The 72089-nt window shown below is 32.2% G+C and overlaps 1 protein-coding gene and 1 long non-coding RNA gene across 2 annotated transcripts; both read right to left on the bottom strand.

Annotated features, from left to right (window-relative positions):
• Nucleotides 1-39906: 39906 nt before the first annotated feature.
• LOC101256856 (abscisic acid receptor PYL4) lies at nucleotides 39907-40778 on the bottom strand. Its single transcript, XM_004235184.5, has one exon. It carries the CDS (start codon nucleotides 40694-40696, stop codon nucleotides 40091-40093), a length of 606 nt encoding a protein of 201 aa, XP_004235232.1. The 5' UTR covers nucleotides 40697-40778; the 3' UTR covers nucleotides 39907-40090.
• A 14569-nt stretch (nucleotides 40779-55347) lies between these two features.
• LOC109119788 (uncharacterized) lies at nucleotides 55348-57024 on the bottom strand. The gene is made up of 2 exons (XR_002027213.3): nucleotides 56804-57024; nucleotides 55348-55586 (listed from the first exon to the last, which is right to left on the bottom strand). It is a non-coding gene; the product is annotated as an uncharacterized lncRNA (long non-coding RNA).
• Nucleotides 57025-72089: the final 15065 nt, after the last annotated feature.

Genomic DNA, 72089 nt, shown 5'->3' with positions numbered 1-72089 from the left:
AATGAAGTACTATGAAAATAATAAAATAGCAGTGCAAGGTAATTCTTTTTATCTAGCACTGTTGTCCTCATTCAATGTATAACCCCAACATTTATAAGCAAGATAATAATTAGTGCCAACTCTAAGAAAAAACTGGTCATTTCTTTTTCCATCCTAAGTCAAAATAAAGGTGCATCTGTCTATAAGAATGTTAATGGTGTTAGTTATTTCTTACTCATAAAATTAGGTTTCAACTTTTACAGATAAATTTTATAGGAGTTTCTAGAGGTATTTTTCTTATTTTGTTAAAAATTTTGCAATGAGAATAACTAGATGCATGCAGGTTGATTTCATCTTATGCTAGATTATGTAGCAATTATGTTTATAACATACAATCTAATGCTTCAAACATGTCATGTTATTATATCAATCTATGATGAACCACTAAATCAAGCACTAATATGAGAATTCTATTAATTGATGTTATTGTGCATATCATCAAACCTACACAATAATTGACTACTTCAATCTTCAAATGTCATTCATGCAATATTCTTTTGCACCATATTAAGAATAATTTAGGCATTAAATCATTTGTGGTGTCACAAGCAAGAAATTATTTTTACCTAGTTTTCCAAGTGTCATTTGTAACCAAAAAAATTGTTCCTAAATATCTGTGAATGTCTCATATCAAGTAAATATCCCAATCAAACTACACAGTTGCTTCCATTTATGTTGATTGATGTGAGTATAAGTCATACCCGATTTTTGCAGCAGTGCACAAATTTTTTTAAAAGATTTATGCACTAATGCATCGTTTCAACCAACTATTGTGTTTTACTGTTTTCTTACAACATGTTGGATTAACGAAGAAGCTAGCAACAAATGGTAAAATAGAGCAATGGTAAACACAACAAGTGGTTGTAATGTTGCAGCAGTGCAGAAACTTTAAAAATAACAGTTGTGCTTAGCTGCAAAGATCATGTATGACTTATACTAACATCAATATCAACGAAAATGGAAGCAAATGTATCATTTTGTTGTTAGATTTAGTTTGATATAAGACATTCGTAGATGTCTGTGAACAACATTTTATACGTATGACACCTGAAAAACTAGGTAAATTGATTGATTGCTTGTGACACAACAATTAATTCAATGTCTAAATTATTTTCAATATGGTGCAACAATGTGTGCATGAATGAAATTTGAAGAGTGAAGTAATTAATTGTTGTGTTGGTTTTATTATTTGCATAGAAACATCAATAAATATAATTACCATATTAGTGCTTGATTAAGTGGTTCATCGGTAATTCATATCGAAATCTTAGATGGTTGAAGCAATAGACAAAAAGTTGTCACAAAATTGTTGCACAATCTAGGAGAAGATTAAACCAACATACATGTATCTAGTAATTCTCATTGAAAATTCTTTCACAGTATAAGCAATTACCTCTAGAAATTCCAATAAAGTTTATGTGTCAAAGTTGACGCCTAATTTTATGAGTAAGAAACAACTAACATTTTTAACTTTCTTATGGAGAGATGCACTTGTTTCTGACTGCATATTGAAGATCAATGAACAGTTTTGCTTATTTAATCTTGGTGATGGCATTACCTACTATCTTGTTTATAAATGTTGGGGTTTTATATCGATTGAGGAAAAAGAATCACATTGCGCTGCTAATTTATTATTTTAATTGTTCTTCATTAGATACTAAGCTACTTCTACAAGAGCACTATTATTTAGCAAACACATGACCTAAGTAAGATAGCTATCCTAATACTTATATTAAAAGTATAGGTTCACATTCATTATTTTGTTATTAATTTGATTGCTTGAAAGAATATCTTTATGTGAGTAGACGAACTATAGATCAATTAGCTGACAAATTCTCAAGGAGCTTTATTTCAGGTACTAATGTCATTGCATATGATTCATGTGATCTAGGTGCAGCCACTAACAATTTCCTGATGGCTAATAAGATGGGGCATGATTTCTTTGACAATGTTTATAAGGTTATTATTTCTTTTCAACAAGAATAAAAATGCATATTTATATTAACTAAGATGTCAATATAATGCCCAAATGATACAAAATGTATGTAAGATGTAGTAGAGAATAGAGTAGAAATAACAATGAAGATGTCACACCCTGAGGCTACCCCCTTGACGTAAATACGAGACCTGGTATCATGAGTGACCCCATGTAACACTAAGTTGGCATATCATAAGTGAAACTGAATATATCTGTGAAAGATAAACTAAGAAGCTAAATCATGAGAAAATTAATAATAAGGAATACCCAAAACTGGCCCGAATATATACATACATACATACATATATACATACATACATACACACACACACACACACACACACACACACACACACACACACACACACATATATATATAGTTTTTGGGACATGTCCCAGCTAACCCTAGCAAAACTGAAACTGAAATGAAATACTAAATCAGAAAACATGTTTATTATCCTCGAAGTATGAGGAATCACAACTAAAGATTTTGAATGTAGATTGTTAACTGATCTAGGCATGAGCTCAATTCTGATGTCTAAATATACATCATAGAAAGTTGTAGCTAAGAGTATGTGTCAATACCTTGAAGGTACTGAGCATGCACGATAGGACAAAATCTTAACAAAAATATAAGTTTAGCAAAGCATAACCGAGCATTGATATAATTTGAACATGATGGAAATACATAAATATACTAAAAAGATTTGAACTAAATGCAATGACTAAGTACATAACATCGAGAGACCGAATATTAAAGCATAATAAAACTTGGCGAATGCTCTAGAGTCGCATTGTGCGATGAATACACCCTATAAGAGGACCAAATATACCTTACCAGGGGTATAAAAGCATGACTGGTGTGATCACTAAATATTATGTCCACAGATTGGGCTTATAAATCTATGGGGCATATAGTTTTAGGACTATACGAGTACACCCTAGTCTAAATCGGTGTTAAGTATACTCAAACTGTATATGTATATGACACATTATGAATTAAATACTAAAATTTTGAATAGCTCAAAATATTGTCATGCTAAAATTAAGAATGTAACAGTTATTTACTAATTGACATTCGAAAAGTGAAGCATGTGTATATGTTTAACTGAACTAGTATGTGTAATTCATTAACTAAAAGAACTATAAGGTTGTAAGTTTCATACAAAGAAATAAGAAATGATTCCACGAAAACATGATACTATGATTAGGAATGTTTGAACGGCTAAATCACAATCAATATCTAAGGTTTTAGAAACCCTAGGTTTAACAAGGATATGAAAATCAAGATTTTGACGAATTCTAAGGACCTGGTGAATTAAAGAAATCCGCGAGTGAAATATAACATACCTGGTGACAAAATTTATGGAGAAATCCTTCAATTTCAAACTAAAACTTCAAGGAAAGATGTTGGTTGTTCTGGGGAAACTAGGGTTGCTTTCTTCTTATTTGCTCTAATGTTGAAAGAATTTTGTGAATAGAGAATTTGGTAATCTTCGAACTAAGTTACTAGGTTTAAACAAAGAAAAATGGTGTAGTTAAAGTGTTCAACGCATCAGGGGAAAGACCATAGTAACCCCACGTAAAAATATGAAAAGGTCTTCCACAAACCCAATGACCGACCGTTAAAGGGATAACGACCCGTCAAGTGGGTCTTGATTTGTTGTGCAGTGACTAGGGCTGGCAAGGGGACGGGGAAGGGGACTGGGGGACGGGACGAAGGGGGACGGGACGGGACGGGGTACGGGGAGGGGGGATTTCACCCGGGACCGGGATTGGGGAGACCAGGATTGGGGGGACGAAAATAGGTCTCATCCCGTCCCACTATATATATGGGATGGGATGGGATTTGGGGGGACGGGACGGGATGGCATGGGACGGGGGATTCTTATTTTTTTAAATATTTATATATTTTTATTGAAATGGTACGTCTTTAGCTAATAAATTTTAAATTTAATTTTCGATTTTCAAATATCAAAATAATTTTTCTAATTTAAAGTTTCAAATTTCAAATTTTAAGATTCATTTTTCAAATTTAAAGTTTCAAATTTAAAGTTTTAAATTTTAAATTTCAAATTTGAGAAGTTTAAATTTGTAATTTAAATATTTTAAAATAATGTAAATTGTAAACTTTAAATTAAGTATTTTAAATTAGTTTAGTACTTTAGTATATATATTTAATTGTATATATTAAAATTAAAATTCAAAACAATAATTGTATAAAAAAAATTATTCAATAGAACTTATAAGTTACAACTTACAATAAACAAATATTAGTGGAGTAACTAATCTACGCAGCCACCTTCTAGGAAGGATTCTGTTTCAATAAGTTCTTATACGTAAAACTAATATCTGTTACAGATATTAGATGAGTAACTAATTTTATGCAGCCACCTTCTAGGAAGGGTTCTGTTTCAATTAGTTCTCGAATGTAAACTAATAATATCTGTTTTCTCCTTTAAAATTTAATTCTAATTGTTGCATCATAATTTTATGCAGCCACCTTCTAGGAAGGGTTCTGTTTCAATTAGTTCTCGAATGTAAACTAATAATATCTGTTTTCTCCTTTAAAATTTAATTCTAATTGTTGCATTATATCGATGGTGATATCCTCCGGTGTTGGCAAACTTGTTAGAAATTCTTGTGCCTCTAATTCATCATCACTGCATTCAATACAAGTTTTGATCCAAGTTGCTTGTTTTTTACTTAACTTTGGCAAATTGTTACTCCTCCTTTCGGCATTTCACCAGTCTCTAAATAAAATTGTTGTATTCAAACTGTCTTCCGCCAATGAATGTCTATGATCACCGATTTGAAACCTTTCCGCACTGAAAGCAGCCTCCGATGCAACTGATGAAGCTTGAATAGCTAGAATATCACGAACCATTTTGCTCAAAGTTGGAAATGCATCGCTTCGTCTACTCCACGATCCTAATAAATCTTCATTGTCATCTTTGATTTCCAAGTTTATTAAAGATTGATTAAGATATTCTTCAAAATCATCACGGTTAGTACAATTAAGACCAAGAAAACCTCGCATATAACATGAAATTGGAACTGACAAATCAATCTCAACATTAGAAGTTTGACCAACTTCTCCTTCAAAATTTTCACTAGTTCTATATTTTTCATACAAAACTTTTGCTTCTATTTTTATGCTAGACTTACACGTTTCACAATCTGGAGTTTCTTCCGGTAAAATTTCTAAAGTTTCATAAAAAGTGTCGACAAGGCCTTTCACACCTTGTAATTTATAAGCATGATGAAGTAAAGTAGCCGTTAAAAAAACTTGAGGAATAGGAAAAAAATATTTTTTAAATTTTTAATCATACCTTCAATTGCAACTCTAAAGTGATCTATTTTTTTATATTTAGAAAATTAAATTGAAAGGGCACAAATATTTATTAATACGGATGAAATAGTAGGATAATAAATTCCCGAAAACATGGTAGTAGCATCATAAAAAAGTCTTAAAAATTGTAATAGTTCTTTAGTTTCTTCCCAATCTTCATCACAAATTCTATCTAATGGGTTAGCATTATGAGCATTAAAAACCATTTGTATAGGTCTTCTATATTTATAAGCTACCGAAAGCATTTCGTAAAGAGAATTCCACCTTGTTTTAATATGTTTTGGAATTTTTCTAGGTGACAATTCACATAGTGAACAACGCTCATTAAATTCCCTAATTCTAGCAACATTGTTTGTATGAAAAATCCAGGTAACAGCATATTCAACTTTTACGCTACCACAATCAAATAATGAAATACCATCTCGTATAACTAAATTTAATATATGTGCAACACATCTAACATGAAAAACTTTATTGTAAATTGGACATAATCTAACTTTTAACATGTTAGAAGCATTTGTAATATTTGATGCATTATCTAATGCGACAGACATTATTTTATCTATAATCATGTAATAATCTAAAACACTTAAAATATTTGTAGCTAAATATGCACCAATTTTTTTCTCTATACATAGTTTATAACATATAATTCTTTTTTGCAAATTCCAATTATGATCAATCCAATGTGCAGTTACAGTTAAATAATCATTTCCATTAACACTACGACCCATGTCCGAAGTAATAGACGCTCTACTATCTAATATGCTAAATAGACAATGAAGAAATTGACAATGTTTACCTTGATATTCAAAAACATCGTTTTGACAGTATTTCTTGAAAAGCCTCTATAATATGGATTATAAGTTTGTTGAATATATTCGACAAAACCGGGATTTGAAGGAAAACTATAAGGCAAACCACAAACAGAAACCATATTAGCTAAATTTTCCCGATCTAATTCCTTATTATATTTACGTTGTGTTATTGGACCAGCGGGGTTAAAAGGATCTAATGTTCCTTGAACCATGTTAGAAGCCCCTATCGATGCATTACCGGTAATATCTAATTCATTAATTGAAATTCCCTTTTTTCTATTGGCTAATGCTTTAGCTTCTTTATATTGAATCGGCACACAAGATAATAAATGTCTATTTAGTCCCCCCGTTCCACCTTGACCCCCACCTTTCTTATGTTTAAAAGCTTGCTTACACTTATTACAAATAGCAACACTATTTTCTTTATCAAAAGTCATAAATTGCCACACAATAGAAGTTTTAGGTCGTTGATACTTCACCTTCTCCCTTGTGGGAGCTATAAGGGGTGGATGTCCAAAATTTTGCTCCGGTAAATTGATAGTCTCATTTGGAACTTCTGTCACCGGACTAGTAGGTGTTTCATCTAACTCCTCTTCTCCAAAATTAGCTTCTACTTCTTCACCTGAATTTTCATCAACATTAGAATTAATACTACCATAACGTCGTTCTAAACTTTCGTGATCGAGTTGAACATTTGAATCAATATTATAAGGAGTATCATTAACATAAGTAGAATCATTTATGTTAAATCTAACTCTACTCGTTGATTTAGATGAAGTACCACCACTTTTACAACTCTTTTTTTATTACTATTTTTTTTACCAAAATTAAATAATTTAAAAAGTCTACTTTCTTCGTTATCTTGTGCTTTCTCTTTTCCTTTACCGCTATTTTTTTTGCTAGAACTCATACTTAATTTTATATATATATATATATATATATATATATATATATATATATATATATATATATATATATAGAAAGTGTAATATAAAAATAATAATAACACAAAAGTAAAGACGAATAATAAAATATAAATATTATGAAACGAAAGTACCAAACGTCTACATTAATAGCAGACATTAAACCGATTGTTGAAGCTTGTGATTTGTTGTAACTTGTGATTTGTAACTCCAAGCCAATACTTGATAACAAATATGAAATAATATAATTATATTTATTGATATAATATGAAAATTTTGAATTGAACATTGAAATATATGGATTCTAATAATATGAGAATTAAAATTGAATAGATAATAAGATTGACACTTGAGAGTTGAGAGTTGATAGAATATAGAAAATAGATGAGAGAAATGAGAATAGATGATTTTGTAAGAAATAGTAGAGGATAGGTGTATTTATAGTATTAAAAATGGGATAAAATGTAATTATAATAACTTGAGGCTTTAAAATAATTTTTTAAAAGTAGGGGGTGGTAGGGGGTGGTAGGGGATGTTTGGGAAGTCAAAAAGAGGCATAAATCCGTTGGGGGGCCCACTAGCCGTTTCCCCAACGGATAGTAACGGATACATTTTTAAATTTTAAAAAAAAAATATTGTGGGGGAGATCCCGCGAACCGGTCGGGATCGGGCCGGGTTGACCGGGACGCAAGGGTGAACCGGCCCCTGACCGTTCCCCTCATCCCCCATCCCGTAATCCCCTTAAACCCTGGGGGATGGGCCAGTTCCGGGGCGGGTCGGGACGGGAAGCGGGCCGGGGTGGGATGACCCGTTCCCCCTGCCAACCCTAGCAGTGACTAGTGGTCCTTGGCCCTTCCCTGTACGGTCCACTTCACGAACCATGTGAAATATGACACGCGTGTGGTCTTTCACTTGGGTAGTTGGGCTAGGAACCTAATGGTGTAGCTTCATGAGCCTCACCATGGCCCGTATCAAGACCACAACCCATAGAGGTCTCCTTGGTCTAATGGATGGGCCTGGTAGGTTCTGCCTGATTTACACGAGCCTTCCCAAGATTCATAGGGTGGTCCACGACTGTGAAGGATTTCTGGTCCACCACTGTTAGCTGCTCGCTCAATTGTTTTTTATGGTTGCTCTGTTTTAAAATTTCAGTATCATTGCAGTATTGCAGCCAACTACTCAATTTTTTATGCTCTTTGTTTATAAATTTCTGCATTGCTGAAAAATTCCAACCAGCTGCTCAGTTATACCATTTGTTTCCAACTACTATATGTATTGGCCATGTTACTATACCCCTTCTTGCAGGATCTAGACATGTATAGAAAATAGTTACTCAATTTCACTCGGATATTCCCAAATTTCAGTCTTTTGTGTCTTTTCAATTCCAAAACAATATATACAAAAATAGAAAAGAAGAATATTACTTAAAATGTCATACCAAATATGCCCTTGTTTAGGCTATTATTCGCCATGAACTCACATAGTAAGAATTTTTCTGGTCTATTAATTGACAAAAATATCTAACCACAAACGACGATGACCAGGACAGGTCGTAGGTCCATCCATGGTCCATTAATCATGGTCTCAATGATCATGATCGACAGTTATTTTTAGGGGATTAATGGTCTTTTCCATTTTAATTAAATTGAAGTGGTGTTGTTTTACTCTCATTTATAACATCTATATAAACCTTTTTAACTCCAAATTCATTCCATTTTAGTTCATTCTCCATAAATCCAAAAAGAAAATCAAAAGCTCCTCTCAAATATTCTCTCTCTAGAACTTGAAAAAGAAGAAGATTATACTAGGATTTGAAGTTAACGATACAAATTCTCCATTAAATATAGGCAATTGGACCAGAGGTATGATAGCTTTAATCCATTACCCATGGAGTCCCCAAATTCCTCTATTTCAAATGGTAGAATTTCTCAATTAGCTACGGTTTTATTCATTCACCATAGATTCTTTAGATTACTTATTTAAATGGTTTAATTATGTCTAAAAATGCATGATTTGATGATTCACAACGCTTTTAGGATATTATCCCTATTAACCCATGATAACCCCCATGTTTTTTATTTTGTGATCCGTAATAAGGTTTGTTGAGTAAGAAAGAGGAGTTTATGATCTAAAGCATGAAGTAATAAAATTACACGAAGTTGATGATGAGTTCCCTATCCAAAGCTTGAATTCTAGATTTGATGATTGAAAATGGCTTTGAAACTTGGAAGGCAAATCATGAGTTTATGCATGAGATTAAGAAACATATGTGAATGTTTTAAGGGTGCTTTGATAGTGAAGTGTCAATGTTGATTGTGTTGTTGTGTTATTGAAAGGTTATTCTCATGAAATACTTACAACCATGATGTGAAAGTTTTTCTCACATAGAAAGGATTCTTAATATGAAAAGTTATTCTAACCTAATTGAATCAACAAATAAGATTTATCCTAATGAACTAACTTGGAATGGTTGTTAAGGACATCCTTCAATGAGACATGAGTTAGGTAAGACTTAATAAGTATTTTGTGGGAATTATGCTTAACATTGAGTAGATATTGAAATAACATGGAAGTCTTTTACATTAGTTAAGTCTAGACTTTCCATATATGTCTCATGACATGGAAACCTTCTACATCGGTTGATTCCGAATTTCTAGTAGCAATCTTTGTATCCCTTAAACTAAGTATATCTATAGGTTATCCATCTTTTGGATTCATCTAAGCTAAGAGTTAATGGTTCTACCTAAGCAAGTAGAACAACCCTTTTCGGTATGGGAGACTCGGTGATCATAGTTTAGCTAACATGGTCTTTATGTTAACGCTATTCTTCCCACAATAAGAACATAATTAATGAACTATGGTTACTTAAGGAGCATTGTATATAAGTTCAAAGGTTTTAAATATGATATTGACTTATTTTATCCATGATATGACATTTGAACTTGGCAAATTGCATGATTTGAAATGAAATATCCTCTTTAGTCTTTTAGCATATTTTGAATGTTTTTATGTATAGTTATCATACTACTACATATTTTTATACTAACACATACTTTTGCCTACATTGTTTTCCAATGTAGGGTTCGACAGACAGAGTTTTCATTTTAGCGGCTAGAGCTTGGACTTTACATCTTCCCGAGCTTGGTGAGTCCTCATGGTTCAAAGACAAAGATGTTGGTTTAATTTGCCACTTATTGTACTTTCCTTTTTGGACATAATGTATGGTCTAGGCCCAATCTCATTCAAGTATTGTAATAGATGGCTATATTGAGACAAGTCTAGACTTCCACTTCTTTTATGAAAACCCTTTTTAAGATTTGTAAATGTGTTCTAGTCTTTATTATTCTACTCTTATGTTATGAAAGCTAAGTGTCTTGTGTGGAGTCCTTTGGGGTTCTATACATCATGTTACATCTAGGGGTACCCCTGGGTCATTATATATTCGCTCCATCGGGAGGACTCAATATACCATATCATAGGTATAAAGTCATGACTAACATAATCATTAAATATAATGCCCAAAACAGGACATATAAATCTACGTCACGTAGTTCTAGGAATATACAGGTACGCTAAAACCTAGATTAACTCAGCGTAAAGTCTACTCCCAACTAAATATGTGTATGATACATTATGACTGAAATTCTGAAATGCTCAATAGCTCATAATACTGACATGCAAAATTTTAGAATATAACAATTATGTACTTGAAAATTGAAGCATGTATGTCTGTTTAACTAACCTAGCATGAATAATTTATGAACTAAAAAAATCTACACAACTATGGTTTTGAGTTTCATGCAATTAACTAAGCAATGATTCCACGAAAACATACTAGTCAGTTTAAGAATATTCTAACAACTAAATCACAACCAATAACTAAGGTTTAAGAAACCCTAGGTCTGCAAGATATAGGAATCAAGATTTTGTCTGAATTCTAGGGACATAGTGAACAAATAGAATCCTGCAAGAAGGGGTTGAAACATGGAGAATACGTATATTAGCTTGAAACAAATGCTGAAACTAAGGAGTTGGCTGCAATTTTTCAGCAGTGCAGAAATTTTAAAACAGAGAGATAAAAAAGTTGAGCAATTGGTTGCAATATTGCAGTAACGCTAAAATTTAAAACAGAGCTAGCATAAACAAAATTGAGGAGTTGCTGCAATTTTAGCATTGCGGAATTATAAAACATAGCTAGCATAAAAAAATGAGCAGTTGGCTGCAATTTTTCAGCAGTGCAGAAATTTGAAAACAGAGCTAGCATTAAAAAATTTGAGCAATTGACTGCAATGTTGCAGTAATGCAGAAATTTCAAAAATAAAATTTAAGCAGCTTTGCAGAAAATAAAAAATAGAGCCAACATAAAAAAATAAAAAAAAAGTTGTACGGTTGCGAAAATGTTCTATAGTCACCTCACATTAGCTCGTCTCCTCGCCTTACCAACCTTGTTTAAACAAACTAAGAGTTCAAATTTAACTCCAATTATTCTTTGAACATTCACTAATTTTGCATACAACTATAGACAACATTGTTCAAACAACTCAAGTTCCTATATAAATATAAACGAATTATGCTTGTATTTTGGGAATACCACTTTAAACAAGAAAGTTGTAACATCTCGCTAAATTGAAAAAATTAGAAAGAGTTATGATTAGGAATAATCATTGTAGGGAAGAATGGAAAATCTGGAAATTTGTTAAGTTATACTATGTTAGGGTTTTTGGTCAAATTCAGGCAACCATAAATCCTAGAACAAGATGAGTTAGGTGTGCTTCCACATACCGTCAGAAAGATCTTGGAATATCTTTCCAAAGTCGCAAATTTTGCGCGATTCTGAGTTCATATGAGTAAGATATGCCCTTTGAAAGTTGGGTTGTTTGGATAAGGAAAGTCCATCCAGGTTTTAGAAGGACAGTTTCGTCTTTTTCATTATTTCCATTCTGCTGCGGTTTGAGAAGCAAACGATGTTCCTCTTCTCGTACATTTGAATCCAGAAGTACCAGTTGAGGACTCACTAGTGGAATAACAAGTACAAGTAATGGTACACGCGCCTTCAAAAGCTTCTTCTCGAGTTTGGAGCATGAAGCGGTCTTGTGGATAGTTCTCCGGTTCGGGTACCAAGGAAACGGAGCAAGAAAACATATGTGCATCCGAACTAAATTACAATATTCGTGGAGAAAGAATCGTAATAGCCAATACTTGTGTTTTTATTAACCTAGAACACATACACTTTGTTGGCACTCAAAAAAAAGGCTATTCAATCCACCCTTTAGCTATTGTTCTTGACAAATGACCCGGTCTGGACCATTCCTCGAAAGAAGTTTTTACGGAATCTAAGTCCCCAAAAGAAAATGCAAATCAAATAAAGAAAACAAAAAAATTAGAGGGGGGTCAAAATTCTTGAATAAAAAGAATATAATTAACAAAATTATTGGAATCGTTCCGAAGAGAATATGTGTCCGGGGACTGCACAAAGTTTTAGTAAGTTATGTGGGGTCTAAACAAAGTTAGTTCATTTTATGCAATTTTAAAGAAATATGTTAGGGCTTTGAGAGAAGAGAAAAGAGGAGAACAGAGAAGAGAAGCTCAAGATTCGTCAAGTTCTTGTGATTTTGTTGTGGAATTCGCCAAGGATTGAATTCTATGAGGTATGTGAGACTTTCATAGTGTTTGGTTCGTTCACACACGCACCAAACATGTTTGTTTCAATGGAATTCGTTTCTAGAAAGTTGAGAGTATGATGTTCTTGAATTATGTTCTTAAAGTTTGCTTTAGTTCCTGAGATTCAATGGGATTATGGAGTTCTTGATGAAATTGTATCGTTTTAAAGGTTGTTTTGGGTTAGATTTTTGTATATATATATTGGGTATCTAAATATTATAAGGGATTGAGAAAAAGATTTAGATTTAGGTGAATTAGGGTGAGAAAACGAAGAAGGAAAAAGTTGAGCAGGTTTTGGCACGCAAATCTTTGTCGTGGACTTGGTCTCCCAGTGTATAAAAATCATATCCGCATCATGGTTAGGACGCAAACTCCTATATTTCAAAATTAAATTTTGCAATCAAATATTTAAATACATCTCTGAGTCCCGGCCTTGTTTCCAAAGAGTTATTTCTTGATCTTTTCTCACATTTAACTATCTAAAAACAATCCTAAACATAAAGAGATCTTTCCTATCACAAATCACAATCCTTGAATCCATAATTCAATTTAAAAGTTAAGAGTAAAGTTTGAAGTTAAGAATCAATTCAATAGTAGTTAATAAAGTTTTCAAAAGTCTTTCAGAAACGATTTAACTTTGTTTTGAGACTTAAGTTTTAAGTTAAGCAAATAGTAAAGAGTTGACTTCATTTTATAAAAGTTATAAGGGAACTAAATGTTCCCAAATGTTTAAAATGTTTTTCATTTGAACAAGAAAGGGAAACTGATTTCCAAGAGAGTTTTTAAGCTAAGTTTCAAATAATTATCTCAAATCAAAGAACGAGTATTGTTTTAAAAACATATGAGCTAAGAATATTTTTGGGAGTAGTATTGAGCATCGATATGAGGATGTGAGTTCATATTAATTAAAGTCTCTATAAACCATGTAGTCATCACAGATAGTAAAGGATCATACTTTTTAGATGACTCCTTAAGTGCTTTTTAGCATAGACTAGTGGATTTACTTAGTCAAAGTGTCCTATATGACGGCAAAGTATAGGACAATTCTGGCAGCATGGGCAAGACAATGTATCATCACTTAGGCTCATAGTGGTGGTTGTCGGTTAGAGAATCTCTGGCATAAACTATATTACTTTATTATATGAGTAAAGTTAAGTTTGTTATTGCATTTCTTTAACTAACTAAGTTGTTTTCTATTGTTTTATAAGGTTTTCCATATATTGCATGTGTCTTATTGCTTATATTTGGTTAAGTTATTCATGAGTTGAGTAAAGTCAAGGTAAGTTTTTCTTTATGATTCCTTTCAAGCTTATGTTATGTTTAGTGTTCCCCTCGCATATTTGTACGTTCAATGTATTGATGACATTTGGCCTGTATCATTTTATGATGTAGACAATGTAATTGAGATCAGCATCCAGGGGCCCGTTGAACCAGTTGAGAACTGAGAGTCAGTTGGTGAGTCTCCTTACATTCTGGATGAATCCTTTTACTTTTCTTTTGAGTATTTTAGTTGTTAGGATGATCGCAGGTCTTGTCCCGACATCCTTCGTTGTTTTAGAGGCTTTGTAGACAGTCAGACAGTTAGTAACTTAATTGTATTTACCTTGTTGTTTCTTATGTTAAGACTTGAGTTATCATTTTGGCCAAGTTAATATATCTTTTAAGACATTTCATGGGCTATCCTTTTGAGAATATTTCTTGTGTTTAAGTCTTTCGCTGAGTAAGTAAGCCAAATCAAGGGTCCGCTTGGGACCAACAATGATTCGCGAGTGTCAATCTTGCCTAGGGTGTAGGCTCGGGACATGACAAACTTGGTATCAAAATCCAAAGTTTAAGAGTCCTAGGGTGTCTATGAAGAGTCCTAGTTATAGGTGTGAAGTGCACCACATCTATAATTAGAAGGCTGCAACACTCTTAGGAAATTATCTTACTTCTTTCATACTCATTCCTTGTGGCGGTTAAAATACCAAATATACAAGTAAAATGCTAATTGTAACGGTTAAAATAAATAAATTGAACACCCTAATCACATTGGTCTGAAGCTCCCGTACTTACTTTAAAGTCATGGGTTCAAATCCCCACAACTGCATTTTACAATACTTTTATTTCATTATTCGTTAACTTATTTCTTTAATTGTCAAAGCTAATTAAATTACATTCTTAATTAAAAATTTAGGTTTAGTAGCTAGTTGAATTTCAATGAATTTGACTTTTTATTTCCTCCCATTAAAATTTGAAATAAAACATAGTTTTAAATACAACACTTTCATTTTATTATTCATTAACTTATTTCTTTAATTGCTTAACCTAATTAAATTACGTTCTTAATTAAAAAATTAGGTTTAGTAGCTTATTCAATTTCAATGAATTTGACTTTTAATTCCTCCCATTAAAATTTGAAATAAAACTTAAATGTGATTTATTTAATTTAAACTTAATAAACAAACTCTAAACCATTTCTATAAAATCGTGAAAAGCAAACAAAAGAACACCTCATTTGATTTGCTTCCATTATTCATGTCACGTTATTTTTTTATCACCATAAATTAGTGAAAGCTTGAAACGTAAAAATGATTTCATCTTAAGCTTAATGCTCCCCTTTTTTCCTTTTTCTTTTTTTTTTCTTTTTTTGCTTTGTTCATTCACTTTGAATTAAATTAAACACAAATATTAAAACTAAATATTATGCAGTTTGATTTTTAAAATTTTGAAACATTTATTCGTAAAAAAAAAGGAATATTAATATTAAGTAGTTCAATTTTAATTTTTTCAATGCATCTATTCATCGAAAGAAAATACAATATATGGACACCCTTCGTAAAATTCCTAGTTTCGCCACTACTCATTCCGTGAGTTAGAGTTGATCTCTAAAAGATTTCTTTCAAATTTGTGCTTGCGCGTGTTTTTTATTTAAACATACCTCCATGAAGAGCTGTTAGAGATCGTCCGCTAAGAGTAATGTTGAGGAGCAACGGGTACCCAATGCAACTGAAGTGTAACTCCAAGGAGAATTTGTCATTTTCCGTGGAGTTATTCGGATGTTGAACCAAGTTGGGAAACAAAGAGGAGCTAGACATGAAGTGATTCATACTTCGAGGATCCGAAAGTTCTTGAGGATGAACCTTCCAAGTTTTACTAGTTCAAGCACTACCGAGGAGCGAGAGAATTTTATTGAGGAACTAGAAAAGGTGTTTGAGGTTATGCACGTTAACGATGTTGAGCGAGTTGAACTAGTTGCATATCAATTGAACAATATTTCTAGGACTTGCTTTGACTAGTCGAAGAAGGGTAGAGCTGAAAAGCACGACCTGCGAGTTGGGCTTGTCTCAAGGAAGCATTCTTGGGGCGTTTCTTTCCCAGAGAACTGAAAGAGGCCAAGGTACGAGAATTTTTCAATCTTAATCAAGATTCATTAAGTGTTCATGAATATGATTTGAAGTTCACCCACTATCCCGATATTGCTTCGGAGATGGTTGCGGATAACAGAAGCAGGATAAGTTTTTTTGTTGTTGGGTTGTCCCGTATGTCAAGCAAAAAGGGCAAGGCAGCTATGCTAATTGGGGACATTACTCCAACAATTCATACTTTTAATATGGAGCAATTTGATAAAAGAGGAAAGTTTTGAAGCTTTTGAATTTTGGCAACTCAAAATCCTTCAATAGGTTGTAAAAAACTTTTGCTTCAACATTTGGTTCCTCCTCAAGGAATTCATCACAATCAGTATGTGTAATTCCTCCGTTAACATTAGAGCATAAATCTCTCAACAATTCTTCTACTGCATCTTCACTCTCACATTCTTCTAGTGCCTCACCATCTTGTTCTTCATCTTCATATTCTGATTCTGATAATGGCTCACCCAAACGTTCTCCATGGTGCTACCAAAAAGTATAATTACGAATTATTCCATATACTAGTAAATGTGTCTCAACTATTTTACGAGTTCCTAAAGTTATATTGTAACATTTGACACATGAAAATCGTATTTTATATTCTTCTCCGGTTTTTTGAAAAGCATAATCCAAAAACTTTTGCACACTAGCTTAGTAGATTTCATCGAGATGATTATTAACAAGTTGCATCCATTACTCACTAGGTGTACGCAATAATTTTCGAGAGTACATAAAATAACAAAAATGCTATTATGCAAACAACTTGTTACGATCAAATACACACAATAAGGTTGAAATTTAAGGACAAATGGCACTAAGAATTATAATAAGATTATAATAACTTATAATTAACAGGCAGCACTTAAACCCCCACTATTCAGAAGAAATTTACAAGATTTGGATCCTTATAATAGACCGAAAAAGTTAGAAAATTACACAGCCAATGATGAGACTTCAAATAGATTAACATGGGGCAGAAAGATGATTGTTTGAACTATGTCAAAGCAGCCTACATAACCGTTTGTGCCCAGAACGATGGTGGAAAGTTAGCCGTGAAAACGATATGATTTGAATCTCAACTCCTACTGTATGAAAATTTACACAAAAAGTGATCAAAAAGGTCAATATTTTCATCTAAGGCAGCCATTGATTTCATATAAGATTAAATTCTAATAAGAATGGAGAAATCATCATGATCCTTCATCGTTAAATATGACGAAGCGACAACTATCACACACCCATATTTCTCTTGCTTAATCATCAGACTCATAATACACTTCACTAAATCGAGTAAACTCAACTCAATAATGTTTACTGATTGTACATAAGAAACAGAGCAGATTCTAAGTAAGAACAAACATAGCAGGATTTAAATTTTTTTTAAAACATATACAAAATCACATTGAATTTCATTCATAACTTAGAATTTAATTTGCTCACATAAAAATCATAATAAATTAGTAAGAAATATGTATGTAAATTTATAAAGTAAAATGAGGTTTTGTAAAACGTAATGCTTTGGAATATCACTCACGATTTTGAAACTAGCTTATGACTTTGAATCTGGCTCACGATTTCATGTATAATATCTAGGGATATGAGAAAATAACCCCTGAATTTTGTGATTTAAAGTGTATATATTCAAGTCAAAAATATTGAATATTTACCATTTAACTTAACAAACCTATATAAACTGAATTAAAAATAAATCCAAAAGCTTCTTTTTTAATTCAAAAATATCACATGGCTTTAAAAGGAATTATGTCACTCATTGGACATTGATTACCCCTCCAGACTGAATGAAGAAGGATTTGGAGTTTTTAGTTGAAGTCAGCGATATTTTTGGAATTAAATTTAAGATAATTGTATTTTTAATTCATGGACTTCTTAATGAAAAGCGTTAATATGTATCATTAGAAGAAGGTAAAAGGTATAGATACGATTTGTTATATGGTGAAAATATATATGTCCACTTTTAAACAAGAGATATAACTTCTTTAAATCACAAAATTAAGGAATACATTTTCCCTTATATTCTATATTGATAATGTATGATATATATATATATATATATATATATATATATATATATATATATATATATATATATATATATATATATATATATATATATATATATATATATATATATTTATATTATATATATGTATGTGCGCGCGCGCGATAATAATTGAATACATATAAATTGTATAAAATCAAATAAAGTAAGGAAAATTGTACTCCTATAATAGCAAACTATTAATTTAAATTAACTAATTGCTATAAACATAGTTAGATTTAATTATATCCCATAGTAAATTGTTGTTATATCGTCTCTCTCCTGGTGAATTTCGCTCGTCACTCTCGTTCTCGCTGGCTCTCTCCCTCGCCTCTCTCACTTTTATACAAACACAAATGTGTATAATGCATTCGTGTTTATATAAAGCGGGAGAAAATTGTATATACACATAATTTTTCATTCCCTCCTCCCAGATCTCGCCCATTGGTCTCTTCCTCACCTCTCTTGCTTATACAAACAAAAATGTATAAATTCTATTTCTGTTTGTATAAAGCGAGAGAAATTTGTATATACACAAACAAATACATATATCTTCATCTTATACACTTATAATTATACAATACAAATATTCCTTTGCGAGAAATCTTTTGTCTTTCTCTCTTTCTCGCTTTATACAAACACATATTATACAATTGATATTTTGTGTATATATATTGTAATAGAACAATTAATTATACAACTGTTTTTTTTATATGCATAACGAAATATAATTATGTTTGTTAGGGAGCATAATTATGCAAATTATAGTTATAACATACAAATATAATTTTTGTGTTTGATATATATAAAAGTTATGCTCCATAAAATATGTATACTAGTTATATTAAACTTGTATTCTTCAAGCATCCGATCAGTTTATAGTTTGTCGTCAATCATGTTACATCCCATATTTTACAACTTACATATTTTAAATTGCTTAAATTTGACAGAAGATTGAGTGAGATTGAAGTGAAATGTTGTTATGTTTTTTTTCAAACCTGCTACATAATGTAAAATTTTGTTATGTTTGTTAAATAAAGAAAGTACCTATATAATTTGTAATATATGGTCAAAGAAGTTTAAAGGTCTTTTAATATTTTAAACTTTAGATTATCAAATCTGTTGGAACCACCCCGCGTATTGAAAAATTACAAATTAACATAATTAGGTAAGCACATGGAATTTTTATTTTTATTTTTAAAAAAAAGTTTCTTTTCCCACTTGCAAACCAAGTTGCAAAGTTGCCATCTTTTTTTTGCTTGCGGAACATGCAACATAATTATGTACATAGAAAAGAAGAAGAAAAAACAACAAAAAGGGGGATTTTAAAGTAAATAAAGTCACAACTTGTCTTTTGTTTGAACGTCAAGTTGGTTCGAAAAAAGCAAATATTGTTGATTCTTCTCGTACGTACAACAACTAGCTTTTTCCAAAATTAAAAAAAAAATCATACTTATTCTATAATAATTTTCTTCAGTCAATCATGCAGGAGTTGTACATGTGCTTTATCCATATATTATTTGCTATCATAAAGTAGATTTAGATTACGTATAATCATGATAATAATTAAGGTCACAACTGATGAACTATATGTTAGGTTATTAATTAATTAGACCACATGGAAATCAAATAATGGATATTCATACACCGGGGTACGTATCTAACAAATTAATCCCGGGGACATTAATTTAGTTTCATGTTAGGGTTTTGGAGGAATATATAACAAGTACACTATATACATCATCTTATTTCAGACCGTCTAAAGGAAGCGAAGAGCATGATCTCTGTTTTCTCGAGTATATATTTAGATGAGTGACAATTGTTAAATATATCTTCTGTTTCAAAAAGAATTACCATTTTTCTTTTTAGTATGTTTCAAAAAAATGATCTTTTCTTTTTTGGTAATATTTCAACTTTAACTTTCCACGTGGCATATTTAAAACCACAAGATCAAATGGCTTTTTGATAAATTTGACATAACTTTAATTTAAAACCATAAGATTAAAAAGTTTCTTCCTTTTTATTTTAAATTTCGTTTCAAATCAAACTAGATCATTTTTTTTAAAAGGGAGGGAGTATAATTTGTAAAAGTCCAATTAGATGATCATTTTGCAAGCATCCTAACTATAATTAAGAACATACCATTTCGCAGAACAGACTCTAATTGCAATCAATATCCCCCCACAAAACCACAAGGGCGTTCATATATAATTATTATATATAATAAAAGGCATCAACCAATTTCTTTTTTTAAAAAAATATCATTATACTCAACACAATTTCGAACCTATTCATGTATAACTAAATTAAAGAGCATCAAATCAAAGTATTTAAGTGTTTCCTAAACCTTCAGGTGTAATCACTATAAATCCTTGAGTTAATACCTCAGATGATCACTCAACTATGCACTTTTCTCTCAGAAAGTCACTCAACTTTTAATTTTCACTCAAAAGTCACTCAACTATGCATTTCTTTCTCAGAAAGTCACTCAACTTTGAATTTTAACTCAAAAATCACTCAATTATCTACTCTTTTTTCAGAAAGTCACTCAATCTATGAAATTATTTTTTAATTAAAATTTGTTGATATTAATTATTTATAACAAACCAAAACTTTTTAAAAATAAATTAAACCATTTAATGATCCACCCAATTAACCCGACCAATTTAAAAAATATGATATGACCCATTTTATTTTCTCTTTAATCCTAAATTATTCCCTCTTTAAACCTTGAATTAGAATTAAAGACAAAATAAAATGGGTCATATCATATTTTTTAAATGGGTCGGGTTAGGTGGGTGGATCACTAAATGGTTTAATTTATTTTTTAAAATTTTTGGTTTGTTATATAAATAATTAATATCAACAAATTATAATTAAAAAATAATTTAATAGATTGAGTGACTTTCTGAGGAAAGAGTGGATAGTTGAGTGACTTTTGAGTTAAAATTCAAAGTTGAGTGACTTTCTGAGAAACAAGCGCATAGTTGAGTGACTTTTGAGTGAAAATTGAAAGTTGAGTGACTTTCTGAGAGAAGAGTGCATAGTTGAGTGACCATCTGAGGTATTAAATCATAAATCCTTTAAGTCTCTATTAATAATGTAACACAGAGACACACAAAAGGTTAGTCACAAACATGGCATTAAACATGAATATAATGGAGGAGGTTATACAGGTGAAAACTACGAGAATAATGATCATATAGGTGGAGATTATCTCCATAAATCATAATAGAGGAAAGTAATTTTGATAATTGGTGAGAGTAACTTCTGATGCAGTAGACATCCACACTATATTATTTTATAACAATATATAAGAAGGAGAAACATATATAGACAAGGTAATACGATGGTCTCCATTTATATTTATCTTTTTTTTCCTTTTTGAGGTTTTTTTAAATTTTTTTCATGAAATATTTTATTTATTAAATAAAAAATTTAATCACTTTTACTATTTTAATTATATCTACTAAGTTACAAAAAAAACCTCCATCTATTCATATTCTCTACTTAAATAACATGTTTCTTCAAGTCTTTTTTTATCTATTTTTATGGATTATCAAATTTATATATGTAACAATCATCGAAATGTTGAATGTTCATTTTTTGAGTTTTTAGCTAAAAGCATCCATCACAAATATAACTCAAAATCTAATGTATATCCTTATATTATCTAAGCGGGCGGAAATATCCTTATATTATCCAAATAATAACAAAAATCATCCTCCACTCTATTTTTTTTATTAATGTCACGACCCAAAACGAGCCGTGAGTGGCACCCACACTTATCCTACTATGTGAGCGAACCAACCCATCTAAACCCCAACATTTCAAACATAATAGACAGAGTATAATGCGGAAGACTTAAAACTCATTAACGAAATCAATAATTAACTTCTAAAACTCAAAACTTATCATTATCCCCAAAATCTGGAAGTCATCATCACAAGAACATCTATCCTCAAATTACTAAATCTAAGAGTATCTAAGAAGCTAAAATAACTGAACAGCTAGTCCATGCCAGAACTTCAAGGCATCAAGACGTGAAGAAGAAGATCCAGTCCAAGCTAGAAACAATAGCTCACCCTGAAATCTGACGTGATGAAGACTGGCTAGAGTTGCGGTTGAGTTGAAGACGACGATAAGTTTGCTGCACTCCACAAATAACAAAGAGAAAACATACAAGTAAGGGTTAGTACAAAACACGACTACTGAGTAGATATCATCGGCCAACTCAAAATAGAAAGCAATATATATCAGATAATATCATAAAATCAACTACAATACTCAACAGGTAGCAGCGACAAGTACAAGAATCATTGATAATAATGCCAAGTACACCCATACCATACTCATTTGGGGAAGTAGGTTCATTAATTTGAGTATATTAACATAATTCAAGATTCATTCTCTTTATTCCTCTTGTGTCAGAACGTGACACTCTGATCCCCTAATACTACGTGTCGGTTCGTGACACCCGATCCACTAATACTATGTGTTGATTCGTGACACCCGATCCCCTAATACTATGTGTCTATTCGTGACATCCGATCCCCTAATACTATTTATCGGTTCATGACACCCGATCCCCTAATACTATGTGTCTATTCGTGACATCCGATCCCCTAATACTATTTATCGGTTCATGACACCCGATCCCCTAATATTATGTGTCAGTTCGTGACACCCGATCCATTAACCTCATTCTTTTAGTTCATCAAGCCTTCTTTTATACCAAGGCATCATCATTAACAAAGAGGTTTTAAGGTTTAAGATTCAACAGCCTCATCATGCTTATTTTATCACAACTATACAATCAATCATGCAAGCACACAATTAAGCATATAGAAGGGTTTACAATACTACCCAATACATATCATTCGCTATTAAGAGTTTACTATGAAATAGCATAAAAACCATAACCTACCTCCACCGAAGATTTGCAGTCAAGAAATCTACTTTTCCAATGCTTTGCTTTCTTCTTCGTTTCACCCTCTCTCGTTCGTTCGTTCTCCCTCTTCTCTTTTTCTGATTATTCCTTATTCAAACTCTTTTTCTTTTACCCTAATTACCATATAATTAAGTATAAAAGATGACCAAAGTAACCCACTAATTAATTCAAGGTTATCTCCTTTAACCCCCAAGTAATTGAATTATTAACATTCACCCACTAACTTTATAATTATAAGCAGGAATAGTCCAAAACGCCCCTTAAAACTTTTAACAAAAATCCGACCCATTCAGGGTTACGCAGTCTGTGACGGGCCGTCGTGCCTGCGACGGTCCGTCCTACTAAGTCGTCACAGAGTTCAGAGACTTAATTTTACTAAAGGGCCTGTGACGGTCCGTCGTGCACACGACGGTCCGTCCTGCCATGTCGTCGCGAAGTTCAGAGAGTTGTTCTTAGTACCCAATTTTTCAGAATTATAAGTGTTTTGGAATGACACACCCTCGACGGTCCGTCGTGCCCATGACGGTCCATCGTGGGATCCGTCGATCCAGACAGTTTTTACTAGAAATAAACTCTAGTGCTCAAAACGACTAATAGGTCGTTACAATAGATACCAATTTACCCATCGTTCGTCCCCAAACGATCACAAGAAGAAAAACAAGGGCGAAAAGGAGTACCTGAATCTGTAAACAGGTGTGGGTATTTTTCTTGCATGTCAGCCTCCTTCTCCCAAGTGGACTCTTCAATTGGTCGATTCTTCCATTGAACCTTGATCGATGCAATCTCCCTTGACCTCAACTTGCGGACTTATCTAGCTAAAATGGCAACAGGCTCCTCCTCATAAGACAAATTCTCATCAAGAAGAACTGAATTCCAACGAATGATGTAGTTTCTATCCCCGTGGTATATTTTCAGCATAGACACATGAAATACTAGGTGCACTCTTGAGAGTCCTGGGGGCAAGTCTAGTTCATAAGCTACCTCCCCCACGCGCTTCAGCACTTCAAATGGACCAATATACCTCGGACTAAGCTTACCTCGCTTACCAAACCGCATCACCCCTTTCATGGGTGAAACCTTCAGTAAGACTTGTTCACCCTCCATAAACTCCAAGTCTCTAACCTTTCGATCGGCATATTCTTTCTTCCTACTTTGAGCCACTAAAAGCTTTTCTTGAATGAATTTCACTTTATCTAACGATTCCCTTAGAAGGTCAGTACCCCAAGGTCTAACCTCGAATGCATCAAACCACCCAATGGGAGACCTGCATCTTCTCTTATACAGTGCCTCAAATGGGGCCATATCAATACTTGATGTATAGCTATTGTTGTATGAGAACTCTGCTAAGGGTAAGAAGTTATCCCAACGACCACCAAATTCTATCATATATGCACGAAGCATATCCTCTAAGACCTGAATTGTTTGCTCAGACTGACCATCGGTCTGAGGGTGAAATGCAGTACTAAGATCCAACCTAGTACCTAACTTGGCATGCAATGTTTTCCAAAATTTAGAAGTAAACTGCGTACCTCTATCTGATATAATGGAAAGTGGAACTCCATGCAATCGAACAATTTCTGAGATGTAAAGTTTGGCTAACTTCTCTGCATTGTAAGTCACCTTAACCGAAATGAAGTGAGCAGACTTAGTTAATCTGTCAACAATTACCCAAATAGAGTCATACTTACCCATTGTCTTTGGAAGACCAACGACGAAGTCCATTGCAATTCTCTCCCACTTCCATTCAGGAATGGGCATTCTCTGAAGTGTCCCTCTAGGCCTCTAGTGTTCATATTTTACCTGCTGACAATTCGGGCATTGAGCAACAAAATCAACAATGTCACGCTTCATCCTACTCCACCAAAAATGTTTCTTTAGATCACGATACATCTTGGTTGCACCAGGATGTATAGAATACCTTGAACTATGAGCCTCTGTAAGAATAGTGTTAATCAAGTCATCGACGCGGGGTACACATACCCTTCCCTTAATTCTCAAGACACCTTCCTCATCGATTTTTGCTTCTTTAGCCTCTCCTCGCAATACCTTATCTTGAATACGGATCAGTTTCTCATCGGTAAACTGATTTCCTTTAATCTTATCAAGAAAGGAAGATCTTGCCTCCACACAGGCCAAAAATCCTCCCTTCTCATTTACTTCTAGCCTCATAAAGTCATTAGCCAGAGTCTGAACCTCTCTAGACAATGAGCGTCTAGAAACCTGCAAGTAGGCTAGACTTCCCATGCTCCCTGCCTTTCTACTTAAGGCATCTGCCATCACATTAGCCTTTCCCGGATGATACAAGATAGTGATATCATAGTCCTTCAGTAGTTCTATCCATCTCCTCTGTATCAAGTTCAAATCTTTCTGAGTAAAGACATACTGTAAACTACGATGATCCGTATAGACTTCACATTTAACCCCATATAGATAATGTCTCCATTGCTTTAATGCAAACACTACCGTAGCCAACTCCAAATCATGGGTAGGATAATTATGTTCATGCACCTTTAATTGCCTTGAGGCATAAGCAATTACATTTTTCCCTTGCATTAGCACTGCACCCAACCCAGAATAGGATGCATCACAGTAAACAATAAAATTCTTACTTTCCAGTGGCAGGGTAAGAATCGGTGCAGTAGTCAACAAAGTCTTGAGCTTCTGAAAGCTTTCTTCACACTCGTCCGACCATACAAATGGAATACTCTGCTTAGTCAAGTTTGTCAATTGGGAAGCAATGAAAGAAAATCCCTTGACAAATCGACGGTAGTAGCTAGCTAAACCAACGAAGCTCCTTACCTCTGTAACATTGATAGGTCATACCCAATTCTTCACTGCTTCAATCTTGGAAGGATCCACCATCACTCCGTCCTTAGAAACTACGTGCCCTAAGAAGGACACTGAATCTAGCCAAAACTCACACTTAGAGAATTTGGCATAAAGCTTTTTCTCCCTCAACATTTCCAATACCATTCTCAAGTGCTCCTCATGTTCTTTCTTGCTCTTTGAGTATACCAGTATAGTATCAATGAATACAATGACAAAGAGATCCAGGTATGGCTTAAAAATCTCATTCATCAAGCTCATGAAAGCAGCAGGGGCATTCGTAAGCCCAAAAGACATTACTAAGAACTCATAATGCCCATACCTGGTTTGAAAAGCAGTCTTGGGCACATCCGTTGCCCGTATTTTCAACTGATGATAACCAGATCTCAAATCGATTTTTGAGAAGGTACAAGCACCTTGTAACTGATCGAACAAATCATCGATGCGAGGAAGAGGATATTTGTTCTTAACTGTTACCTTATTCAGTTGTCTGTAGTCAATGCACATCCGAAAACTTTCATCCTTCTTCTTCACAAACAAAACGGGAGCACCCCAAGGGGATGCACTTGGTCTAATAAAGTCTTTGCTTAACAACTCTTGAAGTTGGGCCTTTAACTCTCTTAACTCAGCGGGAGCCATCCTATAAGGGGGTATGGAAATGGGGCGAGTACCCGGCTCCAGATCAATGCAAAAGTCAATATCCCTATCCGGTGGCATACCAGGAAGGTCTGCAGGAAACACATCCAGAAACTCACGGACTATCGAAACTGACTCAATTGAAGATACTTGGGTAGTATCATCCCTGAGGTGTGCCAACAAAGCTAAACAACCCTTACTAACCATTCTCTTAGCACGAAGAAAGGAGATAATACGAACTGGAGTGGAAGTGTAGTCACTCTCCCACACTAACGGATCTATCCCAGGCTTGGCCAACGTTACAGTTTTAGCATTACAATCTAAGATTGCGAAATTTGGAGAAATCCAAGTCATACCCAGAATTACATCGAAGTCAACCATTTCTAGGATAACCAAGTCTACATGAGTATTGCTCCCCATAAAAGTCACAAGACACGACCTATATACCTTTTCGACTATCACAGACTCACCCACCGGAGTAGAAACACGAATAGGCATGTCAAGTAATTCACAATGTAAATTAAGACCAGTAGCAAATGAGGAAGATACATATGACAATGTGGATCCAGGATCAAATAATACAAAAGTCATGCAATCACAAACCAAAATATTGCCTGTGATGACAGCATCAGATGTCTCCGCTTCAGATCTCCCAAGGAAAGCATAACAATGGGTCCTACCACCGGTCTGTCCGTTGCCCCTACCATGTTGCGCTGCAGTAGTTCCAGTTTGCCCGTCACCCCGGCCGTTTTGATGACCACCATTACCTCGGCCACCACGTCCTCCTGAATAACGGCCTCTTCTATGACCACCTCTACCTCTGATTATTGGGGGTCTGTAACTCTGTTTTGGACAATTTCTCCTAATATGTCCAGTCTCTCCACATACATAACAATCTCTGGATTCAAGCAGAGGTCTTTGTGAGAACGACGGAGTCTGGGGATAACCTCCAAACTCAGAGAAGTGTTGACCGGTCTGCGGTGGACCTCCAGCTACAGTCTGTAGTGAAGACTGAATAGGGCGGGCTGGATACCCTCCTGAACTCTGCCCTCTAGAGTAAGAACCATTAAACTCACCTCCTTTACGAAACCTCTTAGATGTCTATGCCATGGTGAAGTCGTCTGGCTTCACTCCCTCCACTTCTATCATGAAATCTACCACCTCCTTAAAGGATTTTGCTGCAGCAGCTACCTGTAAGGCTGAAATCCGCAAATCCGACCTCAACCCTTTCATGAAACGGCGAATCCGCTCTTGTAAAGACTGAAGCAAAGCTGGGTGGCATACCTAGGTAATGCACGAAACTTAGCCTCATACGCAATAACCGACATCCTGCCTTGCTCTAGGCTCAGGAACTCATCTCTCCTCCTATCTCTCAAAGTCCGGGGTATATACTTCTCCATAAACAAGCTAGAGAATGATGCCCAAGTCATAGGTGGTGCTTGTGCTGGTTGACACTCAACATACGATCGCCACCATATTTTGGCATTTTCCTGAAACTGATAGGTTACAAACTCAACACCAAATTGTTCTACTATGTGCATCTTGTGTAGTAGCTCATGACAAGCAACCAGAAAATCATAAGCATCCTCAGATTCAGCACCCTTAAAGACTGGAGGTTTCAATTTAAAGAACTTACTGAAAAGTTCATGCTGATCACTTGTCATTATAGGCCCTATAGTCAACCGAAGAAACGTGCCTATTTCCAATGAGGCATCCATGCGGGGAGCCACAGCAGCTGCATGTTGTACTCCCGGAACCTGAGGTGCTGGTGCAGAAAACACCGGAGGTGTCTGGCCCTAATCAGATAACCCGCTAAGATAAGCAAGAACCTGATTAATTATCTCTGGGGTAGGTTGGGATGGTAATTCCTCATTCTGCACTTGCTCATTCTCCCCTTCCTCTCCCTGTCTTACTACTTTCTCAGTCGGTGGAGGAGTCACCGCCCTAGTACTAGATGGGCCAGGTGTTTGTCCTCTTCCTCTAGAGGATGTCCTCCCGCGACCTCTACCACGGCCTCTTACCACTGTCTCTCTTCGAGCTACAGTCTCAGTGGCTGGTTCAGATGCCTCTTGTCTTGCCAGTGCTGGTGTTGGCGCGGTTGTTGCTCTAGTTCTAACCATCTGCGAAATAGAGTGAAGATGGTCAGATACCAATTTGTATCACCTATATACCAATTGGATCCAAGTAATAGCACGAAAGAAAGAAGGAACGGAATTTTCCTAAAGTCTTATAGCCTCTCAAAGAAAAGTAAAGACGTCCCCCTACCGTTCCTCAAGACTCTACTAGACTCGTTCTTGTGTGATGAGACCAACGAACCGAATGCTCTGATACCAAGTTTGTCACGACCCAAAATGAGCCGTGAGTGGCACCCACACTTATCCTACTATGTGAGCGAACCAACCCATCTAAACCCCAACATTTCAAACATAATAGACAGAATATAATGCGGAAGACTTAAAACTCATTAACGAAATCAATAATAAACTTCTAAAACTCAAAACTTATCATTATCCCCAAAATCTGGAAGTCATCATCACAAGAACATCTATCCTCAAATTACTAAATCTAAGAGTATCTAAGAAGCTAAAATAACTGAACAGCTAGTCCATGCCAGAACTTCAAGGCATCAAGACGTGAAGAAGAAGATCCAGTCCAAGCTAGAAACAATAGCTCACCCTGAAATCTAACGTGATGAAGACTGGCTAGAGTTGCGGTTGAGTTGAAGACGACGGTAAGTTTGTTGCACTCCACAAATAACAAAGAGAAAACATACAAGTAGGGGTCACTACAAAACACGAGTACTGAGTAGATATCATCGGCCAACTCAAAATAGAAAGCAATATATATCAGATAATATCATAAAATCAACTACAATACTCAACAGCTAGCAGCGACAAGTACAAGAATCATTGATAATAACGACAAGTACACCCATGAGGACTCAAGCCTCCATACCATACTCATTTAGGCAAGTAGGTTCATTAATTTGAGTATATTAACATAATTCAAGATTCATTCTCTTTATTCCTCTTGTGCCAGAACGTGACACTCCGATCCTCTAATACTACGTGTCGGTTCGTGACACCCGATCCACTAATATTATGTGTCGGTTCGTGACACCCGATCCCCTAATACTATGTGTCAGTTCGTGACACCCGATTTACTAATACTGTGTGTCGATTTGTGACACCCGATCCCCTAATACTATGTGTCAGTTCGTGACACCGATCCCCTAATACTATGTGTCGGTTCGTGACACCCGGTCCTCTAATACTATGTGTCGGTTCGTGACACCCGATCCCTTAATACTATGTGTCGGTTCGTGACACCTGATCCATTAACCTCATTCTTTTAGTTCATCAAGCCTTCTTTTATACTAAGGCATCATCATTAACAAAGAGGTTTTAAGGTTTAAGATTCAACAGCCTCATCATGCTTATTTTATCACAACTATACAATCAATCATGCAAGCACACAATTAAGCATATAGAAGGGTTTACAATACTACCTAATACATATCATTCGCTGTTAAGAGTGTACTATGAAATAGCACAAAAACCATAACCTACCTCCACCGAAGATTTGCAGTCAAGAAATCTACTTTTCCAATGCTTTGCTTTCTTCTTTGTTTCTCCCTCTCTCGTTCGTTTGTTCTCCCTCTTCTCTTTTTCTGATTTTTCCTTATTCAAACTCTTTTTCTTTTACCCTAATTACCATATAATTAAGTATAAAAGATGACCAAAGTAACCCACTAATTAATTCAAGGTTATCTCCTTTAACCCCCAAGTAATTGAATTATTAACATTCACCCACTAACTTTATAATTATAAGCAGGAATAGTCCAAAATGCCCATTAAAACTTTTAACAGAAATCCGACCCAGTCAGGGTTACGCAGTCTGTGACGGGCCGTCGTGCCTGCGACGGTCCGTCCTGTTGAGTCGTCACAAATTTCAGAGACTGAATTATACTAAAGGGCATATGACGGTCCGTCGTGCCCACGACGGTCCGTCCTGCCATGTCGTCGCGAAGTTCAGAGAGTTGTTCTTAGTACCCAATTTTTCAGAATTCTAAGTGTTTTGGAACGACACACCCTCGACGGTCCGTCGTGCCCATGACGGTCCGTCGTGGGATCCGTCGACCCAGACAGTTTTTACCAGAAATAAACTCTACTGCTCAAAACGACTAACAGGTCGTTACAATTAAGAAACTGATTGAACAAATAAAAAAAATTAAATTTGGTCATGTCTTAGCCACAACGAGAAAATCAAAGTTATCTAAAATGAATAAGGATATGGATAAGAAATGAATCTTTCATTGCAGAATTTAATTTTTGTGTGTTGTTAGCCTAAATGTTTATTGCATTATCAAGTAAATTGACTTGCAACAATACATAAGTCTTAAAATATTTATGCAATAGGTTCGATAGTTAAAAATATTATGTAAAAAAATTATTTTAAAAATATTACCCCCAATTAATTACAGAATTTTTTTGATTAAAATATTTTGTACATATGTACATAAATGCTGGAAATGTTTAGTGAAATTACGTAGCGTTTGTTATAAAAATAAAAAAATCACTACTTTATTTGGAATTTTTGAAGGTAGAGTCTGTATTTGGGTATACTTTTTACAAAGAATATTTAGAATTTGAATATATTTTGTCTGAATATGATTTAAGCCCTCAATTTTTAAAAAAAAAAACAAAAAAGAATCTAACTTGACTAGCTTAATCGTGCGTACAATTTTCTTTTAACTTGACACCTTTTTTTTTTGTTGGTGGTGTGAGTTTCTTAAAAAAAGTAGCCAAGAGGATGAATCTTGCAACTTTTTGGATAGTGTAAGGGTGTTTATTGTTTAATTGTATAATACAAGGATGTACTTTAGGTTTAAGTCATACTTCATGGTTTTAGCCAAAAAAAAAACCTTCATTTTTCATTTTCTCGTTCTTTTTTTCTATTAGAGAAGTTCTTTAAAATATATATATATATATATATTCTTCACCTTTTTCATATAACATGATATGTTCTTCATTTTGATGAACATAAAAGATATAGTCTTCAAAGATTTATTACAGAGAGACGTTCACATTAATTTAGTACAAGTTCATCAAAATAAAAAAGGGAACTTAATTATGTCGAAAGAAATATCAAGAGAGGTGATCATACTAGTATAAAGTTTGAAAGATTCCAATAATTAACATATTGTTTTGATTTAATACTCAAAAATTTTGTCATGCTTGAAAGGTATATCACTTATGGTACATTGTTCATAGCTATTAGATATTGTTGTGCTTAAAAATCTCTATATAATATAAGCTAGATGTTAAAAAAGTGAAGATGCACCTCTGTTTGGCCAATGATTCTATTCATCTTAATTTTCCTCAATCTTTTTTATTATTTTTCATATTATTCTACTTATTTATTACTCCCTCCGTTTTAAAAATAATGACTCTATTTCCTTTTTAGTCTGTTTCAAAAGAATGACCCCTTTCCTTTTTTAGCAACACTTTAACTTTAATTTTTCACGTGGCATGTTTAAGACCACAAGATTAAAGGGCATTTTGGTACATTTGACATAACTTTAATTTGAAACCATAAGATTAAAAAGTCTTCTTTATTTTCTTAAACTTCGTTCCAAGTCAAACTAGGTCATTCTTTTTTAAACGGAGAAAGTATTTTACATGAAATAAATATATCAATTACTACTCCTCTATTTTTTTAATATTTAAATGTCTCAAAAATTATTTACACTCATTATTATAAAAAGGGAAAAGGGTAAAAAATGCTTTTAAACTATGTCGAAGGAACAAAAATGTCATCCGTTCTTAATTTGACTTTAAAATGTCCTTACCATTAATACTTTAGTTAAAATATCTTTGCAGTAAATACTTTTCAAAAATGTCCTTTTTTCGAAGAAATATATTCTTTTTTCTTTTATATACATCTTCTTCCTAATTAAAAAATTATTAAAGAACACTATTCTTGTTTACTTTCTTCTAAAATCATATAACAAATAAAATTTAGAAAATATTATTTTTTCTTCTTAATGAATGTGTTGAAAATAATATTATATTTATTTGAAAAATGACCATTTTGACTCATTAAATAACAATAAGTGTATTTTTGGATCAAAGTATTGACAGTAACGCTATTTTTGAGTCAAACTACAAACAAAGGGCATTTTTGGATCAAAATATTGACTATAAGAGCATTTTTTTAACCAAAATATTAGCGGTAAGGACATTATTGAGTTAAATTAGAAACGAATGACATTTTTATTTTTTTCACATAATTTAAAAGCATTTTTAACCCTTTTCCAAAAAAATTAAAGTCTCAATATTTACTATTTCAAGATATTTGTCTCTTTTTTTTTTTCCTGTTTCAATTTTGCTAAACACAATGGAGTAGTACAAAAAAGAGAAGAAGTCGATTTGCTTGCTTCCCTAATAAAGTTTAAACACCCAATAAACGTTTAATAGCTCATGAGTTTTAAATTTGTCTTCATTTTCTATTTTTTATTTATTTAAAATAATTTACCTCCACAATTCATACCTATTGAACTTCTACTTTACTTAATATTATTAATCGTTTTTAAAAAAATTCATATGGATAACCTTCTTACAATTTAATTTAAAAATTTAAGATATCTTCTGATATCTTTCAAATTCAAATTTTTTGTTTCATAAAAAAACTACTTAAGATTATTATTTTTATTCCATATTAGAAATAGTGATATTCTATATTATTATTATAGTATCAAATTTATACTAATTTAGTTTGATTCCATGCACGACAAAAAAAAAACTCAACTTGCCAATAGATTTTACTAACAATTTAAGTTGGTTAGTATTCTACTAACAAATTACCAACATATTTCTAACTGAATTATATTTTAAAACTTAACAACGAAATTCTAACAGATTACCAACCAAAATCTTATTAGGTATTTTAGTTGGTAAATACGGCAGAAAAAAATGGCACTAAATTTAGCAACATTCGATCAATGTATTACCAACTGAAATATTACTAATGCACACGTTTTGTTAGTAATATTACCCACAAAGTATATATCGATTGGTAAATATGACCAAAAAAATTGTTTATATAGTTTATTAACATATTACCAATGAATTACTAACCAAACATTTACCAATGACAAGATTTTGTTGCTAAATTTATCAACCAAATAAGAATATGTTGGTAAATTGGTAGAGAAATGTAATTTATTTGTTGGTAAACTTGCCAACTAATATCCAATTAGTTGAAAATTTTACCAATGAATAAAAATTGTACTTAATAAGTTACTAACATCAGTAATATACCAACCGATTATTAATTCATTCATAAAATTTATCAAAATATTAATTATTAGTTGGTAATATTACAAATGAATGTTTAGTTGGACAGTAACTATTACCAACTCAGATAAAATTTCTTGGTAAATTATTAATTACTAACTTATATTTGAATATTTGGTAAATTCACCAATTGAAGTTAAATTATTTGGTAAACAGTGCTGGTGTTTGATGCTTTCATATTCAATTTATGTCATTAGGCGTTTTAATTTTAAATTTTAATCAAAACTTGACTTTGTTCAATATTTTTGATAAACATGCTCAGATTAGAACTCCATTAGTATCATTAGTTTCGAAAGGTCATTTTTTATGTAATAGGAAGGTTGGGTGTTTTAAATCTTACGTTTTGATCAAAATTTGACTTTGGTCAATATTTTATGAACGTGCTCAGGTGAGAATTATGTGAGCGTAAGTAACTCTAAAGATCATTTTTTATCTAGTAGGATGGTTGGTTCGGATTTTGAGGCTCTCATTTTTATGTGTGCCATTAGGTGTTTTAGCTTATAAAGTTTGGTCAAAATTTAACTTTGGTCAGTATGTTTGATAAACATGCTTAGATGAGAATTCGTCAGTGCAGTTATATGCGAAAGGGCATTTTTGATGTATTAAGATAGAGAGTTCGGGTTTTGACACTTCCCTTTTTAGTTTGTACCGTTAGGCGTTTTAACTTTTGGCCAAAATTTGACTTTGCTTAACATTTTTAATAAACATGCTTTGATGAGAATTTCGTCAGCGCGATTAGTTTTGAAAGGTCATTTTATATCTAATAGGATGGTTGGTTCAGATTTTGAGGCTTCCATTTTTAGTTTATGCTATTAGACGTTTAAGCTTTTACTTTTGGCCAAAATTTAGTTTTGGTCAATATTTTCACTAAACGTGCTCAAATTAATATTTTTGATATAATGATATGTGTCACGTTGAGATTAATTTAACTTGTTGTCATAAATTTTGCATGTTTCATTCAAATATGATTTATAAATTGATATTAATATTTTTGAATTTATATTCGTGCTCTTAGATTTTTAAATGCGATAAATTAATAAATATTTTACTATTGAATAATCATTCAGTCAATAATATTTTGAACATATTGTCAATCAATTACTAACCTAATATTGAACTTGAATGATATATTCCCCATCAAAATAACAATCAATTAGTAAATTTATTAAAAAATAAATAATCATACTAATGTATTTAAAAATTAATACCAACAAGGGTTGTGGTATAGTGGTAAGTATTCCTCCATACTTAACCAAGAGGTCTCGAGTTCAATGGTGTTTACCAACTAATTTGAGCAACCATTAATATAAGTTGGCATTTGGTTGATAATTTAATTTGATCAATGATTTATTTTTTTTTTTGATAATTGGAGTTTCTTTTGTAGTGATGAAAAGGCTCTTGAATGTGGATAGAAGGGTTGTCGGGTAAAATTGCTCAAAAATAATTGCTTTAACTATGTAAAAAATCATTTTTGCTTTTGCGATTAAGGACTTAACAAAATTGTGTTGTTATTTTTCTCTTTTTGCTTTAGTTTTTCATATGTTCTCTGTATATCTTTTTTAAAGGGATAATGCCCAAGTACCCCTCAATCTATGCCCGAAATCTGAGAGACACACTTATACTATACTAAGGTCCTATTACCCCCCAGAACTTATTTTATTATCAATTTTTTACCCCTTTTCGACCTACGTGGCACTATCTTGTGGGCCCAACGATTATTGACTTTTTTTTTCAAACTAGTGCCATGTATGCTAAAAATGGGTAGAAAATTACTTATAAAATAAGTTTAGGGGGGTAATAGGACCTTAGTATAGTATAAGTGTGTCTCTGAGATTTCGGGCATAGGCTGAGGGGGTACTTGTGCATTATCCTTTTTTTAAATTTAGGTTCTTATCAATTCATTTAGGCTCAAATTAATTATTTTTAAGTTTTAACCAGAGACGAATCCAAGGTATGAATTACCTGGGTGCCAAGTAGACATATTGCTTAGACCACTAAATCGACCTTAGATTTCGATTCCGTACAAAATCCATAAGGCATAACCTTTTTTAAAATAATTTTACTAATATTATAAATATATATTATTCATTTATAATAGTTCTCGACCAGTTTACAAATTTTCAAAACTGTCAATTAGAACAAAATTACTTATATTTGTAAACATACCACTTACTAAGAAACAAACTAAACAAATCATTCGAATATCAATCACCACTCTTATTTTATATTTCATTTTTTATCTACTTCACGAAAGAAAATATTTCACAATTGCGATAGCTATAAAAAAAATATTTACTTCATCAATTTTAAAAAGATTAAGTAATAGAAATATTTTTTATTTCATTAGGAAAAGAGGATTTTATCATATCTAAATAAAAATTAAAGATGAAGTTACTATAATATTATTTATGGAAAAAAGCATAAAATACCCTCAAAGTATTGGAAATGGTACAAAATTATCCTTCATCCACCTATTGGCTCCATAATACCCTTTCCACCCACCTATTGAGTCCAAAATATCCTTGTCATCCACCTTTTGGTTCAAAGTTGACCACTTATTTAACGGTTTTATATTTAAACTATTTAAATATATTTTTAAATACGTGGCGCTCAACTATTGTTTTAATTTAACTTATTAGTATAAATTATAAATCAATCCACTACCCACCCGTTACTAACTAAACCCACCAAATTAATAAACCCGTCATAATATTAATGCAACAACAAAAAAGCTACTGCCAATTGACTATTTTTAAAAATTTGAGACGAAAATATCTATAGAAGTAAATTATCATACATTCAAGTGTTTAAATAAAAATTATCGACAAATTTAAAAGTCTGACTATGTTCATCTCAATCATTCTTATGTCTCAATTATGTGATGTTACTTCATAGGTAACTTTTTTAAAAAAATAATATATCAAAGATTTTAAAACAAATGATAATTATTTATAAAAGTATATTTTAAAAAAGTGCATAAATTAATTCGGGATATATTAATTCTTTACATTTAATCGTAAATATCTAATTCAATCTTGAAAGACTATTGAAAGTGTCCTCCTAAATAAACGACTCAACATAAATTTAATTGGAGCTTTGATTCGGACTCGAATAATTTTTTATGTCATTTTCAGGAATCTACAATTTCATCGTGTTTTAGTAGTGTTTATTTCGATTTTGATATAGTAGTTGGATTATTAATTGGGTGGGGTTTAGTTAGTAATGAGTGGGTAATGAGTTGGTTTATAAATGATATAAATAAATTAAATTATAATCAATAGTTGAGCATCAAGTATTTTAAAAAATATTTAAATAGTTTAAATTTAAAATCATTAAATAAGTGGTCAATTTTGAACTCAAAGGATGACAAGGATATTTTGGAGTCAATAGGTGGATAAAAAAGGCATTTTGGAGCCAATAGGTGGATGAAGGGTAATTTTGTACCGTTTTTAATACTTTAAGGATATTTTAGATCCTTTTCCGTATTATTTATAAAGTACATAACATTACTCTGTTTAAATTAGAAAACAAGATTAAGAAAAGTATTACTATTTCCACTTTTTTTTTTAGCTAAAAAGATTTCAAAAGAAAAGAAACAAGAAAGGGATTCTTTAAAAATCATAATTTTATTTTAAAAATAATAATATTCATTAGAAAATTTAATTTTTGATACAATAAAGTACGTAGCAACAGGAATATTTTTAGGATCAAACTATTAATAGCGGAGAGTGAAGATATTTTTAGAACAAATTATTTATACAAAATATCTTTATTTAATGTATCATAATATTAAGCTATTTTTAACTCTTCTCTATTAAATAAATAACTAATAACACATTATGAAAAAATCAAATATTTATAAATTAAATTAGTGAACGATAATTACTAATTAAAACTAAGCCAACTAGAATTAAAGAGAAAAAAGGAAATATAATCTTCAAAATATGTTTTGTTGAAGCACAATTCCTCATCGAGGTTCTTTTTAATAAAAGTTGCTTCCGAGATTCAATTCCGGGTCTAGAAGGAGGAGAGTCTCGCTCTTTTACCAGTGGTACCACAACACCTTTTGGTTATGTGGATGCCATTTGCTTATTTATACACATTGTACATATATACACCTATATGTATGTCACATCTCGATCGAAACTCATGGGTGGCGTGACACCCTCACAAGTCTTAGTAGAGATTCGCCTCTGATTTTAACTTTATCATAATACAGTTGATTACGTTAATATACGTTCAAATTTTACTATTCATGGCTCAAAATAAAGAAATGCATATTAATATATTGAAATACACACATTTTAGATATTTCTTATATGAAGAATCATTTATATTTTCTTTAAATTTGTTCTTTCTTTTACTTTAAAAGAATTATCAGAATTATGTAAGATATATATAAAAAAAGAATAGAAAATTATTTAGGCAATGATGAAAACAAGAGAAATATATTTATTTAGACGATGATGAATAAGAGAAAAAACAAATATAATGAAAGGATCAAATACCCAAAAAATAATAATAGAAATACTTATCTTTTTCTCCTCCTATTTTTGTCACTTTTTTATTCTAATGAAAGGAAGATTCATCGTACAGTAAATTTATCATTTAACAAAAATAAGAAAAAAATCAAGTCCTTAAATATGTTTATTTAAATTATATGTATTATCATCATAATGTATGGATTTTTTTTCCCTTAATGAATTAGTCTTTTAATTTTGAAAATCTTTGATAATAAAATATAATTCACTTAAGCTCTAATTCTACAAAAATATTTTGTATCGTAATATCTATCATTTTCTTATTTCTACAGTTGGTTTTTTATTTAATTTCCTTGTATCATATTAATTTTAAAAATAAATTTACATGTATTTGCCATGGCTGCGTGAAGCGTTATCTAATTCCCCTAATATCTAATAATTTGTGGTTTGTCATTCAAGAAAGTTGTAAGTACGTCTGTATATATATATATATATATTTTCTTTGCGAACACAATATGAATGAATAATTGAATAGTTTTGAACAAAGTAAATTACAAATATGTTTTTCTTTCTTCGTAATTTTTATATTAAAGTAGGATAATTAAGTTATCAACTTTTTGAATCAGATTTTATAATTTTAACTCTTATTTTTATTTAAAAATTAACATTATTTATAGAATTATATTTTCAATTCATATAATAATTCTCAATAAAATGATGTCTTCAATGTTGAATTGATAAAATCTTGCTTAAAAATAATATTTAAAAAAGTATATGAAAAATCATTTATAAAAAAAGATACTAAATAAGAATATACATCTAAAAAATAAAAAATAAAAATAAATACAAATAATTTTTTAAAAAAATTTAAAAGTCTAATTAAAATTTCATTTTAGGCCTTGAAGTATATTAAATTGCCCCTCATGATTATAAATTTATACAAACAAAAATCTGAAAATCCGATAACGTTTTAATCAATTTAGAGCTTATTTGGATAAGCAAAAAAAAATAGTTTTTACGTTAAAAAATAAAAATGTAAAACTTTTAATGACTTTCAAAAAAAGAATCCCTTTTTAAATTTTTTTAAGTCATTTTAAATTTATTTTAAGTTATTTTTAACGTTATTAAACATTTAAAAAAAAATAAAAGTAACATAAAAAATAAATCTAACCAACTTTTATATAAATCTAAAATAGACATTCAAATATATATTTTAAAACCATTGACACCCCCGCCTACCCCCTTTTTTTCACTTTTTAAAATCCTAAAGGAAAATAAATCAAAAACAAAGAAAAATAAATAAAATAAGCAGCTTGAAAATTAGATTATCTCCGGGAACTACTCAACATGTTAACTAAATTATAGCAACACTGTACACATAATTTAATATTACAGTATATCATTGTGAAGGAAAAAATAAATTCGAACAGCAACATTCAACTGAAATTGGAGATTTTTTTCACTAATAAATGAAACTTAGGAGATAACCTAAGGTGATTACACCTAAGCAAAAAGTTCATCGATCTATCACTCCAGAAAAAAAAATCAATCAAAGGACTAAATGAAATATACAAAATTAAATAGTCACCATGATTACAAATTAGTTGTAGGGCGTGTTTTCAGCGATTTGCAGTTGCGATTTGCGCTAGCGATTGCAAATTGCAACGTACAATTGTATCAACGAATACACACGTTTCTTCCTTTGTATTCCCTGTTGGAATATCTACTACGTACGATTCCACCACCACTGTTCCGTTTTCATCATCCGCCGGATGCAGCGTCGTCACCGATCTGTAATTGTTCAGCCTGTGATCTCCGCCGACGACGCTGAAACTGATCACGTGTTCCTTATCGTCTAAGATTTCCAATCTCTCCGTGCTAGAGGCGGCTGGGAGGCCGGAAATTACCTGAACCTCCCTTAATGTGCCGACGTTCCCGTCTCCGACGATGACGTGGCAGCTTTTGAGAAAATGCTTATACGCTTGCGGGTTGTCGAATCGGCGGACTAGTGACCATACGGCGTGGATCGGGGCGGAGATCGTCTGCACCACGGCAGAGCAGCACTGGTTGGGGCTTACAGCGTGGGTGTGGTAATGTAAGTGATTATTAGGGACGGAGAACTGCACCGGGATAATACATGTCGGTTGAGGCGGTTTGTGGAAGTTTCCGGCGAGAGTGGTGGTGGTTGTGGGGTTGATTCTCTGCAGCTGAACTGAACAAGGCATTTTTATTACTCTCTTATTCTCCAAAGGAGAGAGGTGAGGATGTAGTCTTCTTTACAAATACAAATGGTGATAGATGCATATATATATATATATATATATAAAATGCATATAAAGAGAAAATTGATATGTTCTATTAAATATTAGTCGGTTACAATTTAAGGTGACATATATGATACAATAATAAGAACTATTTTATAATATTTTGAAACCTCTAATGTAATATAAAGTTTATTCTTTGTTTGTAGTTAATGTCTTAATTATTTTTAAGTTTCTTTAAAATATTATATATATTCAAATTCTAATAGATTTTTTTTGATAAAACGTGATTTTTAATTAATAATTTAGATATGTGAGTCATTTTTGTAACGATAGAGTTATATGTGAGTCATTTTAATAACAAATTTGAGATATATATTATGTCATTTTACATATTTGGTCTTGCAAATGAATCTTACTATCACTCATATTTTGGCCTATAAAAAAAAAAGCAAACATGCATATGAGGAGGCATGTTAAAAATATAATTACTTTTAATTTTTAGATGAAATAATAACAAACTTCAATAACTTAAATTAAAAGTAAGGTCTAACTAATATTGAAACAAGTGTTAAAGAAATTTTATTCTTTAAAAATGCTACTTTAATTTATTTTTTTAAATGTCACTTTTGTAAAAAAAGAAATAAGTAATTTATTTTTAAAAATATTTTCTTAAATATACTTTCCGTAATGATAAACTGTGGCCTAGTTGTGTTAGTTTAATCTTTCCTAGAAATAGAGAGATGTTTTTTCATGCAACTTGCATACAACTCATCTAAACAGAGTCTCTATAATTAAACTGCCCTCGTCTATTCCTATAATTACGTAATCTGCCTTCGTTAACGAAAATGACGTAATAGCCCTTGGATCTTGTTCTACAAAAGGCTACAAAGTAGCCACGTCACTCTTAAGCGGTTCCGCGTCCTAGCGGCCTGCGAAATATACGCAATTGTAACGAGGCCATCGTAAGATAAAATGTGTCAGTATTGTAATACTATAAAAAAATATTATGTATGTAGTTTTAAATTTATAAATTTTATTTTGAATTTATTATTAAAATTTAAAAATTGACGTTTTAAATTCAAACTATGTAATTAGGACGAGGGGAAAATATTCGTTGATAATAAGGTTTTTGAAATTTATGATACTAAATACTATTTATTAATGACAAGAGAACTAGTTGGTGATGTATTGGTATGTTCGATTTAATTTTGAATTTTATCAATTTGATTTATTGGCTATTAATTTCTAGTCATATTAAATTATTATAATGCTATTAAGATATTGATTTATTTGTTATTAGTTCAATTATTAAAAATTCATAAAAAAGAATGATTGAGAATCACTTGGAAATATAGTGACATTATAAAAATACTGTGAATTACATGAGGATTTTTCTGAGTATTAGTATGAAAATTCTCAGGAAACTTATTTTCCTGCAAATATTCGTACTAATTTCCAAATAAATCCCCATATAATTTACAGTTTTCTTGTAGTGTGATAAATCAAATAAACCTACATATACATGAATTGATAGATTACATCTTGTTCAAAAGCAACATTGACACATTGTTAAATAATCGAAACTATAAGACAATCAAAAATTAAAATATGAAACTAAACCCTAAGTCATGAATTTTGTATATTGAATAGTATAAACATAACATGTTACTTTACAATAAAGTTGTTGATTAATTAAAAAAACTCAAATCATTAAAAATAAATAACTCGATTATAAAAAAAATTAAAATCACTTATCGAAATCATTAAACTAATTATTCATCACCGATAAATCAATAACATTTTTTGAAATTATTATTTTTGATTCAATTTTAAACAACTTTAATCATAAATTAAAATGTCTTGACTAGTTTAAAAGATCATTTAATGTAGTTGAAATAACTCAATTTAATTATAAAATTTGTATAGTTCATTCTTTAACCGAATAATGAAAACATTCTTGTAAAGAGATTAGAGATTACAGAAAACTTGTATTATGAACTTGAACTAGAAGCACTTATGCTGCAACAAGTTTTAATTTAATTCAAACTGAAAAGAATATGAACAAGTGGTGCAAAACTATTATGTAGGATGAGGCTCATTACTCAAATTGTTATATAATACAATAAAATGGCTCATTTTCTTACTTGAGCTATCAATTATAAATTCTTAGAATATGAAATTGATACTACTTGCAATTTAATTTTCTCTCATAAGTACAACTTTAACTTGGTTCCAATTTGCATAATGACGCCTTTTATCTCTATTTCCACCCCCTTTCCCTCAACTTGATTTTCTTTTATATATGATGTTTGATATTCTATCAATTTGAGATTTAGTTTATCTATATTTGTGTGGAAATTTCTCAATTAAGGCATAAAAAATGCAAGTGGTAATAAGCTTTAATTTAAAAAAGTATATATATATATATATATATATATATATATATATATATATATATATATATATATATATATATATATATATATATATATATATATATATATATATATATATATATATTATCGTAACTTTTCATAATTGAAAGTAAACAAGGATTTTTTTGTTTCTCACTCGATAATCTATATCCATATTAGAGTCAAATCAAGAAGTTTCATAATTAAAGTAAAGCGCTTCTTAAGGCGACTTCCTATCCAGAAGAATTTGAATTACTTTGATCCCTAGCAAAGACGAATTCCTATTCAGAGGGACTATAACTCGAGACCTCAAGATAAAAATTAACTAATAATATACTTGGTTGCTGGAAAACAAAGTTATTAAGATTGGTCTACTGAGAAAAAGTCTCTTCAATTTGAAAAGCCCAATGGTACACTTGCAGCTTCAGCAGACAGACCAACCACCATTCTAACTTTTTGCACAACTTGCAAGTATATACTTATCTAAAGCACGGATGTTTTGTCATGGCAAAATTTTTACTAGTAAAATTAAAGTCTTATCCATAAATAATTATATAGTTTTTTTTTTGTACATACTAATATTGGAATATTATTTCATCGATTTTGAATGCTTATTCATCACTTCGTGTTATCAACCACGTTGTTTAATGTGAGCATATATACTACAATTAGATTTAACCAGATTAATTCTATGTAGGACACTAGTTGATTGAGGGTGCATTTGGTATATAAGATTTTTTTATTTTTTTTAAAAAAAGAATTCATAGTTGATTGGCTTAAATATTTTATAAATTGTGTTCAACCAATTTATAACAAAACAACTTTGAAAAATATTTTTCATAAATCTTTTTCAACCTCACTAACAGTCTGGACCTAAGATCACCCGACCTTCAACTCTTGATCCTCATATGGGATTCGGCTTCTCAATTTGATCACAACTCTTGATTCTAACCCCGGAACCCCACTCACGACCTTGATCTAAGTTAGGTTATTAGACCAAAGTCAGGTTGAGGATCAAGTTCTTGATCAAGGATAGGTTCGGGGTCGACTCTGGTGTTGATGTTGGGGCTCAAGGCGATTGCCCGGGGTTTAGGGCCATGTTAAAGTGTGGTGATTCGAATCCATTGTCATAATATTTATTTAGATTATATTAAATGCCCTTAGAATGATATATTTTTTTGGGAAAATGCATAAGTACCCCCAACCTATGCCTGAATTCCAGAGACACACTTATACTATACTAAGATCCTATTATCCCCTGAACTTATTTTATAAATAACGTTATATCCCTTTTCGATTTACGTGGAACTTGAATATGTTATCCTAGACTTGTAAATAACTAAAAAGTTGTGTAATGTTTAGCAATAATATTATAATTGTTTATTTCATTTATATCTTTTATCTTGAAAAGTATATGGATACCTCAATGATCAATCATGAAGATATTTGTGTAATTAATAGTGGAACAACGCACGCCATATTCAAAGATGAGAAATGCTTCTCCTACTTGCTTAGAAGAAAAGCAAATGCTACTACAATTTCTGGTAATTAAAACTTAATAAAAGGCTCCGAAAGAGCTACTATATTTCTGTCTAAGGGGACAAACCTTGTCATAGAAGATGAATTGTTCTCTTCTAAATCCCCAACAAACCTGTTAAGTTTTAAATATTCGCCGAAATAGATATCATGTTGAGAGAATAAATGAAATGAATGTTAAATACTTTGGTATTAACAAGATTGCAGACCAGAAATATGTGTTGAAATTATTAACTTTATCTTCTGGCCTGTATTATGCAAAAATAAGTATAATTGAAGCACACTCTATCGTAAACCAGAAGTTTACTGACTTAAAGACTTTTGTCCTTTGGCATGACCGAATAGGTCATGCTGGATCAATAATGATGAGACGAATCATTGAAAACTCAAATTGACATCCATTAAAGAACCCGAAGACTTACAAATGATGAGTTTCCCTGTGCTGCTTGTTGTCAAGACAAATTGATTACTGGGTCATCACCAATGAAGGTTAACATCGAATCCCCTCAATTTTTAGAAAGAATACATGGGAATATTTTTGGACATATTCACCCATCTAGTGGGTTGTTTAGATATTTTATGGTCCTAATAGACGCATCTTTAAGATGGTCTCACGTGTGCCTCTTATCATCTCGTGACCTGGCATTTGCAAAATTATTGCCACAAATAATACGATTAAGAGCGCAATTTTCAGATTATCCCATTAAGGCAATTCGCCTTGATAATGCTGGCGAATTCACATCCCAAGCTTTTGATGCTTATTGTGTATCAGTAGGGATAAAAGTTGAACATCATGTAGCTCAAGTTCATACTCAAAATGGCCTTGTTGAGTCATTTATTAAGCGCCTACAATTGATAGCAAAACCTCTACTTATGAAAAGTGAGTTGTCCATTATTGTTTGGGTTCATGCTAACTTACATGCAGCATCACTTGTTTCAGACCGACTTGTTATAATAAATGCTCCCCATCACAATTGGTATTTGTTCATGAAACAAATATTGCTCATCTTCGAATTTTTGGATGTGTTGTATATGTGCTAGCAGCACCACCTCCGCGCACTAAGATGGGCCCTCAAAAAAGGTTAGGCATATATGTTGGGTTTGATTCACCCTCCATAATTCGCTACCTTGAGCCATTGACGAAAGATTTATTCACCGCAAGATTTGCAGATTGTTGGTTTGATGAAACAAATTTCCCAATTAGGGGGAGAGAAAAAGAAACTTAAAAAATGAAATTGCATGAAAAGTTTCATCACTATCTCATTTTGATCCACGTTCCTATGTCTGTGAACAAGAGGTCCAGAAGATCATCCATTTGCAAAACATAGAAAATCAAATGTCAAACGTATTTATCGATTTGAAAAGGACAACAAAGTCACATATTCCTGCAGTAAATGTGCCTATCCGAATTGATGTCCCAAAAGAACCATCTACAAGTGTCACGGCTTCTGAATCACAAATATTCCTCAAGCGTGGTAGACCATTGGGTTCAACAGATAAAATCTTAGTAAAAGAAGTACAAAAAAAATGACACTACAAAAGAATCTCACGAAGAATTGAAGATCTGATTAATCCTGATATTCTGAAGAGATTAGTGAATTCGAGACTCAAATGAATGAAGAACTCTTAATAAGTTCTACAGGTGATAGAATAAGTTTAGATTGACCAAAAATCATAGTGGATAATGTTTTCGCATATGATGTTTCACTTAACATTATGCAAAACAATGAGGATCTTGAACCTCTATCTGTTGAAGAATGTCGACAAAGATGTGATTGGCCAGAATGGCAAGAGGAAATTCAATCATAATTGAATTCACTTGCTAAAAGTGAGGTTTTTGGACCAGTAGTCCAAACGCCTAGTGATGTTAAAACAATTGGCTATAAATGGGTTTTTGTACGAAAAAGAAATGAGAGAAATAAGATTGTAAGATACAAGGCACTCTTTGTTGCACAAGGATTCTCTCAACGACCCGGTGTCGACTATGAAGAAACATATTCACCGGTGGATGCAATAACTTTTCGATATCTCATCGATTAACCTGTACATGAAAATATTGAAATACATCTTATGGAAGTAGTTACAACTTACATTTACGGTTCACTTGATAATGAAATTTATATGAAAGTTCTAGAAGAACTTAAAATGCCTGAATCATATCGTTCAAAATCTCATAAAATGTATTCATTCAGATTACAAAAGTCACTATATGGCTTAAAACAATCAGGACACATGTGGTATAATCCCCTCAATGAGTACTTGATAATAAAAGGTTATATAAACAATATCATTTGTCCTTGTATATTTATTAAGAAAACAACATTGGGGTTTGTTATTCTTGCTATTTATGTTGATGACATTAATCTCATTGGAACTCTAGAAGAGGTCCAAAAGGCAATTGAATATTTAAAGAAAGAAATTGAGATAAAATACCTTGGAAAGACAAAAATTTGTCTTGGACTACAAATAGAATATTTAGTAGACGAGGTCTTCATCCATCAATCTACCTATACTGAGAAAATCTTGAAACGATTTTACATGGACAAAGCACATTCATCAAGTACTCTAATGGTTGTCTGATCACTTGAAGTGAGTAAGGATCCATTCCGACCTCAAGAAGAGAATGAGGAACCTCTTGGTCCAGAAGTACCTTATCTTTGTGCAATTAGGGCACTTATGTATCTTGATAATGCTACGAGACCTAATATAGCATTTTCTGTTAATTTGTTAGCAAGATATAGTTCTTCCCCTACACGAAGACATTGGAATGGAGTTAAACATATATTGCGATATCTAAAAGGGACTAGTGATATGGGTCTATTTTATACTAACAAAGATAGTGCAGATTTTGTTGGTTATGCAGATGTAGGTTATTTATCTGACCCACATAAAACTCGATCACAAACAGGTTGTCTGTTCACATACAGAGGTACTGTTATATCATGGCGATCTAAGAAGCAGTCTATTGTCACTACTTCTTCAAATCATGCTGAGATAATAGTCATTCATGAAGCAAGTAGAGAATGTGTATGGTTAAGATCAGTAATATATTTTATCAAAGAAAGATGTGGTTTGAAGTGTGACGTCAAGATACTCACAGTACTCTTTGAAGACAATGCTGCATGTATAACTCAATTAAGAGGAGGCTTCATAAAAGGAGATAGAACAAAACACATTTCACCAAAATTATTCTTCACACATGATCTCCAAAAGAATAGTGATATTGATGTGCAACAAATCCGTTCAAGTGATAATCCAGCAGATCTATCTACCAAATCTTTACTGGCCTCAACTCTTGAGAAGATGGTTTACAAAATTGGAATCCGGAGACTTAACCATCTGAATCGTGATTTTTATCAGGGGGAGTAAAATACGCGCTGCACTCTTTTTTCCTCAGTTTAGGTTTTGTCCAACTTGATTTTCCTTGAAAGGTTTCTAATGAGGCAGCAAGTAATGTGTATTATGTATGTCTATGTACTTTTCTTTTACTTGGACATCCAAGGGGAAGCGTTGTAAAACATTTTGAAATGTCACGTGGGCACCAACAATTAGAATAGTTGCATCACTAGGAATTGCGTGCAAACCAATTATGCATGTCATGTGGAACCTTTCCTATTAGGAGTATCTCATCACTTGGTCAATTAGAAGGCCAAGTTATACATTTATACATTAGTTCATGGCTATAAATAGCCACTATATGAAATGAATATACATATAACAATTACATTACTTTCTATCATTTTTCGCTTATTTTCCTTTTAGTTCACTAATATTAAGTTTCTATCATTTTCCACTTATTTTCCTTTTAGTTCACTAATATTAAGTTATTTCCTTTTAGTTCACTAATATTAAGTTTCTATCATTTTCCACTTATTTTCCTTTTAGTTCACTAATATTAAGTTATTTAGCAGTTATTTTATAACAAATTTCATTTTGTGTAGTGCCTTGCACACCGACTTTACTAATAAAAAATCGTATAATTTTATGAAACGTTTACATTTTCAACTTATAAATGCATGTCTGATAACATAGCTATGTAGGAAATATTGTATTCCACTTACCTTTAATTTGCATTTTTTTAAAACAATATTTAATATTATTATTTTTTGGCTTGTGCCTTCTAATTTATATTTTAGGCCAAAATAATTTTAAAGCACTTTTATATTGAATGTTTTTGAGTAAATTAAGAAAAAGCACAAATATTTATTTTTGAGCAGGATTACAAAAATAACTTAAAAGATACAAATTAAGATTCTTAAATAAGCATACACTATAAGCTATAAATCAAAGTACTTGTTCAATTAAACACCAGATTACATAATAAAGTGTTCCTAAGATACTTTTGAGTGCTGTCTAACGCTCATTATGTGTAAATAAATTAATTTAAAACATCTCATCTTTTTGAATTATGTACATTAGCTTCAATAAGTTTTAAAATCTCACATATATTTTAATTGATGCTGATATATATAATTAATAGACCTAAAACAATATTTTAAAGTTATTATTTTTTGGCCAATTTCATAAATATTGAGATCTTCTCATAATTGATTGTGCTCTTTTAATGTTAAAATTAAATTTTATCTAATGTGAATATCTTTAATCTCAAACGAAAAAGAAACAGTAACTTCTTTTACGAAATTTATATGGAAATACTTCATATTTATTGGATAAATAATAATCCTAAAAGATAAAAGTTTCACATGACTTATATATTGTAGAGAATGTTGAAATTCGATTGTTTAAACTTAGTGAATTACGTGTGTAGGTACTACATGTGAAGTATAAACTTAGTGAATTGCGTGTGTAGGTACTACATGTAAAGTATAAATTTTACTAGATACACTTCTAGTGAGTACTTGATTGAAACTACAAAGTAAATGAAAGAAATCACTACAATATTGTGTTTTAGAAATGTTTAATTGATTTTTTTTCTTTTAGTGGATAGCTACTATTTTTTAGTTTCTAGAATTTTTTATTGATGAAAATAGAAAGGCAGTCCATGATAATTTAGCCCACTAATTACATAATGTAAAGACACCTGATAGTTCATATATTGATTAGCAGATATTAAACTTAATGTCACTGTAAAAGAGACAACAATTACTTTTTATTTCTCTATATTAGTGATCTTACTCAAAGGATTAATAAATTTATGTTTTTCACTCAATTTTGTTGTCAGTAATGAAAAAATAAAATTAATATTCAATGTATAAATATTATGTAACAGTGTATATCTAAATGTATACATCTTTAATATATAGTTATACATCACATTTACATAATGTACATTATTTATATAATAGGGATACACTGAGTTTTATTTATAGCACTAGATGAGTTACCCTATTGAGTCGGTCGACACTTAATAATTTCTGGGGGGTTTTGGGGAAGGGTCGCAGGTAGCCATTTACGGACCAAAACACGGGCCATGGGTCACCTACGGTCTGTGAGTTGCATCTGAAACGCTAAAATCTGTATTTTGATTTGTTCTAGCATATACGGTGTTACAAGTATCGATTGACATTTTGCATAATAGTCTTGAGATTCATATTCGGTGTACTTGACTATTTTGAGATGATGAACTTAATACCTATAATTGATCTAGTTGATGATTGTGATTGACCTATTTGACATTAGTGATTGGCATACTTGATACTTGTGATTGTCGAATTGTGACTATTGGACAATTATTTTCAAGTCTTATGAACTGTGTATCGTAAATCTATTAGGTTAAGTTGATTTTTATGTAGTTTGTAGTTTGAGAAGGTTTGGTTGGAATGAAATGAGTAGTTGTATTCTAGTTTTGCCTACTTATTCGGTTACTTGTTGAGCATCGTACTGTTTAGTACTTACTCCTTGTTTCTACACATGTATAGGTTTCGAGCCTAGATCTGTGTAATTTCCTTTCTTCTAGTTACACCTGAGGCTTCTTAAGGATACATTGAGAGCAAGATGTTGTTATTCCAACGGGCTCTCTTGTTCCTATTTTATGTCTTGTTCTATTTGAGAAACAAAGACATTGAGATTTCTAATTATGTTTTAGTTCTATCCGTTATACATTAGTGGCTTGTATACATGTCGAATTTTAGGGTTTCATTAGAATAAATAAGTGTTCCATTCTTATGTTACAATTGTTTACTTTCCAATTTCTTTCGTGTTTTTGGATTGAGACTCAATTGTCTTGGTGGGAATAGACAAGTGTCATCTTGTCTATTTTGAGTCGTGATAAGTTACTACCAATTTCATGCAAACCGCTTATCTTTACACTTGCTTATCTATTCCAAAAAGTTTGTGGAGTAAAATAAATCTCAGACTAATTTCTTTTGTTCCTGCACTATCTTTTGAAAGGCTAGATTTTAAGACAAATGAGATACACACATCTTGATTTATCATGCTTTAGTGTCACTACACTGTCTACCATCCACTCAACGATCATAATAGATATCCAAAACAAGATGACTAGATGTAATTATGTAATATATATGCATAAACAGTGCAAAAATGTATGTGTATATATATCCTGTAGATCTTCTAAATTTGCATTCCAACAAAAGTATTTCATACGCGCAGAAATAATGTTGAACTTATGCCCACACGGGCGACATATATCTAGTAGAATAGAAACATGTGAACTTTTAGAAATGAATTTATTTATTTCATAAAATATCAACTAATGTCACAATTACAATCCATAGAAATCATTTCAATAAATAATGTTTTTTTAGATTATTATAGAGATGGTGTTATATATAGTAGTTATAACGTATGTGTGTTTTTCTTCAAAAATTAAAATTATTACGCTTAATTGTTGATGGGGAATAACACTATATAATAAAGAGTCAACTATTTGAAATTTATCTGACAGAAGAAGTGAGTAACTTCTATGCACGAAAACCTCAAATTTATTATAGAACCTATTAGCGAGGTGGATTAGAGAGGATTTATTTACTCACTTTTACCATTTAAATAGAGATATTAGTTATGCGGAGATTGTAACACATAGAATGAATGAGTTGTTATACCGTCAGTAATAATTTTAAGATTATTATGCATGAATTACTTTTTTTAAAGGGATAGTTCTTCATTCAAATAATCAATACCTAAATTGCTAGTATAGTAATCGAGGTTACACAAAATTGGAGCCAGAAAAGAATTAAGTTGAATTTGTAATGTACTCTTTAAGGCTAATGTACTTGAACAAAACTTATTTTGTATCATACTCCAAAGGAACCTTGTTTATATATGTGCTTGTGATAAAAAAAATTAGATACTTTATTTCAATATATATGCGTATCAGGTTAAAAATAAGACTCAACTTCTCTTCTAATCTTGAATATGCCAATATAGTCAATTGATATTTGAAAAGTTCCTATATAAGTTGTCGAATCCTAAAAAAAAGGTTTTTTTGGGAACACGTTGTTCAAGTCGACTTTTCTTATTGACCCTTCCAATACATATCCTCTAACTTCCCTATTTTCAGACGAAGATACATTCATATAAGAGAGATTCCACCAGAGAGCTAGCCTAGATGTAAAATGCAAATGCACTAATTTTGTTGAAGATGAAAACATAAAAGAAAATTAATCAGTCTATGAGAGTTTTATTTGATTTATCACTTTCACAATATTCACTAGTTACTAAAAAAGTTCAATTAATTTATCAATTTAGGCAACACAAAGCATCATTAAAGGCCTGGGGATGAAAAAACTGACTTAATAACATAAGAAATCCATGACCTTTTATTTTTCTAATCTAAAACCTCATATAGATGGATAATTCATTACTAACAACAAGTGACTTTATTAAAAAGACAACAATTGTTGATGATAGAAGACTCAATCTCTAAATAAATCTTCTTTAAGCATAGCTCCAATTTTAAGAACTCCAATAAACTCCATGATACTCCTGATTTCAATATTACTCCTCATCTTGTGGCTCAGGGGCAACATTTAAATCGAATTTCAGGTGCTCCATCAAAATAGAATTTTGTGTTTCTTTTTTAATCTTCTCTACCCACAACATGAATGTCAACTTCTGCTCCTCCATATGTTTATCTTGAGGTATTTCTAATCCAGGGTTCAGAATCCTATACATTAATACTCGTTTTTTTTCTCGTTACATGTTTGCAATTCTTTATGGAGATCTTTCAATTCCTCAAAACCATTTGATTTTTCCTCTACTTTCATTTTGAGAATATTTTCAATTATATCTTCTACACTTGTAGAACCATAGGAACATGGTTTTCCATCTGGTGAAAAGAGCATCACACCAACATCTGTCCCGGTTTGAGTTGCAAACTTTTTTGCATCATCAAACAAAATTTTTTTTCTTTTCGAGAAACTCACAGCACGTGCTCTCTCAGACTCGATAAGCTTCATTTCAATTTTTTGCTTGTCTTTCTTAGTTTCATTTCCATTGCAAAAGAATGATATGCAGAAGATAGTAATATATTTCTGTTGAATAATGCTGAGCAATTTTAAGAGGAACACTTGTACAATTTATAGTAGGTGTGTGAGTGTACTTGTCACGAGTATTGTAATGTTTTCTTACTATAATTCTAGCTATCACGTGTATTGTCATGTTTACTTAATACTTTCATATTATGATTCGATCTATTTATTTAATATTTTCACATTATATGGGTCTTTATATCACGTGTTCTTTCACATGTGTTTTCACATTTGTTTAATGCGTTCATATTATGGGTCTACTATAACATTCATATTATGAGTTTATATTTCATGTTATGCTATTACCTTGTACTTCAACAAAAGTTATAAAGTTGCAAGGCAATAATGTCGAATCGAATTTAAAGATATATATATATATATATATATATATATATATATATACATATACATACACACACATACACTTCATATTTTCTAATAGTTGATGCTTTACATTGTCATCCGGTGATGAAGAATAAACTTATATGCTAGTATCATCTTCACAAGCATAAGACATATACAAAAATGATAAACTTATGATAGATACTTTCAAATATGTATGTTAGCAAAATCAGATGCATAGACCAAAGTAATTTGTGTTGCTTGTACTTACCATTGGATCTTATCTCATAGATTGTATGTCATCTTCTCAATGTTTTTGACTCAATCAATTTTTATTTCTTAAAATGATTAGCAATTGACTTTCCTAATTTTCTTGTTGCTCGTACAATTATTTGCTATATCACAATACACCCTTTTACTATTTTAGAACAATTATATGATGTGGTTCACATATTTTTTCCTCTGTGAAAAATAATTAACAGTAATAGAAATTTGATAAAGTAAAAAAAATTATCTATTGCTTTGACAAATCTTGGTATAATTAATCTTAAAATAAATATGACTTTTACATACTTCACAATGTAATAGATATACGTGACTAAAATTTTGATGTATACATCAAATACAAATAGTGAACATTATAATTACTTTATCATAGTATGTGTAGGAGTGCATCTCACCGACTCTCCACTAATTCACCATCTTGAGAAGAAAAAATTGAAAGTTCATTTTATTTTTTTTTAAAAAAGATCATACAATTGAATCGCAATATTTTAAACTAAAAGTAAAATTCATTTATCTGTATGTACATCATCAAATATTTTTAACGTCTTCAATTGAATGACTTAAAGCCCGTTTGTATTGGCTTAAAAAGTAGTTTTTAAGTCAATAATAAAAAGTCAAATTGGAATAACTTTAAGTCAAAAAATAAAAAGTACGGTGAGACCTACTTTTATTTCAAGTCATTTTAAACTTATTTTAAGTAATTTTTGTCCTTGTCAAACACTTCCTAACTTATTTTAAGTCATTTGTTCATTATTTAAAGTTATTTTTTTTAATTTGATAAATACTTTCAAATGTAAAAAACTGACTTAAATGTAGGGTCAACCAACTTTAAGTTCAATTCAAAGAACTTTTTAAACACTAATGCATTCTCAATAAATAACATATAAATTATATAATTGATGATATATTCCTGGTAAGGCTTGTTTACATAATTTTTAAATCATACGTAGGTGCATAAATCATGTGCAAGATTAGTTATCCAAAAGTAAGATCATCTTAATATTTAAAACCAAAAATTACTTAATTGTTTTGAATTTCATCAAACAATTTATTAGTGTAAGAAGTTCTTCCTACACGGGGACTATTACCTCTCTATTTTCTTGGGCTGTCACGGCTCGAGCCAACACTTGAAAAATCGATCTGAACTCCGCATTTGTAACTTGTTCGGCCAAGGGATTGACCGGACCATGAGGAGGAGCTTTTTGTTCCACATGTTTTTAGCGTATGCTTTTCGAGTAAACTTATCCTCTAGAGCATAAGGTAAGGATTAGGAGAGAGACTTTATAGAGTTAAACTCTATAGCATGACTTTAGAGTAATGAAAGAAGTGAATTTTTTTAATAATCTTGTATCCTCTCATTCATAAATGTAGCGCGCTTCACGCTCATGAATAAGACTCTACTAGGCGTGGCTTTTGAGACATCTTATGACCATTCTATACTTTGTGCTCTGATTACCAATTTTGTCACGACCCAGGGTACACCCTATATGTAACATGGCGTATAGAATCCCGAAGGACTCCATACAAGCGACTTAGCTTTCACAACTTAAGAAATAGAACAATAAATAGTAAAACAATCATCTTAAGTCCAAAACAATTTTATAGAAAAGTGAAAGTCTAAACACATGTCCAATCAACATAGCCATCTATTACAATCAAATGAAATTAGGCCTAGCCCATACATCTTGTCCAAAAAAAGAAATACAAAAGAGAAACTAAAATGAAAGTAATTGGTCTTCGAACCATGAGGACTCACCAAGGTCGGGCAAGAATCAAAGTCCAAGATCTAGCCACTAAAATGGGAACCATGTCTGTCGGACCCTACATATGGAGAAAATATATGCAAGAGTATGTGTTAGTGCAAAAATGAACTAAGTATGATAGTTATGCATAAAAACATTTAAAATATGATAAAAGGGACATTTCATTTCATAACATACAATTGACCAAGTAAAACATGATATGAAAAAGTTAGAAAGATAAGTCATAACATCATGGCCAATGCAAGCTAAATTAAAACTTTAAACACATATGAGATATTCCTTTAGTAACCTTAGTTCACTATAGTCTTGTTGTGGAAAATTATCCTTAATTAACATAGAGACCATGTGAGCATAACATGATCACCTGATGTTTCCCACACTAAAAGGGATTGTTCTACTTACCTAAGGTAGAACCAAGAACTTTTAGCAGCCTAAGTGGATCCACTAGCTAATCATCCTATGAGGGCACATAATTTATGGGATAAGGAGATTGATACTAGAAATTCAGTCTCTACTAATGGGAGAGCATCAATCTCATCAGACTTCATCTAGAAACCCAACCTCTACTTACGGTAGAGCTCCTATCTCAATGGCAATATCCATTTGGTGCTAAGCATAACTTCGTGGAATAGTATTTTCTTACTTACACTCATTATCCATGGAAAGACATGCCATCTTGTCAATCCTAACTAGTTCATTAGGATAGCTCTTATTCATTGATTTAATTACGTAAGAATAGTCTTTCAACCTAAGAATCCTTTCTATGTAAGAAACCCATTCACATCATGCTAGTATGTGTTTATGGAAATAGCCTTTCACAACACAACACAACATAAAACATCATCATTTTGGACTTTACTTTCAAAACACCCTTTAACATCACATAGGTTTCATAAGATCATGTATAAATTCATACTTTTCCCTTTCAAAATTCAAAGTTTACTTTCAATCACAAAATCCAAAAATCATGGTTTAGATAGGTATTTTGTCATACAAAATCTAGAATCATGGCTTAGATAGGTATTTTGTCATAAATTCATGTAATTTTATTACTTCATGCTTCGGATCATAAAATTTGTCTTTCATAATCAACAACCCACATCATATGATCACAATTTGGAAAAATGAGGGTTTGCATGGGTTTATAGGTAAACATCATAAAAGCATTGTAAATCATCAATTCATGCATTTTCAGACAAAATTCAATCATTAAGATAAATAATCAAAGGAATCCATGACAATTGAAAAAAACCCTAACTAATTGGGGAAATCTACCTTTTGGAATAGAGGAATTTTGGGGACTCCATGAATATAAGAGATTTCATGGATGAAAGCTACCATACCTTAAGTCCAATTGCTTATATTCAATGGAGTAATTGAAATCTTAGCTTGAAACCCTATGTTGAATCTTTTTCTTCTTCTTTTAAGCTTTCTAGAGAGAGAATATTTGGGAGGAGACTTGATTTCTTTTGGGAAATTGGAAGAATGAATTAAATGGGGTGAATTTTGGGGTAAAAAGACTTATATAGGGGTTCTAAATATAGGCAAAATAACATAGTATAGGAATTAATCAATTAATTAATTAGGAAAAGATATAATCGCCCCTGAAAATAACTGTCAAACAGTGACACACGACACCATTATCACGGACCGTAGATGGACCTACGCTCTGTCCTGTACATCCATGGTCGGGTGGTCTGGGACCTGATCTTTGGGAAATCAAACCACGACCCTAGACCACGGACAGTGGATCCCTACGCTTCGTAGGTCCAGTTGTGGTCCTAGGCCTGGACAACTTTTTGGGTAGGCAATCCACGAACCTGACCTACAATACGTGGGTAAACCTACGGACCATCTTTGGTCCTCGTGGATGACTATAGGTTCTGAATTTTGGTTCATCACCCTTTTTCGAATACAAGATGTTACAATCACATATGTTTTTGGGTCGTGACAACAAACATGATTAGTCAAGTGATAATAAGCAAGAGAGTGTTCATTTAGAAAGGGACAAAAGTTAACTAATTTAAGGAAATGGTGGTGGATTTCATGATTGAAAATCTGATGCTCCTGCCAATTATTTAGACAAAATTTGGTGTCTGTTATGGAGCACAATTATGCAAATTATTATAGTTATAATATACAAATATGATTTTTATGTTTGTTAAACGTAAATTTACTCTTAAAGAGTTGTACATATCTCACTTAAGACATGCAAGTATCTAAAGTTAGGATGGATTAAACTAAACTTCATAGATAATATTTGAAATTAAATACGAATAAAGTTTATAAAAAAGAAAGATTGAATTAGTCATTGTTTTTCACTTTTTTGTCATATATAGAATAAACCAAATATTAATTACCAAATACTGGATGTTGCCAAAGTATTGGCCATATTTTATTTTTAGCTTGGATGAATTTTTAACGAATTGAAAGAGGGATGAAAAATTTACACAAAAGGTTTGATTATTTATTGACAATACTGTTTGATGAACATAAAGCAACCAGCTATGTAAGAAAAGTAAACCTGATTTTCTTGATGTATATATTGTTTTTCACTCTTAGTTCGTGATTATGCGTTTGTCTTAATATTCTTGTTTGTTTTATATTTTTGTTTTGATTTTGATACATCCAAAAATCTATTTAATATTTTTTAAAAGGAAAAATTATGTAGTTAAGCAAATTTATACTACTTAATTTACTTATCATAGCTATAGTTTGCTATAATTTTCATTCGCGATTAATATTATATATTAATTACGTGGGCTAACTTTGAGTTCGTATAATTATCCACATTTATATATGTATAATTCGTCAGAATATACAAATACATATGCATAATATACAGTTATCTAATCGATATACACATATAATTCACCTCTCTCCCACTCTCTGCCCTTTCTCGCTCTCCTCTCTCCTCCTCGCCCAATCCCGCTCGCCTCTCTCCTCCCTCTCCAATCTCATTTGCCATATATACAAATGCATATGTATAATATACAATTATTTAACCGAGATATATACACACAATTCATCTCTCCCCTACTAATTGCCTTCGCTCGTTCTCTCCTCTCTCTCTCCCGGTCTTGCTCGCCTCTATCCTCCTTGTAACATGTAGCTACGAATTACAATTATCAAACTATAATTATGGAGAGTGATTAGGCTATTTTTGAGTGACTATATGTGAAAGTTGTTTTTTTTTTTAAATGTCTTTAAGTCTAATTATTCATCATAGTTAATTCAATTATCATAAAAATATTTTAATAATTAAGTGACAAACCTCTTATACCATGCTAGCACGGGCCTAATATGTATCATGTTATTTATGAATGGCTCGTTCGAATTGTTCAAGGGGCAGCTATATTAATTTTAAAAAAATTTATCATTACTGCAAGTTGCAGGCAGTAGAGCCGTTCCAAGTGGTTTTTGATCCTTTTCTATGTGCCTTCAAGTGTCAAACAAAATTTTAAATAATCTTTGAAAGTATCCAGTCTTGCGTTGTCTCTTCTTTTTTCCTGGCAATCTTGCTTGATTTGACACTATTGACTGATATTACTCATATAAGTTGATCCATTCTTGAAGTATGATGGCCACTGCACTATCCGTCCGTCCATCTTTTTTCTCTGATCTCTAAAAAACTGCAATGAAAAAATAATAAAAGTATGGATATACATTTAACCCATCAAAATACACATAAAAGAAGAAATGATAGAATGGGGAAAAAAAATTAAGAATAAAAAATTATTAACATCTTATATTTGATATTTCACCAAATCAAAAAATTATTCACTATTTTCATAATTATTAGCACTACTTCGTAATTTTAAACATAGGTTAGTTGAGATCAAGTATATGAATTGTTTGTTTAGGCCAGGGGCATAGTGAAAGAAAGTTGAGGAAAATTGACGTATTTTATAGGTTAAACACGAGACATGTGTGTTCCAATTTTAAAGACAAATAACAGCCATGTTGAAACTTGAAACTGGCTCTTCTATAATATAATATAGATTAGTTTAGTATTATTTTTTCTTTCTTTTTCCATTTATATTTTTGATATTAATTTTTCTTAATCTTTATCTTCCCAACTATTATTTCATTGTTATAAATTTGCTCTTTTTTTTCTACATTATTTTTATCTCTCTTTCTTTTTTTATTCAATTTGGGTAATTAAATATGGGCATAATCCTCTTTATGTATCCTATCATATATTAATTCTCTCTATAACATAATTCCTTTGCTTTCTATGTAGTGTATATTTTACTCAAAAATATATGATATATATAATAGTAAAAAAAATGACTAAGTTTCGAAAAATCAATTAATCTTATGATTTAAGAGAAATTGATTTTTCAAATTACAAAATCGCCACTTGATTTTTAGTAAAATCAAGAAAAACTTAAAATTATTTTTCAAAAGATTTAAAACAGATAAAAATCAGTTGAAAGGGGTTCGAAGTTCAAATGTACAATCCGAGAAGGTGTTAGGCCCTCGTAATGCCCGCTAACTTGCGGTACACCGATGATTTGACTAAATAGCCTTTTGAAATAATTTTCAAACATTGACCCAATGAAGTTCATTTTTTTTGTTTAAATATATTTATTTTTAAACTAAGGTGGATTTTAGAAAAAAAAAGTTAATCCAAAATGTTGACAAAACTACTAGTAAAAAATAAAGCTAAATAATATATATATATATATATATATATAAAAGAGATGATTATCTTTGGGAAAATTTATTAAGTTAAACCAAAATGTTGAATAATACAATAACTGTTGTAAATTCATTGTATATATGGATGATCCATTAGAGTTATCCAACAATTAATTGGATTCATGTATTAGTGTTTCCAATGTGAAAAGATTTCAAGGTGATATGAACCTTGATGATAACTATGTATAATTCCATGATTATGATATCTCAAAACTATAAATAGAGATATCATTCACCATTGTATGATATACTTGAATAAGAAAATTCTCTCCTCTATCTTTATACTTTGCTTTCTTTACAACAATAACAAGTGACAAAGAGGGAAAGAAAAGAGAGATTTGGCTTTTGGGCCACTTAGAAAAGCAGGGCTTTAGGCCCAATTCAGCAGCAACCTTGAGTGGGGGGCTTTGGCCCATTTTCGTGAAAAGAAAATTGGGGTATACATTTGATGTATATTTGGTCCGTTGTGGACTTTCTGAAACCTGTATTTTATTTGGATTATGTATTTCCACACTTCCACCTGTATTTTCCGTAATTTTACACCTGTATGCGGGCGGTATATCCCGACTGCATACTGGCGTATACAGCCAGTATATCAATGCGCCTTTTTGAGGCTGGAAAATTAAATTCCAGCAATATACTGCTGCCATCAACCTGTCCACCTACTTCCTAAATGAATTGAGCCTCACTTAACGAATGGAAGAGGAAACGAGGGACTCGGTCAAAGCCATAAAAGAAAAAGGCAAAACATTAGCTAGAGGAAAATGACATGGGACAATTAACGAGAGAGAACATGCGAAGAAACACTTGCAAAACCACAACAAAGATGTTGGAGAGAAGAAGATTTCTTCTTCCACCATTGACACAAAGAAAGAAGATGAAATGATTGGGACAAGCATTGATGCTTCTAGATCTTGTCGGATGATGACTAAAGTTTGATATGGGCTGAAGTGGGCTGATGGAAGACAATTGGGTCACAAATAACATTCAGCCCAGTAGCTACACAATACAACAAAAGCAAGGAATAAAATATTTTCTAGATTAGATGATTTGTACATAATTTAGTTACAATCTGTTACAAAGTTTTGCTATTTATCTTGTAGTCTTTTATATTTTGCAACATAGTCCTTAGTTAGTTTGTATAAAGTTATCTCATTATTGATGAATACAAGCAGAGAAAATTTCCCAAATCACCTTCATTTTAATCTTCTATCATGGTATCAGAGCAGTAGCTCGATCTAACCATCTTCAATCTTCCAATTTTTTTTTTGATCAATCATGGGCGATAATTCTCTCCCAACACAATCACAATCCAAAGAGGATAGAAACAATGGAACCATTGGTAACACCCATCCTTATCATTTGAGTAACTCAGATTCGCCTGGAATGAACTTGATCAACTCAACTTTTGATGGTAGAGGTTTCGCAGGATGGAGACGATCCATTCTTATTGCTCTTTCAGCTAAAAAGAAATTGGGTTTCATCAATGGGGTTTGCAAAGCTCCAGATTATGAGCAATGGAGTTATTGTAATGACATGGTGATGTCTTGGTTGTTGAATGCACTGTCTAAAGACATTGGAGACAGTGTGATCTACTCCAAAACAGCAAAGGAGTTGTGGGAAAGCCTAGAACAAAGGTTTGGGAGATCCAATGGAGCTAAGCTCTATCACCTGCAAAAGGAAATATCAAGTTTAGTACAGGGAAACAATGATGTAGCAGGATACTTCACCAAGCTCAAACGTTTGTGGGATGAGCTGGATTCTCTAGATCTATTGTCATCTTGTAGTTGTGTGTGCACATGTGAAGGGAAGGGAAAACTCATCAAGTCTTTAGAGGATCAACGACTTGTACAATTTTTGATGGGTTTGAATGACACATATACTCAAGCTAGAGGAACTATTTTAATGATCAATCCATTACCTTCCATTAACAGTGCTTATGCCTTAGTTTTGCAGGATGAAAGCCAAAAGGAAGCTTATGTTAATGTTGGTAACACAGTCGATGCTTCTTCTTTCATGGTGGCTGGTCAAGGAAGAGGAAATTACAGATCTGGAAACCCACCATTTAAAGGTACTCAAGTAACACCAAAGGTTGGGAATTCTGGAAATCAAAAGTTTGGAAGAACATTTCCCAGAAACAAACCAAGGAGAGTGAAATACAATCCAAATGTGAGTTGTACCTACTGTGGCAAAACAGGACATGTGTATGATGACTGTTTTAGGTTGATTGGGTTCCCAGATGATTTTAAGTTCACTAAGACAAAGAATCCTCAAAATTTGGCCAAAGGGAATGCTGTGATTGCAGGGGAAGAGGCTGACGCTTTTAGTCGGAATCATGAGGATTCAAGGAACATATCGAATCCTCAATTTCCTACTAGAGAGAATTATAACCAGTTTATGAGCAAAGAACAATATTCAAATCTAGTCGATCAAGTCAGGATGGATGTGAGGAACAACCAGGGAACCTATTCAGGGGCACCAATCAATGCAAATGCAGTTGCCGGTACAATTCTAAAATACTCACGGTCATGTTTTACAGTCCATAATTCCAGAACTTGGATTATTGACTTAGGAGCCTCTGAGCACATGTGTTTTGACTCTAAATCCTTTATATCTCTCATTCCTTTGTCTCTGCCTCTACATCTCAGTTTACCTAACTCTTTTAAGCTCAATGTCACACACGCAGGCAGTGTTAGAATTTTGCCTAATCTCACTATTGATAATGTCCTATATGTTCCGGAGTTCACATATAACTTATTATCTGTTCATAAGTTAGCTAATCATCTCAATTGCACTGTTTTATTTACTCCTAGTGCTTGTGTTTTACAGGGCCATTCAATGAAGAAGGAACAAGTTTTTGGTGAAGTAGTTGATGGTCTTTATTTTCTCCAATCTCCTAGGATGCAATCAGACTCTCTTAAAGAAGCTGTCTCTTTTGAAAAAGGAAGAAATTCCAAAGTTGTTCCTAGTGATCTAGTTTCAATTCAAAAAGGAAATATTTCCAGTAATGTAGCTGTTTCCGTTTCTAGCTCTAATATTAGGCCTATTACAGGTTCTATTTCTGCTAATGTTATTTCTGATGTAGCTTTATGGCATGTAAGACTGGGGCATTTGCCTTTTTCAGCAATGCAAAATCTTGCCTTCATTTCTTTTCCCTCTACTTCTCCTTACATATGTCCCGTCTGTCCTAAAGCTAGACAAAACAGGTTACCTTTCCCTGTGAGTAGCATTAAATCTAAAAGGATCTTTAAGTTGATACATATTGACACATGGGGACCTTTCAGATCTTCCACTCATGATGGCTACAATTATTTTTTGACCATTGTAGATTATTTTAGTAGGGGAACATGGACTTTCCTCTTAAAGACTAAAAGCAATGCTTTTCCAGTTCTTAGGGATTTTCTAGCTATGGTGGAGAGACAATTTGAATTAAAGGTGAAAAGAATCAGATCTGACAATGCCTTAGAGTTAGGAAGGGGAAGTCAAGAGACTAAATTCTTACTCTCTCAAGGAATTCTTCATGAGAGATCTTGTGTTGCCACACCTCAACAGAATGGAGTTGTGGAAAGGAAACATAAACACCTTTTGGAAATAGCTAGGGGACCATTTTTTCAAGCTAATCTTCCTATTCAATATTGGGGTGAATGTATTCTAACTGCTACTCATTTGATCAACAGGTTACCTTCTAAAGCTATTGTTGGAAAGACTCCTTATGAGATTCTTTTTGGTACTCCACCTCTTTATTCACATCTTAAAGTTTTTGGTTGTCTTTGCTTTGTCTCTACTTTGTCTCATGGTAGGGATAAATTCCAATCTAGGGCAAGGGAATGTATTTTTCTGGGTTATCCTTTTGGACATAAAGGTTACAAGGTTATGGAGTTAGCAAGTCGAATAATTTTCATCTCAAGAGATATTAAATTTCATGAGGATCATTTCCCCTTTTCTGTTAATTCTGCTCATGCTATCCAGAATCCTTTCTTTTCCCAAACTATTCCTATTCCAGATTCAGAACCCTCTTCTCCGACTAAGCTAACCTTTCTAAATCCTTTCCCTTCCCCACCTGATTCAGCTGTTTCATCTTCAACTCCTCCAGTCGCAATATCACCCATTCCTCCTGCTTCCCCCATAGTTTCTCCCTCTCCTCGAAGATCCACCAGATTGAGTCAACAACCATCCTATCTAAAGGATGTTGTTTGCAACTCAATTTTACTCACTGATGTTACTAACTCTTGTTTTGTTCATTCTCATAGTCCTAATGTGTTCTCTTCTTTGACTGTCCCAAATCAGAATATCATGCAGTCTTTGTCATCAATCAGAGAGCCTAAGAGTTTTACTGAAGCTTGTACTCATTCAGGATGGCAAGAGGCAATGAAAACAAAAATTGCAGCTCTTCATTTAAATGACACTTGGGAGGTGGTTCAATTGCCATCCGGAAAAAGACCTTTGCCATGTAAATGGGTTTACAAGGTCAAGCAAAACTCAGATGGGTCTATTGAAAGACTGAAAGCTAGATTGGTGGTTAGGGGGGACATTCAGAAAGAAGGTGTTGACTTTAGTGAGACTTTTTCTCCAGTGGTGAAGATCACCACTATCAAATGCTTGCTCACTATTGCCGCAAAGAAGGGATGGCAAGTGTCTCAACTTGATGTAAATAATGCGTTTCTGCATGGAGAACTACAAGAGGAAGTGTACATGAGATTTCCTACTGGGTTTTCTCCACCTTCTCCAAACCATGTTTGTCTTTTGAAGAAGTCCCTCTATGGATTAAAGCAGGCTTCACGACAGTGGTATGCCCGACTTGCTGGTGCTTTGGCATATAAAGGGTACTCTAGTTCTCTTAATGACTATTCTTTATTCTTTAAGAAAAATGGTGATCTTATATCAATCTTAGCTGTGTATGTAGATGACATACTACTAACTGGGAGTGACACCTCTGAGATTGCTTCTATCACTACTTTCCTCAACTCTGAGTTTCGGGTTAAGAATTTGGGATACATTCACTATTTCTTAGGTATCGAAGTGATTAGAGAGAAACAGGGATTCATTTTATGTCAGCGTAAATTAACTCGGGATCTTTTAGGCGAGTTTGATTCTTCTGGATCTGTGGTATCTTCTCCACTAGACCCTTATTCCAAACTACAACATGATGATGGGCCATTATTGGATTATCCTACTATTTACAGAACTTTGATAGGAAAATTAAATTATCTTACTCATACTCGGCCTGATCTCTCATTTGCGGTTCTTTGTCTCAGCCAATATATGCAGCGTCCTACTGTGTCTCATTTTTCCGCTGCACTACGGGTGTTGCGATATCTCAAGTCCGATCCTGGTCAAGGTATTCTCTTGTCTGCTGATCCTTCTTTTGATTTGCTTGCCTTTTGTGATGCCGATTGGGCTTCATGCAAAGACACCCGAAGATCTGTTAGTGGTTTCTTCATCACATTAGGTGGTGCTCCTATTTCTTGGAAGTCAAAGAAACAAGCTTCCATTTCACTTTCTTCTGCTGAAGCAGAGTATCGTTCAATGCGTCGTGTAACAGCTGAACTCACATGGTTGGTACGTCTTCTTGAGGACCTCTCTGTTCCACCAGACCTTCCTGTCCCTATTCAATCTGATAGCAAGGCTGCCATTCACATTGCTCGTAATCCGGTGTTTCATGAGCGTACAAAATACGTGGATTTGGATTGCCATTTTGTTCGTCAACAATTTCTTTCTGGCCTTATTTCCCTTTCTTTTGTTCCATCGGAAGGTCAGCTCGCCGATCTGTTCACCAAGCCTCTCAATGGGGGCTCTCATCAACGCATCTTGGACAAGTTGGGTGTGATTTCCATCTCCTCCAACTTGAGGGGGGGATGTTGGAGAGAAGAAGATTTCTTCTTCCACCATTGACACAAAGAAAGAAGATGAAATGATTGGGACAAGCATTGATGCTTCTAGATCTTGTCGGATGATGACTAAAGTTTGATATGGGCTGAAGTGGGCTGATGGAAGACAATTGGGTCACAAATAACATTCAGCCCAGTAGCTACACAATACAACAAAAGCAAGGAATAAAATATTTTCTAGATTAGATGATATGTACATAATTTAGTTACAATCTGTTACAAAGTTTTGCTATTTATCTTGTAGTCTTTTATATTTTGCAACATAGTCCTTAGTTAATTTGTATAAAGTTATCTCATTATTGATGAATACAAGCAGAGAAAATTTCCCAAATCACCTTCATTTTAATCTTCTATCAAAAGAGGTGCTTGAATAAGGCATATATGTACGTACGGACACAAGGACTGAGTTGGCCCCAAACATGCAATAATTTCTAGCAAAAATAACGTGATGGACAATTTCTTCAAGATAACAAAATAAGAACATGTAAGAATATTTAAAAGAAAACAGTGAGCAATTGTATGTCATCAACCAAACATTACTATGAAGTATTTATCAATCAAGTAACCAAAGAACATAGCAAAATCAAATTCTCAAACTTTCTCCATACTCAAATAGCAGATTCAGCAACACCCAGTAAGTTGAGTACATGTATACTACATTAAGCTAACGTTATGAATCTTAATCTCTAACTCTTGTAACAAACTAGATCCCAACTTTAACAAGGGAAGCCAATAAAGAAATAGAAAGAGGGAACAATTAGAACATTTGTCGACGTTCGAACATGTTCAACGTCGCAGGGAGGACATGAAATAAAACGATAATTTAGGATGATTTATTTGATAAAAGAATAGGACATAATGATTAAGACGGTACCTTTTCTGATGCAGCGACTTTAACCACACTAAGGTTGGTTTACACAAACAACTCTCCAAGTCTTGAGGAAAAAATTTGAACTCAAGGCCGAAACTAAATCCTTTCTCCGTTTCGAAAGTGTTTCGTATGTATTTTCTTAAGTGTTTACACTACTCTTCTCAAAAGAGAGTTTGAAATACTTTCCAGCTGAAAAGCCTCAAAAGCAGAACGAGGCAGAGGAATGAGACGTTCGATTGTTGAGAGTTTCATGCTTCTTTCTCTGTAAAGGTAAAGGGTGGGCCGAGCATTGGGAATTTTGGAGAGACGGTATTGGACTTCAAAAATTGGTGGGCTGCTTATTGTATTTGGAGGAAAGAATTGGGTGGGCTAAGCTACAAAAGAGCCCAAACTTTGGTCCTTTAATGAGTTTAGGGGAAAAGGGTTATGTCTTGGAATTTAAGAAATAGTCCAATTAAATTTAATTTAAGGAATTTGATTAAAATTTAAATAAGACGAATTTATATCAATTAGTCTACAAACTTCTTTATTTTAACAAAGTAAAATTATTAATTTTAATTATAAACTAGTGATTAAAAAAATGTGACCATAATTTAAACTAAATTAAATTAATAGTATATACTTATTAAAAATTAAAGGATAATGTCCAAGTACCTCTTCAACCTATGCCCGAAATCTCAAAGATACAGTTATACTATACTAAGGTCCTATTACCCCCCTGAACTTATTTTATTAATAATTTTTTACCCCTTTTTAGCCTACGTGGCACTATCTTGTGGGTCCAACAATGGTTGAATTTTTTTTTCAAACTAGTGTCACGTAAGCTAAAAAGGGTAGAAAATTACTTATAAAATAAGTTCAGGGGGATAATAGGACCTTAGTATAGTATAAGTGTGTCTCTGAGATTTCGGGCATAGGTTGAGGGGTAGTTGTGCATTTTCTCAAAATTAAAATCATTTTGAGATAATTTTTAAATATTTATGAAATATACCAATTATATCTATAAAACTATATGAAATATATTTACTAATTACAAATTATAAAAATCGACTAAGATTATTTAAAATGACTTTGGAAAGTATTTGAATTTTATAAAAATAAATTATTCTAAATTATTTGGAAATTAAGAAACTCGTAATTTAAATATATCAGGGTGGGTCAAAATTGGGTGTCAACAGTGTAGACTTGGTAGAGATATATTTTTTGTTGTTATCTTCTTCGATTCAGCTCCGTTCCGATTCTGATTTTTCCCTTTATATTCATCATTGCTATCTTCTTCGTTGTTTCGTGTACAACTTTTGGTAAATCAAAATCCAAAAATTTTACTGAAATTATTAATAAGTAGCAATTTAATTCTTATACGCAATAAAATTTAAAATATTATAAGAAATTTACACACACACAATGGTGTTTTCAATTGATTTCAGCATAAAAGATTGATTTGTGTAATGGTATACAATATGTCTTGTCTATATCAAAATGAATAAAAGACATAAAATCATCATTGAACTTCTCTCAATTTTTTTTAAAAAAAAAACACCTTAACTTTTCATGTGTCCTATTACCCCCATAAAAGTTATAAATATCTATGTAAAAGGGCTATTTTGACCCATTCCTTCACCTGATTTGTAAATACACACAACATTCGCGTGAAGTAGTGTATTTGCTACGAATAACTAAATAGAAAGTGTCAAATTTCGCTTGTTTTCTTTACTAATTTGTTATTTACTTCATTTACATCATCTTTCCCAAAAACAAATCTCAAAAGAGGGTAATCTCTCTTGACGATTTCATCATCTTCGTCAAAATAAGATTGTTGCTTTCAAATGCATATGCAAGTGTATGTAGTCGTGCAAGTAATGAAGTATCATCCCTTTTAAAGAAACGGATATCATACCAGACTCATGAGTAGATATTAATTGATTTTTCCAATCACTATAAATTAAAACAAGTGTTTCCAAAAAAAAAATGATGTATTATTCTAAGTTATCAATTGTTTAAAGTAACTATGCTAATATAATTCAATTTCAAATTGTAGTTAAAACAATGACTTAAGAAATTCAAGGATTGCAACCTCCTTTTTGGATTAATGCATAGTATTCATCTAAATGAACGTTATGATTTTCAAATCATTTATTTACGAGGTCAAATGTATGATCATGGTTTCTCGACCTCTAATCGCCTACTTTAATTGACAGTCTAACTACATGGTTGAACGGGGATAGACTAAACCAATTACCGAGCATTACATCTTCATCATGTCTTTTAGCCAAACAAGATCTCTAGGTATATCTCTATCCTAGATACAAATCGATCATAATTCTAGAAAAAGAATTATGATCCTTTTGAAACATGTTTTATTCTCATATTCCTCTCACGAACTCAATTCGGACAATAAATTTATTTCAATGGTGGTCAATCACAAAATACAAAACATAAAATAAAAGATAATTTATGTGATAACCGATATCAATTCATTAAAATTTAATAATACACAATCATCTTACAGCCACAACCCTAAAATAAGGGAATTTAGTTACTCATAATGTGATTCACAATTTTCAACTATTCAATAAACATAAGAAAAATTGAATCAAATTAAAGACTAGGAATAAAACCTAATTTGCGATGAAATAAGAATCATGTTGAAAATATGTCGAACGTGCATTTGAAGTTTTGCAATCACATTTTGCAATTATTACAGGACCGTCAGGTTTTTGGACAAAGGAAGTGCTACATGATATAATGATTACATATATTACACTGAACAACATAATAATTGAGGATGAATGTGATCTTAATGCACCAATTAAAGGTGTCGTAGAGTCTCCAACTCCAATGACAGAAATGGTGGTAGATGAAAATCTCCAATTTGAATATTTTTTAGCTAGACATAAAAAAATTAAAGAACAAAAATGTTCACTTAAACTCCTTAATGCATTAAGAGAGCATTTATGGGAGCAACATAATAATTTCAAAAATTAGTGTTTATATAATGTTTATGTAATTGTATTTTACTTTTATTTGAATTTGTCCATTAATTTGCATATCATATAATATTTCTTACAATTTATGTTATTTAAAATTTTAGAATAAAATATAACTTTATATTGAATAAAATTTAAAAATAATAAAATTTTATAACACATGAAAATTATATAAAATAATTACTTGAAAAAAATAAAGGATTTATATTATGAAATAAGAAAATAATAATAATATACTATTAGGAGATAGAAAAAATTCTTTTTTAGAGAATAAGATAAAAAGTTGGGTTAGAATTGATTGTCTAAAAAATAAAGGTCTATATTTATAGTATAAAATAGAGTATAGGGTTCGAAATGCCCTCAGACTCTTTTCCCCAAAAATAAAAATACCAATGTTGCTCTAAATGTCAAACTTAATCTCCCAATAACCTCCCCAGCTAACGATGTTTTTATTGCACTTCTACAAAAACTATTCCCTTTTATCTCAACATTGAATCTGTCCAGAATAGCTTTTAGCTCCTCCTAACATGCTATGTTCTAATTCAATTGTACTAATAAAACAAGCGAAACTAAAAGTTCGAAAACACTTGGAGACCATCTCCAATTTATCTCTATTTTACTCTCCATTCTCTATATTTGGAGAGTAAAATAGAAAATGTTCATTCCAACCCTCCCTCCCCCCTCTATATTTCTTTCTATATTCCATTCCGAAAAGGCTCAAAAATGCCCATAAACTATTCGAAATAGCTCATATATACCCTTAAATTTTATTTATGCTCAAAACTACCCTTCCCGTCATACTATTGGGTCAAAAGTACCCTTCTTATTAATGGAAGTTGTTAAATGTCACATGGATGCCATATGGATGCCACATTGCATGTCAATAAAATTTCACTGCTACGTAGACTAAATAGAAAGGGTCAAAAATACCCATTAAACTATCTGAAATAGCTCATATTTACCCTTAAACTATATTTCGGTTCAAAACTACCCTTCTCATAAAACTATAGGATCAAAAGTACCCTTCTTATTAGCAGAAATTGTTAAATGTCATGTGGATGCCACATTGCATGCCAATAAGGTTCCACTGCGACATAGACTAAATCCTTAAATCTTAATTACTTCCCCCCTCATCTCATTATTTCGAGAAATGATATATTCACCCGTTCTCCCTCATTTCGCAGTTAGGATTTCATATTTTTCTTCCTGGATGGGTTTCAAAGTGGATATTCATTCTTGTAGGTTAGTAAATATTTTTTCTTATTTTATTATGTTTACGATTTCAAAGAATGATAGTTAGGATTTCACAACTTTCCCCTAATTTCACAGCTAAGGCTTCATAGCTTTCTTCGGGGCTGAGTTTCAAAGTGGATATTCATGGTTGTAGGTTAGTAAATATTTTTTCTTATTTTATTACATTTACGATTTCAAAGTATGATAGTTAGAATTTCACAACTTTCCCGTCATTTCGGGGCTAAGGTTTCATAACTTTTTTCAGAGCTGAGTTTTAAAGTGGATTTCCGTGGTTGTAAACACAATAAAATAAGAAAAAAGTTTACTAACATACAACCGTGAATATCCACTTTGAAACTCATCGACGAAAAAAACTGTGAAACCTTAGCCGCGAAATGAGGGAGAAGGGGTGGAATCGTTTCTGAAAAATAATAAAATGAGGGGAAAATGAGTAATTAAGATTTGGGGATTTAGTCAATGTGATACATGTGGAATTTAACAACTTCCGCTAATAAGAAGGTCACTTTTGACCCAATAATTTGACGGGAAGGGTCTTTTTGAGTCGAAATATAGTTTAAGGGTAAATATGAGCTATTTCGAATAGTTTAAGGGTACTTTTGACCATTTTTCTTTTAGTCTATGTGGCAATGAAAATCTATTGGCGTGCCATGTGGATGCCACACGGCATTTAACAATTTCCATTAATTAGAAGGACACTTTTGACCCAATAGTTTGATGGGAAGGGTAGTTTTGAGCCAAAATATAGTTTAAGGGTATATATGAGCTATTTCAGATAGTTTAAGGATATTTTTTATCCCTTTTTCGTATGACATAATACATATATTGGACCTTAAACTTGGATTCAAATTTTAACTTCG

The sequence above is a fragment of the Solanum lycopersicum genome, chromosome 3 (assembly GCF_036512215.1).
Source record: "Solanum lycopersicum chromosome 3, SLM_r2.1".
Lineage (NCBI taxonomy): Eukaryota > Viridiplantae > Streptophyta > Magnoliopsida > Solanales > Solanaceae > Solanum > Solanum lycopersicum.
Note: the sequence above shows the minus strand (reverse complement) of the source record. Positions and strands in the feature narration are given on the sequence as shown.

Bases quoted from the DNA above. Each gene is read 5' to 3' on its own strand.
- LOC101256856 (XM_004235184.5), bottom strand. From the start codon at position 40,696: ATGCCTTGTTCAGTTCAGCTGCAGAGAATCAACCCCACAACCACCACC.